Raw genomic sequence first — 72,089 nt, 5'->3', positions numbered from 1 at the left:
ATGATATGTTGAGGACAGCTACAGCTCACTGACTCTGTGAAGAATCACACTGCAGATACTGAAACTATGATGATCAGGTGAGATTCAATCCCAGGCTGCTGCAGTAAGGAGTCAGCATTGTTCATGGGGCACGACCTCTACCAACTCTTACTTTCACTATAACAGAAATGAAAACAACAAATTTGAATGAACTGGTCTTTATTGTGTAGAAATAATACAAATTAAATCAAGTAAACAAACTTTAACCATGAAACATGTGATTAGAGAGTGACAGAAGGAAAGAAAGACACAGACACAGAGAAAGTTACAGAGTTGAGAGAGCAGTAGCAGAATAAAACCAGTAGCAGAGTCCCAGTGAGTCAGGTCAGGACTGGGAACACTGGTCTCTCCTCAGTGTCTCTGAGACCAGAGCCTGGGAGCCCTGGGTGGCCTCACAGGTCACAGAGCCCACCTTCCTCCACTGGTCTGCAGGGAGCCTCAGGGTGCTGCTCCAGCTGTAGCGGCCGTCCTTCTCCAGCACCCCGGGGCTCCTGCTCTCCTCCCAGCTGCTGCTGCTGCTGCTGCTGCTGCCGTCCACCTTCCAGGCCAGACTCCAGTCTGAGGGGAAGCCCTTGTTGGCCAGGCACATGAGCGTGGCCTTCCCCTGCAGCAGCTCCTCACTGGAGGGGGGCAGCACCGTCAGGGTGGGACGGACATCACCTAGGAGACACCAATCAGCTTAGAGGACACCTTTACTGTGTGAGAGCTGAGTTTCTCCTTTAAGGAGTTTCTGTCAGATGTTTTTTCTGCTCCACCAGTCACTCACTCACACATTGTTTCACTTCCCTTTAAGAAGCCTCTCATGCAAATCAGCACAGAGAGAATCATCATACAGAACGACCTGAAATATATCAAACTACACTGGAAATAAAAAGACAAACCTTCACGTTAAAACTGTAAAACATCATAAGCATAACTGACTGAAGTATTTAGTGGAAGTATAAATAAACAGAAAATGAACCGACTGTTCATTCAAATGTTCTTCATCTGTATTTCAATCACATTTCAACATTTTAAAGTAACCCATCTTGATCTTTGCTCTGTTCAATTAAATAAAATGAATTAACTTTTACTTAAACAGTTATTTTTGTGGTATAAAATGTTATACTAACCTTAGCGATCATTTTTACATTAAGATTAAAATTTATCTTCTCTCCAACCAAATATCAATTTTAAAACTTTACAATATTTTATTTTGTATTTGAAAACTTACTTCCAACATCCAGTCTGGTTCCTACACCAAAAGTCCACAACAGTCATACAAACTCATTGAGCCGCCGTACAAAAACCTCTCACTGTAGAGAGACACGGCTCTCTGACTTTGTCAGACTAATCTAAAGCTATGAACCCTCAAGATGCAAATTTAACAGTTGGAAAGAAGGATTTATCCTGTGTCTTAGAATGTTAATTAAAATACAATTTTGAATATATATTGTTGAAGTGAACTTTGTCTTAGTTCCAAATATGCATGAAAAAGTTGAAAAGCAACTGCTAATTTTCACTACAGTATAGAATATAAATGAATATAAAATCAACATTAGCTCTTGAAATTGTTTTTTAAACATTTGACTTACTTCCAACATCCAATCTGGTTCCTCCACCGAACGGGTACCACAGTGACACAAACTCATTGAGCCGCCGTACAAAAACCTCTCACTGTAGAGAGACACGGCTCTCTGACTTTGACACAAACAAATCTGATTGTAACACGTATTCAAGTCGTATTTTTACATGTCAGCTAATAAAAGCTGACATGTAAAAATACGACTTGAATACATGTTTTGATGTGTTAATTTTAATTTTATTTTATTTTTTTCCTATCCAAGATATTGGCAAATATCTTCCACCTCCATGCTTCTAGACACAAAATATGTCTAGAAGCATGAAACCAAAATGAATTAAAATAGTTTATTTTTTAACCGTCTTATCAATACTCAGGTAAATTGATTGATCCATTGATAAACAGCATCATCAGAGTAATCCAAGTCCCTGCTGGAGTCAGTCAGAGCATTTCCATAGAGAGCCACTTTGCATCAGCAGCACCATGCTCCAGTGCTCTGGGAGAGTTTATAGTCCTGAGAGTTGAACACTGGATGACTGACAGCTGTCCTTCATGACAACAAAAGCCACAGAAATCCTCCTCATCAAAAACATGACTTTGATCTGCGTCCTCATCTGGACTCTCCTCTGCTGCTGCTTCACAGGTAAAGTCCAGAGAATCAAACTCCTCTCCTCTATGAACATCCGTCCCTCTGAAATGAAGCCCACAAAACCATGACGCTGCTTTATGTTTTTGTCTCTGTATCCTCAGAGTCCAGAGGCCAGGTCACAGTGACTCAGCCTGGAGCAGTGAGCTCTGCTCTGGGAGGCTCCGTCTCCATCAGATGTAGGACCAGTCAGGATGTTTACTATAGCAGCCCAAACCACTATTTAGCCTGGTACCAACAGAGAGATGGAGAAACTCCTAAACTCCTCATTTACTCTGCTAGCACTCGAGCATCAGGGATTCCAGGTCGTTTTACAGGCAGTGGATCAAACTCTGACTTCACTCTGACCATCAGTGGAGTCCAGACTGAAGATGCAGCAGTTTACTACTGTCAGAGTCTCCATTACATCAACAGTCAGTGGTTGTTCACACAGTGAAAAAGCATCGTACAAAAACCTCCCTCAGTCAGACTGAACAGAAACTGAACTGACTGTTGCAGCTGGAAGCTACTGCAGAGACTGATACACTTCACTGAAGACACACACACACACACATGAATTAGCTTTGTTTTTGTGATGCATAATAATAGAATAAGATAATTTTTTAATGATCAAGAAACTCTTGATCATCAAAAAATATATTTAGTCAAATTACATTTTCCAGCACGTCTCTTCTCTATACATTTATATCACATTATAATCCCTGATACACTTCACTGAGGACTCACAAACAGCGTTAACGCATTAATCAATTATCGCTGACAATTATTTTATCGCATGTGAAGCAGTTTTTAAAAAGTCCGTCTCTCACTGACTCTGAACGTAGACGTACAGTCAAACCATGGGTCACAGGAGGGGCGGGATGTTGATCAGCCTGCAAATCACCCACAGAAATAAGCAGTGGAGGGAGACTTCAACAGACTGGATGCAGCGTGTGGGAGAAGTAGACAAACAAAAGGAAGACAAGCCATCAAATTAAAAAGTGGATAGCTACACACTGCATGCTGATTACTATTGGGGGAAGATTTCAGTCTTAGAAACATTCTTAATATCATAACGTAGTACCTGTCTGATGAGACAGCGCTCCGTGAGTAAATGGCACGCGCACAGTAACTTCAACTTTTTCCAAATAAAACAAAATATGAAGACACAGATCAGCATCAGAAAACTTTATAATCAAAATTGGCTCCCAGTTTTAGGAGTACTATTCACTTACATGACACTGTTGTATACGGACACCTGTTCATGTATTTGCTCTGATTACATTACATGATTAATGTCAACAGCTTTGCTAACACAGCCGAACATCAAGCAACAGCGACAACATAGGACAGAGCAAACAAAGTAACATCAATTACAGCGAGAGCTTTAGCTCCTTTAGCTCACGCCAACAAAAAAAAAGCCAGTCTGATATTTACTCTTGTCTGTCTCGTGCTCTGTCACACTTTCTTCTTCTCATCCCTTCTTCCTCCAATAATTTCTTCTTTGGTCTCTTTGCAATCTCTGTCATGATATCCATACTGAGATTAGTGAGGTGGCTTGCAGTACAGCATTATGCATTTCTCGCGATAGGTTTCCTGCCTGGGATTCCAACACTACATATGACTCCATGCAAGAAGAGGTAATGATGAAGACTCCCTTTTCTATATTCCAAGTCAAATTAGATGTTTAAATTAAAATTGTTACAGTACACTAAAGTTAAATAATCTTTGCACATCCATCCACAAACTGTTGTTGAGCTTTCAATTACATTGTATGATCATGAACACCCAACACTGCTTTACATGATGAAATCTCAACATTAAAGACACCTAAAGATGAATATTAATGTCACTAATCATTGTGAAAAAAAAAACTTTTCCCAAACTAGGTAGACAAACCAAAACAGCAATGGATCTTTTTACCACCAGAGTTTTCAGTATCGTCTACATGTAAATATGTAAATATGTAGATCAATGCTCTCAGCACTGAGGGGGAAACACCGTGATATGTTGAGGACAGCTACAGCTCACTGACTCTGTGTGTTTGCATATGTGTCCTGCCTCTCTGCTCCCAGCCGTTAAGAGGCCAGTGTTGATCAGTGGCTGTCCAGGCCTTTCAGAGCCACTGACACGCCGGCAGCACAATGATGATGTCACTGATTCTACTGCTGGCCACCCTGGGGCTCCTTGTTCAGGGTGAGACTCTCTTCTGAAAACTTTGCTTCAGGATGCAACCAGGTTCACCACAATGATGTTCTGCTGTGATGGAGAAACACTGAAACAAGCAGCATTTACCTTCTTCCATCTGTTCTCCATGTTAAAGAAATGAGACTCTTCTGTTTGGATGTTGATCATCTTTCTCCAAACTGGATTTGTCTCAATAACCCTTCTCCTCTTTTTCATGTTTTCCAGATTCATCAGGAGAAATCATCCTGACTCAGTCTCCTGGAGCTCAGTCTGTTGTTCCAGGACAGACTGTCTCTCTCAGATGTAAAGCCAGTTCACATGTTAGCAATGAGGTAGACTGATACCTTCAGAAACCTGGAGAAGCTCCTAAACTCTTGATTTATCATGCTACAAACCGTCAGTCTGGAGTTTCACACCGTTTCAGTGGGAGTCAGTCTGGAACTGACTTCACTTTGACCATCAGAGGAGTCCAGACTGAAGATGCAGGAGTTTATTACTGTCAGCAGGATTACAGCTTCCCGTTCACACAGTGATACAACGTCATACAAAAACTTCCCTTAGCTGGAGAGGAACTGATCTGAATCAACAGCTGCACAGAAACCATAACACTAGGTCAGGGGTGTCAAACTCATTTTCACCAAGGGCCGCATAAGCAATACGGTCACCCTCAAAGGGCCAGTTGCAACTGTAAGACTGCATAAACGTAACTACTCCTTAACATATAAATAATTGTCTCTTTATTTCATTATGTATTCAAGTTAAGGACATTTATCAGATGTAAAAATATAGCCTTAGTAAGAAAATTTCTGTGTGTTATTATAACATAAGTAATTAAATTCATCAGATTTAAAAACCCTCATTACTTCATCAATCAAAGATCAAACATTTCAAGTAAATAACAAAGACAAATATCATCAAACATAATCTTTTCACTTTTTCACAGTCCAGAGGTGCAGAAAGCTGCTAATAACATGAGGGACAGATGTGGCATTTGATAAAACAAATAGTCCAGCTGCACACAGCCTTGCAGAGGGGATACATCCAACTAATGAGAGATAGTTTGATTACCTGGAAAATGCAGACGTATAGGCTACTGGAGCCTAAGCCTAGTTCACACTGCACAATTCTTAGCCCGATTTGCCGCTCCGCGACCGTCAGGCTGTGATCGGGAGTAAATCAGCGGTTGATCAGTGTGAACTACTCAAAGACGCATCAAAACGCCTCCTCAACACATTTCTGCCATATCGCCGACATCTGCCAGATATCTAGCACGCCAAATATCTGGAGGAGTCGGCCGACTCGACATCCACATCCAGCCAATGAGAGCAGGCAGCTGGCAGAGCAGGCAGCTACTTTTTCACCGCATGTCAAGGCATTCACAATTTCAAACGTCTTTACAAACGAAAGGTCTGGTTACATTACAATGACAATGAGGTTTGATTGTATTCATGTTGTGTAGATTGTTGGATTAGTTGTCATTTATTTACTCTTGTGGTATTCAGTCTACCATTGTTGGTATTTGATAAGCATTGTTACCTCTGGAAATATTTGTATATTATTAGTATGTATGGTATGAATGTGTGGTTTTGACTTGTGCATCCACTGTTTCTAAATGAGGTATTGTTATTATTATTATTATTATTATTTTTTCTTTGAGATTATTGATGAAGGAAGCAGCTATTTTTTGTATGTATGAATTCTTTGATAGACTGGGGTGGGGTTTAATAAGTTTTACTTCTTCCCACTCCATTTCAAGCATAAGTGTATAAGTTATTATTATTGTGTATCTATTATTGTGTCACACTATTTTGCTTGAAATAAATAAATAAATAAATACACTTTTTACTCACCTCCGGCTTTCTCTGTAGCTCAGACAATCCCTGCTACCTGCGTGTCCTAATGCATTCTTTCACCCAGATTCTTTGTCTTTGTAATTGCTGTCTTTATAATAACACAAACAACAGCTGTTTTGTCTGTAGGTTCGTGTCATTTCCCGTTTCGTGTGTTTTTTTGACAAAACGTGGTTTGGAAACCAGCATCAGGTGACAGAGTCGTTGTCAGCTCGTGTAGTGTGTGACCCCCTGTCACAGCTCAGTCACGTAGTGTGAACGCCACAATGACTTCAAGACCCCCGTCACAAGACGGCAAGTTGTGCAGTGTGAACGGCACGGCCATCGGCCGACGCTGTCTGTTGTCTGCACGAGCCTTAAATAACGTTGATCCATCATCACTGATACTGTCTCATAACACAAAAGACATAGGCCTACCCTACCGGGTTTTCTCCTTGAATCACAAACATGTATTCACTTTCCCACCATTGATGAGTTTGCCTTCCTTCTGCATAAAGTTTTCTGGTCTTGGACATTTAGGGATTGTTTGTATATATTTCTCATCTCCACTTATGGCAGCATAGACGTTTATTTTCAGACAATCATGAATCTTTAAAGCTTTCACGGGCCACATAAAATGATGTGGCGGGCCTTGAGTTTGACACATGTGCACTAGGTCTTTCAATATTAATACAGTAAAAAAGAAACAACAGCACAACAAAAGTGTAACAAAATCATAGAAATTCATCATGTGAAAGAATTACTGTCTTGTTGTCATTGTTGAAAGTTTTCCCTCTCCTAAACAGGAGCAGTGACCAGAGCCTAATATCTAACACTAACCAATTCTTCTTCTTCCTTTTTAGTTTAGCCTGACTAGAAAACTACAGAGTGCTGGTGTTGTAAAACTGTAACTGTATCACTAATGAAATATTGAGGTGAAGCAAGACACTGGTTCATGAAAGGTTTCACAACACACCCTCACAACTCAAACATGCTCAATCTGCCTAAGACACAACACAGGGAGGGGATTACAGGTTTCATTAGCAGCACATCCACCACCAGATGAACCGTTTAACCACCTTATGAGGGAGGTTTTTAGCTAAACCCAAGCAAAGGCAAATTACTGTTGATGATAGTTGATATGTTTCCAAAATGGATAGAAGTTTTTCCCTCTCCAGCAACAAAGCCGATGCAGTCTCCCGCCAGGAGGTTTTGTGGTGGTTGTGGAGGCTGAAAGAGCTACATGGATACATACCAGCCACTGCAGGAAGGTGCCTGCACCAGAACAGTAACAGATCAACAAGCGTGCACAATCAGCAACTGAACCACTGTTTTCCCTGACCTTGTGTTGTGAGTGAAGGAGGGATTGGGAACGCTTAGGCACCCTTTGTCTCAGACTCAAAGGCTGTTAGGTAGCAAACATCAACACAAGGGAGCTAGTGGAAAAACTCCTGTCTGGGTGTCTGACTGGGTCCCATGGATGTCTCCTTCCAGAGACAAACATGCTACTCACTCTTAAGTTTTGATGGCGTCACATAAATCAGAGGGAGCTAGTGAGAAAACTCCTGCTGATTTAAGTGACTAGTGTTTGACTGGTCTGATTCTGTATTTGCTAAATAAAAAGCCTTAGTGATGCCCATACTAGCAGGCCTAATGATTGCTGTAGCGCTGTTACCTCTCTGTGGATGTTGCATTATTCCATGTGCCAGAGGTTTGACTGTAAGAGCTATTGATAAATGTGTGTCTATTCAAATGATCACACTCCATGAACAAGTGAACATGCCATTGTTGCAGCAGCAGAACTGTGATGAAAGGAAGGACCCAGATTCGTTGTCTTGGTTAAACTGGTGTAGATTACATCATGATGCCTTTCTATGACCTGATGATCTTTTTGTAATGCTGTATATTCTTGAGTGATCAAAGAATGCTCACAAGGGAGGAGTATGTGATGGAAATTTGATATTTGTGTTTACTGTTTCACCCTGCATGCTTCATCAGAATAGACCAATGTGTCACTGTGTGGTATATGCAACACTGACATAAAATCTTTGGTTTGAAAATCTGAGATAAGAACCATCTCATGTTGAAAGTACTTTATATTTCATTTTTAATCCTTGAAACTGTATTGAGTAATGTAGATTTGTACAAACTACATTTTAAATGAATTCATGAAAACACCCGCTTTCATTCACACCTTGTTTATACCTGCATTTAGAAAGTTCTCTTAATGCAGCTATAAAGAGAAACAGTGTCTCTGCTAAACAGAGACTCTGTAAGGTGAGACTCAAGGAGAAGAAGAAATTACCTCAGATATAATCCTGCACTGATAAAATGAAGGAAAATGCATCTTTGCTGGTAAAAAATAAAACTATCATGAAATATTATTTAATTTGAAATAACTTCTTTTTTTTTTCTTACAGTGTTAACAGCATGAGCATTATTACATCAATGAATCTTCACTACTTAAAGTTGAATATTGTTAATATGATCTGATGACAGAGTAACAGAGTACAGTCACTATAACAGAAATGAAAACAACAAATTTGATGAACTGGTCTTTATTGTGTTAAAATAATCCAAAATCCAAATTAAATCCAGTAAACAAACTTTAACCATGAAACATGTGATTAGAGAATGACTTAAGGAAAGAAAGAGACACAGAGAGTTAAGGAGTTCAGAGAGCAGAGTAAAACCAGTAGCAGAGTCCCAGTGAGTCAGGTCAGGACTGGGAACACTGGTCTCTCCTCAGTGTCTCTGAGACCAGAGCCTGGGAGCCCTGGGTGGCCTCACAGGTCACAGAGCCCACCTTCCTCCACTGGTCTGCAGGGAGCCTCAGGGTGCTGCTCCAGCTGTAGCGGCCGTCCTTCTCCAGCACCCCGGGGCTCCTGCTCTCCTCCCAGCTGCTGCTGCTGCTGCTGCCGTCCACCTTCCAGGCCAGACTCCAGTCTGAGGGGAAGCCCTTGTTGGCCAGGCACATGAGCGTGGCCTTCCCCTGCTGCAGCTCCTCACTGGAGGGGGGCAGCACCGTCAGGGTGGGACGGACATCACCTAGGAGACACCAATCAGCTTAGAGGACACCTTTACTGTGTGAGAGCTGATTTTCTGTCAGATGTTTTTTTCTGCTCCACCAGTCACTCACATTGTTTCACTTCCCTTTAAGAAGCCTCTCATGCAAATCAGCACAGAGAGAATCATCATACAGAACGACCTGAAATATATCAAACTACACTGGAAATAAATAACAAACTTTCTTAACAAGATCATCAACAAACTTAACAATACAATAATTTTTTCAGTGGAAACCAAAACAGAAATGAACTGAGAACAACAAGATGTTCTTTATCTGGATTTCAATCATCACCAAAGTGTTTCTTCACATTAACAGCTATAATGATGAGTTGAACCACTACATACAGTTTAAACGTCTTTGCTGTTCAAGTGCAAATTCAAACATACAGGAATCACTCCTCAGCTGTATCACTTTACTTATTGACAGAAAAATGGACAATTACGGTAACTAACAAAAAGTGGTGCCACTTGTCCTTTCACCTGTGGAAAGGAAGTATTCCTTTTCCTAACAATAACACATAACATACAACATTTTGAAATACCTGTTTTTATCTGCACTCTGTTCAATTTTACTTTAATCATAACAAAAGTCATACTGTGTTGGGAAATGTTAAAACTAATCTTGGCAAACATTTCAACATTAAGATTAAAGTTTCGTCTTTTCTCCACTACAACCCAGCTCGTTAGGGTAGGGCAGTAACAAGGTATTTGGGTTAAATTAAGGTGGTAAGGACAACTGAATTCAGGTTGAGTCAAAGTTTAATTAAATGAGTGGTCTCCAAAAAAAAAACACAACAAAAGGAGGCTATGTAGGTACTGACAAAAAAAACACTTAACAAAAGGAGGTCAGTACCTACATGCTGTACAGGAATGTAGTGTAACCAAACAAACAATTTTCCCCCTTAAAGGGTGCCTCTCACATTCTGCAGTTCACAAAGGTTTTTACTGACAAGAGTCACTTAAGCCGGCAACCGACAAACAGATCAGATTTAAACACTCAAGACATTCACAGAGGTACACAACCAACAACAAGGTAAACTGATCACTGGCTCACAGTCGCCTCGAACTGCAGGAACACAAACTATTTGTAGGCCAGCTGGAGTTGATTGGTGAGTTCTGGTTGGCAGGTTCGGTAGGATCCTCAGCCACACCAATCAGACGCCAGCAAACAGGAAGTGGGTGGTTCCAGGTCCAGGGGAACCAATCCTCGACAGGTGCTTCCCGTGGGGATTTGCATACAGCTCAGAGAACTCCAAAACACAACTACTCTAAGGCAGCCAGCGGCGGCCGTAACACTTCCCCCCCCTTAAATTACAAGCCCCCGTGGCTTGGCAAAAAATCTACTAACTTAACTAATCTCTACAGTCTCGACAAAGCATCAGCCAGCACATTGTCAGACCCCTTCTTATGTCGGATGTCGAGATTGAAGTCCTGAACCACCAGTGCCCATCGCATGAGTCGCTGGTTGTGGTTAAACATGCGAGACAGAAAAACAAGGGGATTATGATCAGTGAACACAACAACAGGCAGAGGAGTAGACCCAACATAGACCTCAAAGTGCTGTAGTGCTAACAACAGAGCAAGGGCTTCCTTTTCAATGGTGGAATAATTTATCTGGTGTCGGTTGAACTTGCGGGAAAAGTAAGCAACAGGATGGTCAATACCATCCTCCCCTTCCTGTAACAGGACAGCACCAGCGCCCACTGCACTGGCGTCTACCTCAAGCTTGAAGGGAGCGGTAAAGTCAGGGGCAGCGAGCACAGGAGTGTGACATAACAAGGTCTTTACACTATCAAATGCTACCTGGCATTCTGGGGTCCATACGTAATCCACCTTGGTGCTGAGTAAACTTGTGAGTGGGGAGGCGATACTGGAGAAGTTGCGGCAGTACCTCCTGTAGTATCCAGCCATCCCCAGAAACTGGCGCAGGGCCTTCCGGGTTGTGGGAACAGGGCAGTCCCTGATGGCAACAACCTTGGCCTCAACAGGGCGCACTTGTCCCTGCCCAACCTGCTGTCCAAGATAGGTGACTGTGGCTTTTCCAAATTCGCATTTGGCCAAATTTAGAGTCAGGTTAGCGCAGGCCAGGTGGTCAAAAACCTGCTCTAATACGCACATGTGCTTCTCCCAGGTGTCTGCATAAACGATTAAGTCATCAAGGTACGCATTGCAGTTTGGCAAACCAGATAATACAATGTTAACTAACCTCTGGAATGTTGCAGGCGCGTTACACATTCCAAACGCCATCACGTTGTATTGACAGAAATGGTCGGGAGTGACGAATGCGGAGATTTCTCTGGCACGGTCCGTTAAAGGTACCTGCCAATAACCTTTCAGCAAGTCTAACTTGCTAACGAATTTTGCGGTGCCCAGGTTATCAATACAATCCTCCATGCGCGGGAGAGGGTATGAGTCTTTGACAGTAACCGCATTTACTTTGCGGAAATCTGTGATGAACTGAGGGGAGCCATCGGATTTTGCTTCTAGTAAGCACGGAGAACTCCACGGACTGGAACTAGTGGAAGCTAGCCCATTTTGCAAGAGGTACTCTACCTCCTGTTTCATCAAGTGACGTTTAGTTTGATTGGCACGGTAAGCATGTTGTTTTATAGGGCGCGCATCTTTTACCTCTATGTCATGTTGTAAAACAGACGTGCAGGTTGGAATATCACCAAATAGACAATGGTACCGGCCGATGAGGCCTTCAAGATCATGTTGCTGTTCAGTAGTTAAATGCTGCAAATGACAAGGCAGGTGTGCAAGCATTTCTGAATTTGGGAGGCGCACAGGCGGATGTAAAGAGACGCGCATTTGTGGATCATCTCCGTGGAGAGTGCCCACAGGCTCTGTCACAATGATGGCAGCGGCTTTGGCTTCTGATGGGTTTGCTGCCGAGGGCCCATCAGGGCTAACCTTGTCCTCGCAGGACTGGTAGCCTTTTAACAGGTTTGTGACAGACTCTAGTTTTGCGCCTTCTGTCCGGGGTACAAAGCACATAAGTGTCACTAAGACGCTCCTTAATGACATACGGACCGGAGAATTTAGCTGTGAAGACTGAGCTGGTGGTGGGCAGTAGCACCAAAACTTTATCTCCCACCTCAAACCTGCGGGATTTGACAGCACGATCATAATAGCGCTTCATAGCTGATTGAGACTCACGGAGTGTGGCTCTAGCGAGGGCGTTGACTCATTGCAGACGCTCCTGGAACTGGGTAACGTAGTCTAACACATGCTTTTTGGGCAAAGACTCACATGACAGGAACTGGTCATGCAGCGACTTAAGCGGCCCACAGGGTGTGTGGCCAAACACAAGCTGTGCAGGACTAAAGCCAATAGACTCCTGCACAGCATCACGAGCCGCAAATAGGACAAAGGGAACTCCCTCGTCCCACTGTTTCTCTGTCTCCACACAGTATTTTCTGAGCATCGACTTTAGCGTCTGATGCCAGCGTTCTAAAGCTCCTTGCGACTGGGGGTGATACGCCGAGGACACAATGTGATGCACACTCAAACTCTTGAGTACCTGTCTGAAGAGACCGGACTTAAAATTAGAGCCCTGGTCGGTCTGGATCACCCGCGGCAATCCAAAAGTAGAGAAGAACTTCAGTAAAACTTTTACTATGACAGTAGCGGTTATCGACCGGAGCGGAATAGCCTCTGGATAACGAGTGGCGGCGCACATAATAGTCAATAAGTACTGATTACCACTTTTAGTTCGAGGTAGAGGGCCAACACAGTCAATAATCACCCGCTCAAAGGGCTCTGCTATCACAGGAATGGGATTTAAAGGCGCGGGGGGGACAGTCTGATTAGGTTTCCCGACAACCTGACACACATGACACGCACGGCAGTGTTTAGAAACATCAGACTTTAGACCTGGCCAATAGAAATGACGGAGGATGGCTTGGTATGTTTTGGTTATGCCCAAATGTCCTGCCCACTTACTCTCATGTGCCACTGACAACACCTGTTGGCGGCATCCGGCAGGAACAACTATCTGATAAACAGAGTCAGTCAGAATCACCAGTTACGAAGGAAGACCATTTACGTAATAGCATCTCACCATCCATAACATATGCTACTTTCTCACCCCTTGCTTTGTCATTATTCACCACCTTGGAAAAGCACCCTTTTAGGGTCGGGTCTGCTTTCTGCATCTGGCTCAAGCGTGCTCGGTTGACTGGAAATGCCGCTTCTCCAGCGGACGGCAGTTCCGGGCCAGCCGGGGGCCTTTGATTAGCAGACTCGTCCTGGGTTGGTAATACGGAGCTCTCAACCTCTTTCTCGCTTTCTGTGTCACCTGAAAAAAGTGACAGGAACAAACTGTCCCGCAATGATGCTTCATAGTCATCGGGGCTAATGTCATGGGAGCGTGCGCGAGTTACAGCGCATGCAGGAAACACATTCGGGGGGGTCTGATCCGAGGTCTGGATCCCATCACACTGAGGGCGATCCAGAACTTCTAATGTGGGAGTTACCTTACCTCCCGCAATATCGTTCCCCATCAGGAGCATGATACCGGGGATTGGCAGTTCAGTACAAACCGCTACTGGGAAGAAACCAGTAGCCAGGGAGGACTGAATATGGACGCGGTGCACTGGTCGTGGCACGTAACCCATCTCAACTCCCCTAAGGACAGAACTGTAGTGACAGGCAGAGCTATCAGAGAAAGGCAAAACTGAAGAAAGGATTACAGACTGCGAACATGCAGTATGTCTCAGAGCACATATTGGGCGTTTATCAGCTGACTCTCCAGTCAGTGACACAAAGGCATCAAACATGAATGGCTTAAAACACTCATCAATTTTCTGGTCAGACAAGTAAGTGTTCACACCACGATCTGCTTTAATCAGTCCCACCCCTTTTGGTTGAACAGAGCGTGAGGACTGCTCTCTGCGTTTTAGTGTCAAGCAATTTGCAATGACATGGCCAACTTGGTGACAGTAATAGCACTCCCGTTCCTCTTTAAGCCCACGTGGTTTTGATGGTCTAGGAGGAGAAGGGAGATGTGAAACAGCAGAGACTGGAGGAAAAACAGACTTATGAGTTAACACATACTCATCTGCCAGGACAGCAGCAGCAAGTGTGCTCACTTTCTGTTCATTCAAGTATACAACAATACGCTCAGACAGTTCTTGAAATCCTCTAGCAGGATCAGTTCTCTCAAGGCATTGACGTCATTTACCTTACATGTTGTGCACCATTTATCAAATAGAGTTCCCTTCTCACGGGCAAACTCAACATAGGTCTGAGTAGAGGTTTTCTTGTGACCTCGAAACTTCTGTCGGTACGCTTCAGGCACAAGTTCATAGGCATGTAAGATAGCTGTCTTAACGATTTCGTAATCTAAGCTATCTTTAACGGGGAGTGCGGCCATGGCATCCTGCGCTTTACCATGCATTTTACACTGAAGCAGAAGTGTCCATACTTCACGTGGCCATTGTAAGGCAGCCGCAATCCTTTCAAATACATTGAAATAGGAGTCAACTTCATTATCCCGAAATACAGGTACCATAGCCAAATGCTTACTGATATCAAATGCTACGTTGGGGAAGCTGGTGGAAGGTGGTGACATACCTGAGCCTCTAGGAGCACTCCGTCCTGTATCAGAAGTCTCAAGCTCGAGCTGTCTCAGTCTCACTGCCCTCTCAGTCTCAGCTTGCAGTTCAATCTTCCTCATTTCCAACTGGAGCTGCACTCATGAGCTTCCAACTGCAGCCGAGCCAGGCGGACCTTTAACCTGGCCTCAGTATGGCCAGTACTGCTCGACGGGGAAGGGTCGTACTTAGGCAGAGTAAACGGGGTCTTTGCTCGCTCCCCTGCCTTGTAGACTTTCCCAGAGCCTGAGGGCGTCTCAGTACTCGGGCCACCCCCGGCTTCTGCTGAGGAACTGGGGAGAGACATAGACTCCAACTGCTCTGTTACACTAATCACACCTTGTTCCTCCAATCACCCGTTCCCTAATTTCTTTTTTTAAGCATGGACCTGATAACGGGGATGTTGAAGTGAGTCGCTATCTCCACCAAATCATCCTTTCTACATCTGTGTATTTGTTCAAGAGTAGGATGTGTTACAAATTTTTCTAAACTAAATTTTTCTGCCATCGTGCTCAGTAACCAGCAGGACTCCCCGAGGCAGACAGTCACTTACCTACTAGTCAAAAAGGGAGCTCAACAAACTCTCAATCAATTAAACTTTGACAGTCCAGATTCCAGTATCCAGCTACAATTACCAAATACACAATTTTTATTTGTATCCCGGACGAGCCCCCACTTTTGTTACAACCCAGCTCGTTAGGGTAGGGCAGTAACAAGGTATTTGGGTTAAATTAAGGTGGTAAGGACAACTGAATTCAGGTTGAGTCAAAGTTTAATTAAATGAGTGGTCTCCAAAAAAAAAACACAACAAAAGGAGGCTATGTAGGTACTGACAAAAAAAACACTTAACAAAAGGAGGTCAGTACCTACATGCTGTACAGGAATGTAGTGTAACCAAACAAACAATTTTCCCCCTTAAAGGGTGCCTCTCACATTCTGCAGTTCACAAAGGTTTTTACTGACAAGAGTCACTTAAGCCGGCAACCGACAAACAGATCAGATTTAAACACTCAAGACATTCACAGAGGTACACAACCAACAACAAGGCAAACTGATCACTGGCTCACAGTCGCCTCGAACTGCAGGAACACAAACTATTTGTAGGCCAGCTGGAGTTGATTGGTGAGTTCTGGTTGGCAGGTTCGGTAGGATCCTCAGCCACACCAATCAGACGCCAGCAAACAGGAAGTGGGTGGTTCCAGGTCCAGGGGAACCAATCCTCGACAGGTGCTTCCCGTGGGGATTTGCATACAGCTCAGAGAACTCCAAAACACAACTACTCTAAGGCAGCCAGCGGCGGCCGTAACAAAATAAATAACAAACTTTCTTAACAAGATCATCAACAAACTTAACAATACAATAATTTTTTCAGTGGAAACCAAAACAGAAATGAACTGAGAACAACAAGATGTTCTTTATCTGGATTTCAATCATCACCAAAGTGTTTCTTCACATTAACAGCTATAATGATGAGTTGAACCACTACATACAGTTTAAACGTCTTTGCTGTTCAAGTGCAAATTCAAACATACAGGAATCACTCCTCAGCTGTATCACTTTACTTATTGACAGAAAAATGGACAATTACGGTAACTAACAAAAAGTGGTGCCACTTGTCCTTTCACCTGTGGAAATAAAGTATTCCTTTTCCTAACAATAACACATATAACAACATGCAACATTTTGAAATACCTGTTTTTATCTGCACTCTGTTCAATTTTACTTTAATCATAACAAAAGTCATACTGTGTTGGGAAATGTTAAAACTAATCTTGGCAAACATTTCAACATTAAGATTAAAATTTCGTCTTTTCTCCACTTCAACTTGTTTCAATTTCAGTTTGACAGGAATGTGTAAAGAAATGTTTAGTTAAGCTGCTCTGAGTTAGCCGCCAGGGTAAAGGAGGAAAAATAAAAACATGAACAATAAAATTTTATAATTGAAGCAAGATCTATTTATCTGTCTCAATGTTATTTCTCTGGCAATTCATTTTATTAAGACAAATGGCATTTTGAAACCAAAATCATGTTTTTAAAATGTCTTATCAATACTCTAGTAAAGTGATTGATCCATTGATAAACAGCATCATCAGAGTAATTCAAGTCCCTGCTGGAGTCAGTCAGAGAATTTCCATAGAGAGCCACTTTGCATCAGCAGCACCATGCTCCAGTGCTCTGGGAGAGTTTATAGTCCTGAGAGTTGAACACTGGATGACTGACAGCTGTCCTTCATGACAACAGAAGCCACAGAAATCCTCCTCATCAAAAACATGACTTTGATCTGCGTCCTCATCTGGACTCTCCTCTGCTGCTGCTTCACAGGTAAAGTCCAGAGAATCAAACTCCTCTCCTCTATGAACATCCGTCCCTCTGAAATGAAGCCCACAAAACCATGACGCTGCTTTATGTTTTTGTCTCTGTATCCTCAGAGTCCAGAGGCCAGGTCACAGTGACTCAGCCTGGAGCAGTGAGCTCTGCTCTGGGAGGCTCCGTCTCCATCAGATGTAGGACCAGTCAGGATGTTTACTATAGCAGCCCAAACCACTATTTAGCCTGGTACCAACAGAGAGATGGAGAAACTCCTAAACGGCTCATTCACTATGCTAGCACTCGAGCATCAGGGATTCCAGATCGTTTTACAGGCAGTGGATCAAACTCTGACTTCACTCTGACCATCAGTGGAGTCCAGACTGAAGATGCAGCAGTTTACTACTGTCAGAGTTATCATTGGATCAACAGTCAAGCTGTGTTCACACAGTGAAAAAGCGTCATACAAAAACCTCCCTCAGTCAGACTGAACGGAAACTGAACTGACTTCTGCAGCTGGAAGCTACTGCAGAGACTGATACACTTCACTGAGGACACACAGACACACACACACACACACACACACACACACACACTGTACACACACACTTTCGTCAAATAGATTGAACATTTCAACATGTTTGAACTAACCACCTATGAACTTGTATCACTACAAGTTCAATGATTAAAAATATCTTAGTGCAAATCAAATAAATTTCTCCATCACAGCTTCTCACCATTCATCCATATCTCATTATAATCCCAATGTCTTGTCTGGTTTGCCAATTAATAAAAAAGAGCCAAACTGGGACAGTTAATGAGAAAGGTATCGGTCATCACCTTTGACCTCAGCCTCTCACTGGATCACAGCTTTTTCAGCTATTTCCAGTTAAAATAAAAATATGAACACACATCAGCACCATTAACCTTCATAACCAAAGATGGCAGAGCAGGACAGAGAGGGCAGATGTGAAGAACAACATGTAGCACAGACTTACTGCTTCTGTTAAAATGGCTTCCTTTCACACCAACTCCTACCTGCTTTAGGATAACAGATAAACACTGTCTGGTTGTACTGACAAAACTAACAGATATGTTCTGTACATGGCCCTTAATGCCTTTTTTTATTATCACCTGATCTTATAAAATACTAGTTATCTGACCCTGTGGTAAACCCGGTCTCTAATGGAATGTGATTATTAAAAATGAAGACAGTAGTTATTCCTGTAATTGAACCCCACTGATGAGATGAATAGGTCTTTATTTACTTACACAGACTGAGTTGTCATCACTTTCATTTGGCTTGTTGTTTAAAACATTCCTGGGGTTAAAATCTCACAGTCATGTTGTATCACTTTATGCTGATTATATCCTGCTCTGTATTTCTCTTGCTAAAAATAAGATTCCTGACATTCTTATATTTATTCAGAGACATAATACTTACAATCATTTCTGGCTATGAATTAAGTCTAAACAACATATTCATTAAGAGGAATCTCCTGTGATACGAGATAAATGGTGGTTTTATATTAACATGCTTTATAGTTAGTGGTACCCCAGTTATTAAAGTATGAACAAGTGACATTAAAAAAGACAGTCTTGCTATTATTGTGTCTTCATACCTTATTGAAATGACTGGTCCTATTATTAGATGTATGGCAAAAAAAGAAAATCAAAATATGTCAATTTTATAAATATAATCCACAAGGAAAGCAGTATTTGATGAGATTTTTTATTGTGTTGAACTATTAAAACCACCAATAATACAACAGACAAGGACACTTACTGTTAAAACGTGTAAAGGGAAAAAGACAGAACCAGAGAGAGAGAGAGAGAGCAGATGTGAAGCTTTCATGAATTTGTATAAAACTTTTTGGTCTCTGCCTTATTGATCAACAATAAAGAGCATAACAACACGCAGTAAATATTCAATAAATTACAAATGAGAGTTAAAGATTGCCAGATTTTGAGACATACGTAAAAGAAGCGTTTCTTTTCTCACCTGCTGAGCTCAGTAACCTTGGCATAAGGCAGGCATCACTGCTGAACCATGGCAACAAACAGGTTTCACTACAAATTTAAAGAAGTTATAATGACATTTTGTTCCTGTGATGCATTCATGTTTAAAGGTTCAGTGTGTAAGTTTTAGTAGCATCTCGTGGAGAGGGTGGCGATTTGCAACCAACGGCTCACTGTGCATTCACGTGCTCCTCGGATGGTCCCATTTCCCGAGTTCTTCGTCGTTCTTCCGACTTTGGTGTGTTTATGCGCTTTTATGTCGGAATGTGGAATCAACATGGACGCTACTACAAAGATGTGTTAGATTAGCATTATCAGAGCAATTTAATTTCTAAATCCAACAATAAAAAGGCTGTGAAAACTTTCAACACATGGTCCTCTTTTAATATGTATATATGATACAGACTACCCCTGGCAAAGTTTTTATTATTTGTGTCTTCTTATATTTGTTTGCTGTTTTCTATACTTTTTTATGTCCCATTTACACTTTATTCTTCTTTTTGCAATAAAGGAAAAGGAAAATAAATCCAATTATTCCAACAACACATGATTGCACCATCAGTCACCGCTCAGCCCTTCTTTTCCAAGCATGCAAGAGAAGCTACGATGGCCGACACGTTAGGTCGGCTCTTGGGTTAAATAATATGTGTGGTCCTCCATCAGTCAGAATTTCACTTCTCTTCTAATAAACCATACGACTACTACTACTACTACTACTACTACTACTGCTAAAATTACTACTACTACTAATAACGTTACTTGTTGTTGTTGTTCTTCTGCTTGTTTTTCAGATGTATTCAATGTAGTGACTAAACACAGTCTGTAGAGCAGTTTCTTCAAATTTTTATACAGAGCAGTAACAATGGTGCTAAAAAATAATTTGTACTGGTATAAGTTGGTTTGTTATGTATATGATGACTATATTTCACATACAAGTCCCTGCTAGAGTCAGTCAGAGCATTTCCATAGAGAGCCACTTTGCATCAGCAGCACCATGCTCCAGTGCTCTGGGAGAGTTTATAGTCCTGAGAGTTGAACACTGGATGACTGACAGCTGTCCTTCATGACAACAGAAGCCACAGAAATCCTCCTCATCAAAAACATGACTTTGATCTGCGTCCTCATCTGGACTCTCCTCTGCTGCTGCTTCACAGGTAAAGTCCAGAGAATCAAACTCCTCTCCTCTATGAACATCCGTCCCTCTGAAATGAAGCCCACAAAACCATGACGCTGCTTTATGTTTTTGTCTCTGTATCCTCAGAGTCCAGAGGCCAGGTCACAGTGACTCAGCCTGGAGCAGTGAGCTCTGCTCTGGGAGGCTCCGTCTCCATCAAATGTAGGACCAGTCAGCGTGTATATGGTGGAAATGAGTTAGCCTGGTACCAACAGAGAGATGGAGAAACTCCTAAACTCCTCATTTACTATGCTAGCACTCGAGCATCAGGGATTCCAGGTCGTTTTACAGGCAGTGGATCAAACTCTGACTTCACTCTGACCATCAGTGGAGTCCAGACTGAAGATGCAGCAGTTTACTACTGTCAGAGTGCACATGTTATTAACAGTCAGTATGTGTTCACACAGTGAAAAAGCATCATACAAAAACCTCCCTCAGTCAGACTGAACAGAAACTGAACTGAGTGCTGCAGCTGGAAGCTACTGCAGAGACTGATACACTTCACTGAGGACACACACACACACACACACACACACACACACACACACACACACACACACACACACACACATATATATGTAAATTGATGTCATTTTAAAGAAAAGCTCAATATAAACTGAAATCATAAAAACACAAAAGACATAACCTCCTTGATATGTATACATTTACATGTGTATAAGTTAATTATAACGCATACACTTTTTATAAAGCATATGCAATAACATGTTCTTTTACATGCACCTCAAAATCAAACAAATACCATGAGATTAAAAGTTTATTCTTCAACTTGGAAACAGTTAAACAGTCTCTGCACAACATCTATCAACTAACTTTGTGGAGCTTTTAAACACATCACTTGATCTCCTCAGCAGATGGAGTCTCCCAGTTTTCACTGAAATGTAAGAGAAAGCTTGAATATTCCATGACAGCTGGGTGAACTCCATCTGCTGAGGGAGGTCATGTAATAAAAACAGTAATGTAACCGATGGTGACTTCAATGTTTTCGGGCTCCACCCACATGTCCAAAGCTGGTTGGAGTTCCCCTTCGAGGGAACTCGAACTGCGTCGGTTACGACACTATGGGAACGCCTCTAGGCGAAGCAGGTCTGAACGTGAATGAAATCACTCCAATCCTATTGGCTTGTTGCTAGAACGGTAAGGTGTGACGGAATAACCGGAGGAGTATAAAGCACACCTGTACACACTCATCATTAGCTTTTTTTTATTCAGCAGGCGCTCTGTATGTTGTTTGAAGAAAGCTCCAGTCCTACAAGCAGTGTGTCTTACCTGAAGAAGAAGTCTACCAGCATGTCCGGCAACCAGATGTACAGAAGGTGTGTTTTTTCTTGCCCTCGGTACATCACGGATGGAGATTCTCATGAGATGTGTGTCTCATGTTTGGGGATGGAGCACGCCCGGGCAGCTCTCGAGGGGGCTGCCTGCGCCCGTTGCGAAGCCCTTTCCGTGCGGGTACTGAGGTACAGCATGGCTCTCTTTTCCGAGGATGGCCGGATGTGTTTTCCCCGTGGTGTGGGCCCTGCGGCCGCTGAGGCGGCCCGGCGGCTTCACTCATGGGGTTCACAGCGTGATCTGTCGGAGGATTTCGGGACGGCTGAGGCTTTTTCCCGACCTTCATCCGCTGGCTCCAACGCTTCCTTTCCTCGTTCGGGAGCCCGTTCTCGGCTTCTCCCGCTCGCGGTTTGGATCCGGAGACGCTGCAGCAATCCGACTCCGAGGAGGCGGACGTGCTCAGCGCAGTGGACGATGACTTCCGGGTGTCGGGGCGGCGTCATCTAGCGACGCCCGACTATGACGTGCTGCTGGAGGTGGTGACTAGAGCCGTGGCTAAGCTCAACATCAACTGGCCACAGGAGGAGCAGACACCACAGGCTAGTGGTAGCTTGATGAAAGGTTTCTTAAGCACCACACGCCACCTCCACGCCGGTCTCTGCCATTCTTTCCTGATTTACATGATGAACTGAGTAAATCATGGGGCAGACCCTTCTCTACATGGCTTTCCACACCCCGATCACTGAACTACAGTAATGTGATGGGGGTTAGGGACCGTGGTTATGGGAGGATGCCTCGGGTGGAGGATGAGCTTGCGAGCTATCTCTCCCCTCGACTTGCGTCCTCCCTGGAGAAGCCGGCGTTACCATCCAAACCATGTCGCACCACATCCACGCTTGTGGGGAAGGCGTACATGGCAGCGGGCCAGGCAGGTGCGAGCTTGCACACCACGGTGCTTCAAGCCTACCAAGCCAACCTGCTACAGGAGATGGTTCAGAGGGGGGGTCCCTCCGAGGAAGATCTGGCGGAGCTTCGCAGAACCACGAAGCGTTAGACGCAGTGCGAAGCGTTCCGCCAGTACCTCCCTCGCCGGTCTGGACCCAAGGCAGCTGAGGCTGCCAGGCGTAGGTCCCTTCCCTCTACGAGCTCCTACGGAGAGGAGAGGAAGCAGAGTGTCGCTTCTCGGGGCCCCCCCCGAGGAGCTGGGGCAGCGAGACGGCGCTCTCACCCTCAGCCGTCTGAGAGACGCGATCTGAGGACCGTCATCCAGTCCCGACTGAGCTCAGGGAAGACCGGGGTAGGGGAGTCTTTCTCCCCTCCCGCACCCCCCCCACCCCCCCGGAGGCCGACCGAGGTCCCCTCCGCCGTGGCAACAGGTGATGTTATCCCGCCGTTTACACGTTCAGGACGCACCTGCCACCATCGAGTCCGCGCCGTACTGCCTGCCCCGAGGGTCTGCAGGCGGACGGCATCCCGACTCACTCACCGTGGATCTTCGGCGGCTCTCCCCTGCCGTTCTGGGGCTTCAGGGGTCCACCAGAAGATCACACGAGACACCGACCACCAGCCCCGAGGGGCTGGTTCCGTTGGCAGACTTTGCAGAGGCTTGGCGGAGCCTGACGAACATTTCTCCGTGGGTCCTGCGCACTGCCATAGATGGGTATCGACTACAGTTCAAAACCCGCCCTCCAAATTCAACAGAAGAGAGGGGGGTTGTTTGGACTGTGGTCCGCCCGGAGCAAGGTCCGGTGTTGGGACAGGAAGTTCGTACTCTGCTGAGGAAAGGGGCCGTGGAACGTGTCTCCCCCCCAGACAGAGACGCCGGTTCTACAGCCGGTACTTCATAGTCCCCAAGAAGGACAGAGGGCTGCGTGCCCTATTTTGGATCTGCGGGTTCTAACCGGTCTCTGAGGAGATTCAGGTTAAAGATGCTCATCATCCCCGCCACCGTGACGCACATACAATCTGAGGATTGGTTCGTCACGATAGATCTAAAGGACGCCTATTTCCAGGTCTCCATCCGTCCTTCTCACAGGAAGTTCCTGAGGTTTGCCTTCGGGGGTGTGGCTTACCAGTATCGGGTTCTTCCATTCGGCCTGGCACTTTCCCCTTGCACATTCACCAAGTGTATGGATGCAGCACTGGCCCCGCTGAGGCTCCGGGGCATCCGGATTTCAACTTCATCGACGACTGGCTCATGAGTTGGCGGTTCGGCATCGAGATGTCGTTCTGGCTCGTCTGCGGCGTTTAGGGCTGAGGCTCAACGCAAAGAAGAGCGTGCTGGCACCCACCCAACGGGCTACGTTCCTAGGGGTTGCATGGGATTCGACAACGATGCGGGCACAATTGTCTCCGGCACGTGTCGACACCATATTGGCTGCCATGAAAGGGGTGAAGTTAGGCCACGCCATCACTATGAAACACTTTCAACGATTGTTGGGTCTCCTGGCGGCTGCGTCCAGCGTAATACCATCTGGACTGCTGCACATGAGACCCCTGCAGTGGTGGCTAAGGAACAAGAGTTTTTCCCCGAGGGGAAATCCTCTCCGTCTGATTTGGGTTACGCGCAAGTGTCTTCGTTCCCTATCAGTTTGGAAGGAAACTTGGTTCCTGTCCCAGGGGCCCATGCTGGGAGGGTCTTGTCGCCGGCTGGTTATTTCGACAGACGCCTCCCTCACGGGCTGGGGCGCGGTCATGGACGGCCGCTTTGCAAGGGGATCCTGGCAGGTGCATCGATCCGAGTGGCATATCAACTGTCTCGAGATGTTGGCGGTGTTCCAGGCTCTAAGGAGTTTCCTGCCCGATCTCCAAGGCCACCACGTCCTGGTTCGTTCCGAGGAGAACAACACAGTGGTGGTGGCCTATCTGATTCACCAGGGCGGTCTGCGCTCGCGCCCTCTGGACAGACTGGCGCGTCAGATCCTCCTGTGGTCCCAGCAGAGGTTACTATCGCTCAGGGCGATGTATCTCCCCGGGACGCAGAATCAGGGAGCAGACCTGCTGTCGAGGCAGGGGCTGAGGCCCGGGGAATGGAGACTTCACCCCGAAGTGGTGGAGCTCTTGTGCAAAGAGTTGTTTGCGTCTCAAGAGACTACGCACTGCCCGCTATGGTTTCTCTCGTTCCTCCAGCCCCGTTGGGTCTGGACGCCATGATACATTCGTGGCCGAGGCTACGTCTGTACGCTTTTCCCCCAGTCGCTCTGCTCCCGGGGTTCTGGAGCGGATCCGCCAGGACAATGTCGGCCTACTGCTCGTAGCCCCGTTCTGGCCAACCCGGGTGTGGTTCTCGGACATCATGTCGCTCCTGGACGGCCCGCCGTGGCGGGTCCCTCTGAGGAGAGACCTGCTGTCCCAGGCGCAGGGCCGGGTTCTTCACCCTTGCCCCGCCATATGGCGACTGTGGGTCTGGCCCCTGAGGGGGCACAGTACCTAGAGGCGGGTCTAACAGCCGGAGCAGTCGAGACCCACCTAGCTCCAGGGCCCCGTCCACACGGAGGATGTACGGCCTGAAGTGGAGTGTTTTCTCCACTTGGTGTAGGGAGCGGTCGGTGGACCCTGTTACCTGCCCAGTGGTTCAGGTACTTGAGTTCCTCCAGGACCGGTTCTCTGCTGGTCTTTCCCCTTCCACCCTCAAGGTGTACGTGGCAGCTATTTTCCACACCCCTCTGAGGGAGGGGTCCTTGGGGAAACTTCCCTTGGTTGTACGTTTCCTCCGTGGTGCCCGGAGGATGAGACCTGCGACTCGGTCCAAGGTTCCCACTTGGGATCTGGCAGTGGTTCTTGGGGCGGTGGCTGAGGCCCCCTTCAAACCCCTGGAGTCAGCTGAGGCTAAGCACTTGACCCTCAAGATGGCCTTTCTCCTTGCTATCACCTCTCTGAGGAGGGTGGGGGATCTCCAAGCGCTTTCTTTCCCCGCAAAGCCTGGAGTTTGCCCCGGGGAATATTAGGGCTATCCTGCACCCTCGTTCAGGATACATCCCTAAAGTGCCTTCTTGCGCGGCAGGGTCCACAGTGCTGCAGGCATTTCATCCTCCACCTCATGTGACGGCGGAGGACGGGAGACTTCATCTGCTCTGCCCTGTCAGAGCACTGAGTATTTACACTCTGAGGTCCTCCCGTTGGAGGAAGGCTGACCAGCTGCTACTGTGTTTTGGGTCTCCCAGGGCCGGGCTCCCTGCATCCAAACATACTATTAGCAACTGGATTGTTCAGACTATTTCCCTGGCCTATCAGGTGCGCGGTTTGCCTTCACCTGTGGCTGTGAGGGCTCATTCTACCAGAGGCAAGGCGGCCTCTCGAGCCCTCCTTTCCGGGGCCTCTTGCAGGACGTTGTTTAGCGGCTGGCTGGGCCACTCCGCACACATTCATTCGGTTTTACAGTCTTGACCTTCCTTCGGCACCTGGCACTCGTGCGCTCTCCTCTTAGTCGTGCCACTTTATTGCACACAGGGGCAGGCGGGGTTTTCGGCACGGTTTAGTGGGTATCTCGTTCCCATAGTGTCGTAACCGACGCAGTTCGAGTTCCCTCGAAGGGGAATGTCTCGGGTTACGTATGTAACCCTGGTTCCCCGAGAAGGGGAACGAGAGACTGCGTCGGCCCGCCGCACCTCTCTCGCCGCCTGAAGCGCCTGCTTCATAGTTTAAGCTAATGATGAGTGTGTACAGGTGTGCTTTATACTCCTCCGGTTATTCCGTCACACCTTACCGTTCTAGCAACAAGCCAATAGGATTGGAGTGATTTCATTCACGTTCAGACCTACTTCGCCTAGAGGCGTTCCCATAGTGTCGTAACCGACGCAGTCTCTCGTTACCCTTCTCGGGGAACCAGGGTTACATACGTAACCCGAGACGTTTCTCGTCGTTGAGATCGTTTTCCTCAGCATCCTTTCAACCACCCAACACTACTTTACTTGAAGAAATTTCCATATTACAGACACCTAAAGATGTAGAACCAACATTGATATTAATGTCACTAATCATTGTCTAAAACACTACACTGCAAAAACTGAGCTATCAAAAAAAAGAAAAAAAGCATTTAAATGGTGGAAACATTACTTAAAATAAGCAAAATTATTTACTACTTAAGGCCAAAGAAACTTGAAACAAGTGAAATTCTCGTCTGATAAGAAGAAATATCTTGTCAGACAAAAAACAAGTATATTTTGCCTTCAATTAAGATAATTAATCTTACTAAGATTTTAGTTTTCGCAGTGCATATTACCATATTACAAGTAGAGGATAGTGAAAATGACAGGTTTTCAGTATCCTATACATGTAAATATGTAAATATGTAGATCAACGCTCTCAGCACTGAGGGGGAAACACCATGATATGTTGAGGACAGCTACAGCTCACTGACTCTGTGTGTTTGCATATGTGTCCTGCCTCTCTGCTCCCAGACGTTAAGAGGCCAGTGTTGATCAGTGGCTGTCCAGGCCTTTCAGAGCCACTGACACGCCGGCAGCACAATGATGATGTCACTGATTCTACTGCTGGCCACCCTGGGGCTCCTTGTTCAGGGTGAGACTCTCTTCTGAAAACTTTGCTTCAGGATGCAACCAGGTTCACCACAATGATGTTCTGCTGTGATGGAGAAACACTGAAACAAGCAGCATTTACCTTCTTCCATCTGTTCTCCATGTTAAAGAAATGAGACTGTTTGGATGTTGATCATCTTTCTCCAAACTGGATTTGTCTCAATAACCCTTCTCCTCTTTTTCATGTTTTCCAGATTCATCAGGAGAAATCATCCTGACTCAGTCTCCTGGATCTCAGTCTGTTGTTCCAGGACAGACTGTCTCTCTCAGATGTAAAGCCAGTTCAAGTGTTAGCAATGACTTGCAGTGGTACCTTCAGAAACCTGGAGAAGCTCCTAAACTCTTGATTTATCATGCTACAAACCGTCAGTCTGGAGTTTCAGACCGTTTCAGTGGGAGTCAGTCTGGAACTGACTTCACTCTGACCATCAGAGGAGTCCAGACTGAAGATGTAGGAGATTATTATTGTCAGCACTGTTACAGCTGGCCGTTCATACAGTGATACAACGTCGTACAAAAACCTCTCTCAGCTGGAGAGGAACTGATCTGAATCACCAGATGCACAGAAACCATAACACTAGATATTTCAAAAACATAACCACACTGTAATGTAATGTATGTAAATGTACTTTAATTAGAATGAAACTCATGCAGTTAAAAGTTGTAAAGTTACATTTTACTGAAACACTCTGAGAGGTTACAATAATAAGAAATGTCATTTTGTAAGTTTTCCTTTGTTTTAGGTGAGTATTTTTATTTAAATTCAATGCACCTCCATGTTGATTTGTAAAATGTGAAATCACTTTCATATTTTGTTAATTTGATATATTCTGTGTTTTGCTTCTCATCATAAGGAGGGGGGCGGGACGGACGCTAGTGACAGGAAACAACTGGGACACACACACACACACTGGGTGAGTCACAATTTCTCACAGAAAAATAAAATCTTAAGCACATTGAAGGTAAAAAAAACAAAGTAATACTATATTAATTTATGAGTAAATGCTGATGAGCTTGAATAGCCTACATTGGTGATGAATCATAACCACAAAGAGTTTAGGAAACTGCAACTGGTTCATGAAAGGTTTCACAACACACCCTCACAACTTTTGTCAAACATGCTCAATCTGCCTAAGACACAACACAGGGAGGGGATTACAGGTTTCATTAGCAGCACATCCACCACCAGATGAACCGTTTAACCACCTTATGAGGGAGGGTTTTAGCTAAACCCAAGCAAAGGCAAAAAAGTACTGTTGATGATAGTTGATATGTTTCCAAAATGGATAGAAGTTTTTCCCTCTCCAGCAACAAAGCCGATGCAGTCTCCCGCCAGGAGGTTTTGTGGTGGTTGTGGAGGCTGAAAGAGCTACATGGATACATACCAGCCACTGCAGGAAGGTGCCTGCACCAGAACAGTAACAGATCAACAAGCGTGCACAATCAGCAACTGAACCACTGTTTTCCCTGACCTTGTGTTGTGAGTGAAGGAGGGATTGGGAACGCTTAGGAACCCTTTGTCTCAGACTCACAGGCTGTTAGACAGCAAACATCAACACAAGGGAGTTAGTGGGAAAACTCCTGGTCTCACCACTGCTGATTTAAGAGTGAGTAGCATGTTTGTCTCTGGAAGGAGACATCCATGGGACCCAGTCAGACACCCAGACATGTGTGGGCCTACGAGGAACAACACAGATGTTTGCTGCCATTGCAATAGCATTAACAGTGCCTCTGTTGCAGTTCTTAGATCACAAGCATGATGCACAAAAGCCACCACAACAGAACACCACAGTGAACTACACACAGGCATTGACATCACATAGCAGTGTTAGAGGCAAGAGAAGCACCCAAAGAGGCTGGGATGCTTGGATAATTTTAATAACTCCTCTTGTACGTTTGTGCCCAACAATACAGCTCCAGATGGTTCGGTGACCCCAGTGCTGGAAGGAATGCGTTCGCTACGAGAAGAACTTGCAGAGAACTCTGAAGTGGACACTAATATGTTTGACTGGTCTGATTCTGTATTTGCTAAATAAAAAGCCTTAGTGATGCCCATACTAGCAGGCCTAATGATTGCTGTAGCGCTGTTACCTCTCTGTGGATGTTGCATTATTCCATGTGCCAGAGGTTTGACTGTAAGAGCTATTGATAAATGTGTGTCTATTCAAATGATCACACTCCATGAACAAGTGAACATGCCATTGTTGCAGCAGCAGGACTGTGATGAAAGGAAGGACCCAGATTCGTTTTCTTGGTTAAACTGGTGTAGATTACATCATGATGCCTTTCTATGACCTGATGATCTTTTTGTAATGCTGTATATTCTTGAGTGACCAAAGAATGCTCACAAGGGAGGAGTATGTGATGGAAATTTGATATTTGTGTTTACTGTTTCACCCTGCATGCTCCATCAGAATAGACCAATGTGTCACTGTGTGGTATATGCAACACTGACATAAAATCTTTGGTTTGAAAATCTGAGATAAGAACCATCTCATGTTGAAAGTACTTTAAATTTCATTTTTAATCCTTGAAACTGTATTGAGTAATGTAGATTTGTACAAACTACATTTTAAATGAATTCATGAAAACACCTGCTTTCATTCTTTCATTCACACCTTGTTTATACCTGCATTTAGAAAGTTCTCTTAATGCAGCTATAAAGAGAAACTTTACAGTGTCTCTGCTGAACAGAGACTTTGTAAGGTGAGACTCAAGGAGAAGAAGAAATTACCTCAGATATAATCCTGCACTGATAAAATGAAGGAAAATGCATCTTTGTTGGTAAAAAATAAAACTATCATGACATATTATTTAATTTGAAATAACTTTTTTTATTGTCTTACAGTGTTAACAGCATGAGCATTATTGCATCAATGAATCTTCACTACTTAAAGTTGAATATTGTTAATATGATCTGATATGAGTAACAGAGTACAGTCACTATAACAGAAATGAAAACAACAGATTTGAATGAACTGGTCTTTATTGTGTTGAAATAATCCAAATTAAATCCAGTAAACAAACTTTAACCATGAAACATGTGATTAGAGAGTGACTTAAGGAAAGAAAGAGACACAGACACAGAGAGAGTTACAGAGTTCAGAGAGCAGAGTAAAACCAGTAGCAGAGTCCCAGTGAGTCAGGTCAGGACTGGGAACACTGGTCTCTCCTCAGTGTCTCTGAGAGCGGAGCCTGGGAGCCCTGGGTGGCCTCACAGGTCACAGAGCCCACCTTCCTCCACTGGTCTGCAGGGAGCCTCAGGGTGCTGCTCCAGCTGTAGCGCCCGTCCTTCTCCAGCACCCCGGGGCTCCTGCTCTCCTCCCAGCTGCTGCTGCTGCTGCTGCTGCCGTCCACCTTCCAGGCCAGACTCCAGTCTGAGGGGAAGCCCTTGTTGGCCAGGCACATGAGCGTGGCCTTCCCCTGCTGCAGCTCCTCACTGGAGGGGGGCAGCACCGTCAGGGTGGGGACGACTCGGCCCACTGCAAAAAGATGGGGGGAGAGAGAAAGAGAGAGAGAGAGAGAGAGAGAGACCTTTTTGAGAAACTGAATTTGGATGATTGTTTTTGTCTGTGCTTTACTGATCAATAATAGTAGTTGAAGATTGCCAGATGTTGAGACGTGTCAAAAATAAGTTTCTCTTCCCTCTCCGAGCTCAGTAACCATGGTAACAGACAGGCTTCACTGCTGAACCATGACAACAGACAGGTTTCAGTACTAAAGATAAAAAGTTAAAAATGACAATTTGTTCCTCTGATGTATTCATGTTCAATGAGCAAACTACACATATATCTATTCAATTCAGTTTTATTTATATAGCGCCAAATCACAACAACAGTTATCTCACAGCGCTTTTCATAAAAGAGCAGGTCTAGACCGTACTCTATGATGCAATTTACAGAAGCCCAACAGTTCCCAACAAGAGCAAGCACTAGGCGACAGAGGCAGAAACCTCGAGCAGAACCATGGCTCAGGGTGGGCGGCCATCTGCCTCGACCGGTTGGGGTGAAGGAGAGAGAGCGAGAGAGAGAGAGGGAGAGAGACACCTCGGATCTCCACATTTAAGAGTAGGCATAAGACTTTCCTCTTTGATAAAGCTTATAGTTAGGGCTGGCTCAGGTGACTCCTGAACCATCCCTTAGTTATGCTGCTATAGGCCTAGACTGCCAGGGGATTTCCCATGATGCACTGAGCTCCTCTCTCCTCTACTTTCTCTCCCTCTGTATGCAACCTCATCCCATTATTGCATGTTACTTTTCACTGAAGAAGATTTCAGTCTGGACAGGATGGGACACATTCAAGAATTCACTACTATTATAATCTAATAATCAGCTAAAATATTGCAATAATTCCTAGTGTTATAAAGTTAAACAGAATAAATACTGAATTAGCATAATTAAAGGACTCAAATGTACTTACAGTTAACCTCCAGTCTGGTTCCTCCACCAAAAGTCCTCCACAGTGATACAAACTCATTGAGCCGCCGTACAAAAACCTCTCACTGTAGAGAGACAGGGCTCTCTGACTTTGACACAAACAAATTCAACTAAACATTGACAGTTATGAAATAAAAAGTCAAACAGTAAAAAACTACACCATTTAAAAAGTATAAATTTCACCCTTACTGAATTGTTAAATGTCTACAAATATTCTGACTCATAGTAAAATGAAGCAAAACAGAAATGTTTAGGAAATAAACTTTAAATTACATCATGTAAAATGACAAAACAGAAATGATCAGAGATACATATTAATGAAAAAATGACACCTTAACGAAATAAACAAAAATCCTAGTGTTGAAATTTCAGTGCAACACTGATGTTAATTCCGTTGTTAATGAATTTAGTGAAATTTATACAACAGAGGACATTCTGAAATAACTTTTATCTGTGGCCAAATCCATAGAAAAAAAGAGAATTAATAGTTCCAATCAGTACTCTGATCTCAGTGATTGATCCATTGATAAAAAGCATCATCAGAGTAATCCAAGTTCCTGCTGGAGTCAGTCAGAGCATTTCCATAGAGAGCCACTTTGCATCAGCAGCACCATGCTCCAGTGCTCTGGGAGACTTTATAGTCCTGAGAGTTGAACACTGGATGACTGACAGCTGTCCTTCATGACAACAGAAGCCACAGAAATCCTCCTCATCAAAAACATGACTTTGATCTGCGTCCTCATCTGGACTCTCCTCTGCTGCTGCTTCACAGGTAAAGTCCAGAGAATCAAACTCCTCTCCTCTATGAACATCCGTCCCTCTGAAATGAAGCCCACAAAACCATGACGCTGCTTTATGTTTTTGTCTCTGTATCCTCAGAGTCCAGAGGCCAGGTCACAGTGACTCAGTCTGGAGCAGTGAGCTCTGCTCTGGGAGGCTCCGTCTCCATCAAATGTACGATCAGTCAGAATGTTCATTATAATAGCTACCACTTTTTAGCCTGGTACCAACAGAGAGAAGGAGAAACTCCTAAACTCCTCATTTACTATGCTAGCACTCGAGCATCAGGGATTCCAGATCGTTTTAGTCATCAGTGGAGTCCAGACTGAAGATGCAGCAGTTTACTACTGTCAGAGTCTCCATAACATCAACAGTCAGTGGTTGTTCACACAGTGAAAAAGCGTCGTACAAAAACCTCCCTCAGTCAGACTGAACAGAAACTGAACTGACTGCTGCAGCTGGAAGCTACTGCAGAGACTGATACACTTCACTGAGGACACACACACACACACACACACAGCAAATGCACAATTTTATCAAGTGGATTAAAAATATCACAGTATCAGTTTCAGAACAAGTTCTGTGTCAAATAATTATCTTGCTGGAAATCAAATTACACAAGTGTTACGTAGCTACGTTACTGATTTTTTTTTTTACCTAACCAATAGTTTTGTTTCCTAAACTTTGATCACATGTTAGAAAAGCTTTGTGGCAGTCCTCATCTGGACTCTCCTCTGCTGCTGCTTCACAGGTAAAGTCCAGAGAATCAAACTCCTCTCCTCTATGAACATCCGTCCCTCTGAAATGAAGCCCACAAAACCATGACGCTGCTTTATGTTTTTGTCTCTGTATCCTCAGAGTCCAGAGGCCAGGTCACAGTGACTCAGCCTGGAGCAGTGAGCTCTGCTCTGGGAGGCTCCGTCTCCATCAAATGTAGGACCAGTCAGGATGTTTATGTTTGGAGCAACTACCACTATTTAGCCTGGTACCAACAGAGAGATGGAGAAACTCCCAAACTCCTCATTTACGCTGCTAGCACTCGAGCATCAGGGATTCCAGATCGTTTTACAGGCAGTGGATCAAACTCTGACTTCACTCTGACCATCAGTGGAGTCCAGACTGAAGATGCAGCAGTTTACTACTGTCAGAGTTTTCACTATATCAACAGTCAGGATGTGTTCACACAGTGAAAAAGCGTCGTACAAAAACCTCCCTCAGTCAGACTGAACAGAAACTGAACTGACTGCTGCAGCTGGAAGCTACTGCAGAGACTGATACACTTCACTGAGGACACACACACACACACACACATACTGTACACACATCTACAAGGTTGAAGATTTCACAAGTTTTGCTTTAACCACCAATGAACATGTAGCAAAATAAGCTCAATTAAAAAAAAAAAAAAGCAAAATAATATTATCTGAATATATATATATAAATCTGAAATATAATTACTTTCTCCTTCACAGCTTCTTACCATCTATTCAGATCTTTTTATAATCCCACTGTCTTTTCTGATTTGCCAAATAATCCAGAGTAGCCAGCCTGGAAAAGCATATAAGAAAAGTTTTGTTCATGACCTTTGACCTCAGACTCATACTGGATTAAAGCAATTTCAACAATACACATTTAATCCGAAATATGAAGACACAGATCAGCATCAGAAACATTCAGGATCAGAGACTGCCCAAACAAAACCAGTAGATCCCTGAAAGCACAAAATAATATAAACGGCCTCTATAGAAAAGCTAAATATTAACTTAAAGCATAAAAATGCAAAAGAAATAAGTAACCTTCTTGTTATAACTATATCTGTAAATATTATATATAAAGAATTTGGAATAACACATTTTCTCTAACATGCAAATCAAAACTCCACCAACATACTGAGAGTAAATGATTATTCTTAACCTTGGAAACAACAAAAAAGAAAACAGACCAAATCCAGCAGATGCAGACTTTATCTCCACTAAGTTAAAATATTCTATGACAGCTAGGTGAACTCCATCTGCTGATAAAAACAGTAATGTAACTGATGATGACTTCCATGTTTTCTGGTTGGAGTTTCTTGAGGAAGCTCTCTGAGATCCTCGGCCTCAGCATCCCCTGAAACACCCAACACTACTTTACTTGAAGAAATTTCCATATTACAGACACCTAAACATGTAAAACCTGCATTTATATTAGTGTCACTAATTGTTTTTAAAAATATCATTTTCACAAACAAAGAAGACAAAACAGACTGTTACAAATCACTAGATCAGTTAACTACTAGACTTTTCAGAATCCTCTACATGTAAATATGTGAATATGTAGGAAACTGCTCTCACAGCAGGACCCCTTTACTGTGTGAGAGCTGATTTTCTCCTTTAAGAAGTTTCTGTCAGGTGTTTTTTCTGCTCCACCAGTCACTCACTCACACATTGTTACACTTCACATTAAAAGTGGGTCACTAAACATGTACAGAGATCACCACCATCTGACTAAACTACAGTATAATTCCAGAAGCCAGTACTATTGCATGTTGCCCTAGCCCAAAATGGTACAAAGAATAGAAAGAAAGTAAAAGCAAATAAACAAATAAACCACAAACTATTGTGGATCTTTCAGTTATATCGCATGATCTTTCTCAGCAGATGGAGTCGGCATGTTTACACTGAAATGTAGATTTTCAAATTTTAATTCCTCTGATCATTTTCTGGGATTTTGTGTTTTGGATTCAAAGTTCAAATATTCCCTGACCTCTGCGTTATCACCATCTGCTGAAGAAGATCATGTAACTGATCCAAAGCTCCAGAAGAGCTACTGAATGGAACTTGTGGTGAAATGATTTTTACTGTCAAGCATCAACTTTCAGTCTCAACTTCTAAGTCAACAAGGGCAAGAAGTCCTCAAAGTGCAGCATAAACCTCACAATACTGCTCACTGATATTACAACATGGACTTGAGGCAATCTGTCCAACTGTAACTGATGATGATATCTAAAAAAAACTTCTGGCTGGAGTTTAGCAAACTATCTGAGATCCTTGGCCTGAGCACCAACTCATTACTGCTTTACCTGATGAAATATCTATACTATAAACAACCAATAAAGTCACTATGCATAAATATTCGTGTCACTTATCATTGTCAAAAATACAAGTTTCCCAAAATAGAAAGACAAAATATAACAGTTACAAATCACTTGATTAGGTGACTAATAACCTTTCAGTATCCTTTACATGTAAATTTCCATCCATCCATCGTCAACCACCGTACAGGGTCGTGGGGGCTGGAGCCAATCCCAGCTTACACTGAGCAAAAGCAGGGCCCTGGACCCTGGAAGGTCACCAGTCCATCGCAGGGCCACACATAGACAGACAACCACTCACACAAGGACAATTTCAGAGACACCAATTATCCAAACCAGCACAGTGGGAGGAAGCTGGAGCACCCAGAGAGAACCCATGCAGACACGGGGAGAACATGCAAACTGCACACAGAAAGGCCAGGGTTTGACTCCACGAACTTCTTGCTGTGAGGTGACAGTGCTAACCACTGCACCACCATGTTTCCTCTCTGCAGAAATGTCGAGTGCAGGCAGACAGTTCGCAGGTATTTGCGCAGTGATCCAAAATGGCGCCCGCTTAGACTCGAAGCTACAACATTAACAACAACAACATTATTTAAAACAGCACCATTGCCCCCGGTACCGATGGCGTCTGTTTTCAACAGAAACAAAATCACTGCCTGGATTCTGTTCACATTCTTTTACAAGTTATTTTTGTTATCGATTCATTCAGTGATTAATTGTCTCAGATCAATGGTTTAGTCAATGAAACTTCAGACAATATAGAAAAATGTTCATCCAATTTTACCAGAGTTGACTTTGCTGAATATCTTTTTCAGTCCCAAACCAAAAGATAAAAAACAGAGAAAAGAGATAAATATTCACAACTGTGACTCTATAGGACTTGTCTTTGGCATTTTTTGCTTGTAAAATGACGTAAACAGTTAATTGATTGTCAGGTTGTAAATAGGTGTCTAATTGTTTCAGCTGTGTAGAAAGGGCTACGTTTCTGGACGCCACAGGCAGATGATCAGGGTGGGTGGTTGGTGAACAAAGCACAGCACTTTGACACTAGAAATATGGATTCACATCCTGAATAAAACATCCAAAAGGTTAGGGAAAGATTGTACGTGGGTACGTGATACTAAAGTAAACAAGTCCTCTCTCACTATTACAGTTTTTCTCGATTGCTTAAACACATTTCTTAAAATTATGCCTCTTTTTCTCGAAACTCTAAACACAAATCCACAACTGCTCAACCAATTTCCCAAACATCCTATTTTCAGGTCAAAATAAAGCTCTCCACTTAAAACCATTCAATCTTGCAGAAAAACCAAACTTTGACCTCAGACATGACACACAAGCCCTCAGAAACTCCTCCTCCTCCTCATCCTCCTCTTCTTCTTCCTATCCCTTCTCCTCCTCTTACTCCTACTGTTCCTCCTCTTCCTTTATCTCTTCATCTTCTCCATACTGATCTTCTTCTTCCTCCTTGTGTTTCCACCTGGGTAACTGTGTGCTAATTGACCCTTCGCTAAGCCACGCCCCGAATACGCAGCTGGCCAATCACAGCACAGTATAGGACTCTCTCTAACTGAGGTCCGACACTTTCATGGCTGCGCTCCATTGACTCTATTGCAAAAGGAGTTGTTTTGTAGCTTTTTTTGGCTGTATTTTTCTAAGATATGGTCAAACGCTGGGGCCCTTGTAATAATTACAGTCGCAACCCAGAGAGGTTGAAAGGAGAAGTACGATTTACTCTCTTTCCAAAACCTGAAATAAATCCAGAATGGATTGTTCCTAATGTTAGTTAGCTAACGCTAGCTAACTTCCTACTGAATGTAACGTTATAAAGCCCTACTGTTCTGCTTTTTAATGTAATAATGAATAGAGGACAACCCAGCCTACCCAGCTTGACAGGAACAGTGTTGTTGTCGTTCATATTGTTGGCTTTTGTCTCAATCGTCGGGGGATGTGGTAGAAGGGTCAACTGAGCTCAATCTGTACTGATTGAGTGAACAATATTGAATGTTAGTGCTTTCTCAATGACCACATGGTGTAAGCAATGAGAATTTAACAGAATAAGAAAACACTGACCTGCCGGTGGCGGAGGAGGAAAGGTCATCAACCAAAGTTTCTGTACAAAATTTCACTACAATCCATCATATGGACCAAAGTAGCGGACTGACCAACATTTCCATCCACAGAGCCATGGGAGGCCTAAAAATTAAATTATTATAGAGCACAGTTTTTATCAGACTTAGATCTGTCCTGCCACTGATGCCCCTTCTGCTCTGGATAAATCATTTTGGATAACACGTTAGGAAAAGGCTTGTATAAGTAATAAGGTTTATTGTCTTTTTAACGCAAGCAAACAAAAAAATTTTTTTGAGAGCATATTTATCGCACTGCAATAAAAAGTTTGTAATTAAAAATAAACAGGCCTTTTTTTGTGTCACAGAAAAGTTCTGATTGCTAATATGTCCTCTTTGAAGACAAAATATTTTCCTTGTGAGTCAGAATGTTTTGCAAGTTAAATAGTTTTGCAAAAGGTTTTCCTTGCGAGTCAGAAGTAGAGATCCAGTAGATCTCTGGAAACATTCCAGAGATCCAGAGATCCTGCGATCATAAGAAACATATATCCCTGTCCCTGTGTCCAAAATCACCCACTACTCACTATAGTGGACTATATAGTGAGAGTTATTATACCCTATATAGTCCACTCAATGTATCCCAGAATGCATTTTGAAAAGTAGTGTACAACCGATGGTCACTAACCAAGCCATATATACCATCATGCATTCTGCTAATAGAAAAAACTGATTGGCCACGGCAATGACGTAATTAACGGCGCTGAAATAACGATCGGGGTAGTGTCCGAAAGTGTTTTAATAATGCGAGTGAGCTCACTATAGTGCTCTACACACAACTCTACATAGGGGGTAGGGAGTAGTGAATGAGTGGGGATTTCGGACACATCCATAGTCACACCTCAGGGTCAGAGGTTACCCTCTTAAAGTGACAGAGCCTAACATGAGAACACTTGTAGGAAAGCTGCTATTCACATTTTAACTCAAACCCAGGGGTTATATACATAAACAGTATATAGCATTTTATGCATATGCTCCTTGCCAGGGGGCGCCACTGGGGTGGCCACCCATTTTCTTAGGGTGGCCGTGGCCCCCCCTGGCCCCCCCTTGGTGGTGCCATTGCTGATAGAAGGCAGCTATTGATCAGCTGGTTGTTTTTAAACCTCACTGTATAAATTTCACAATACCTGTGTATTTGCCTGAGAAGACCTCAGAGTTTGAAACATTGCAATAAATGATACTGCCTAGGGGGATTCATAACTACGCAGTGTGCAGGTCATTCTTAAATTTTCACTCTAAGGCCTTTCATTCAGCACTATGCCCACAGGTTTGTTGGATGTGCACATGTTCTTGTGTGTTTGAACTAGAATTACAGTATATCAGAATGTGAAATTTAACATTTCCAGTCAGTATAAAAGACAAAAGGAGTGGAAATTTATAAATACAATTTATTGCAATGTAAACCATGTGTTATTTTTAAAATATTCACAAATGTGGACATGTAGTAAACACATTTATTCAAATAAATAGACTGGGCCCGTGCAAGTGGTAACAGCTACTGTATGTCCGGCATAGGTTCAGAGCACTTAGGAGTCCATAGAGTGGTAGGGAGAAAGGGGGATAAAGGTGGGCGTGTTACTTTTTTAATAACCATTTTGAACATAAATAAACAATATTAGCCATGACGGTCAGCTATGTTTAGGAGCAAAAGAAAGGGTCCTAAAAGCCAAATTCAAAAGCTGTGAAACTGCCAACTGAAAGCAGTTCACTGCATTTGGAGGTGGCCTTTAAGGCAATTACCTACTTTACTTAAAAACATAATTATGCTAGTTGTGAAATGAATTAGATTTTTCAAATATAGCCCAGGGCTGCCATGTCAGATGCGACGGTTCTCAATCATGGCATCATTTAAGCTACAAACAAATACAGCCATAACACTGTTCACTGATGGGCACCAGCCTTCCACCAACACTTTGGGTCACAAATGAAAACAGGATCTTCATGCCAGGGTGCTGGAGGTAAAGCCGGTGCAGGTCCTCCATCATGTTGACCAGCTTCACAATGCTGACCTCCCCCGTGCAGCTGCCACCACAGTGGATGATGAGGACATCCAGTGCTGCACTTCTTCGCAGGGAGGGGAAAAGAAAGGGAGAAGCCAGTCAGACCAAGAGACATCCGGCAGGGTGAAGATGCTTCCTAAGCTCTCTGCAGCTCTCTGGCTCATGCTGCACATAGCTGTCACCAATGATCTAGAGTGCAACTATGGGAGGAAAATAAATGAGTATAATAAATGCTTCTATGTTACATCTAAAGGAGAAAACATAACAAGGCAGCAACACCTCAAAAATCTAGATAACAGTCTATATTTCCAATGAAATATCAGCGGTCTAAAGTCTAGTTTATGCTGTGGGACCATAAACTTCATTTACCACAGTCACAGAAAACTATTTCTGCTAGATATCATGTACAATGCGTTAAACATGAGCAGCTAACCTTAGCCTAGCTAGTCATGTCTGATGCACTACCAGTCAAGCTTCATGCTAAGACACCTAACGTTAGCTAACTATTATACATGTCATTTTAAAAGAGACAGCGATAGACTCAGTGGCCTGGCCAATGGTAAATATAAAAAATCATTCAATTATGCCAAAACTACATTTAAAAGAATTTCTATTGAAATGAGCAACACAATGTCAACTTACCTCCATCTAGCCTGTACACGTGACAACTGAGTGCTGTTCGGAGTTGAAGCAGTCAATGCAAACCCATGATTGGTCAGTCAAACCCACCAATAGAATCTCTTATTTTCACCATTTTTGGAGTAGTATGTAGCTGCAGAACCGAAGGCTGAAGTTTCAGGATCGCAATTTTAGGACCGGAATTGCATTTCTAGGACTACTTTGATACTGCCAGCTAGCTGGCTAGCAAGCTAGCTAGCTATGTTACTCTTGACAGCTCCCCGAAGCCACTTACCCTTACCACAACCATCACAGAATGTGTGCCTAAACTTAAGTTATTGATTATGTGCATCAATAACATGTGCATGTGCATGTCGACCAGTTAACCCTAAAGCTGTGCTAGCAGCCAGGGTTAACCTCCTTCGTGTTGCTGCACATTACAAACTTGATTTGTCATTGCAGTGCGATAAATATGCTCTTTTTGTTGCTTGTATTAAAAAGACACAAAAAAAACCTTAAGTGACTTGAAAAACAACTAACAACTGAACACTACACATGGGAATATGACAAAAAATAACCTTTGTTGTAGTTCTGAGTCTGTGATAATTGTGATTTGATAGATAGCTTGTGTCATATAACGTATGAAATTTAAGTAATCTACTCAAATAATGAAATTTCACCAGAACGTATCTCAGCAGTTATTGAACACAATGGAATCAATGTTTATAATTTTGTTGTTATTGTTTTAAGACACAGAGAGCTTCTCCTCAGTGTTCTGGGACGACTCGACTCAGGAGAGGAGGCTGCTAGTGTGTCGATCTTCCTCAGATTAGATGAAACTGGTTTCATTTCCCTCTCTGAACTCAGTAACCATGGCAACCGATAGACATCACTGCTGAACCATGACAACAGATGGTTTTCAGGACTAAAGATAAAAAGTAGTAACAGGCACAGTTTTCCTCTTATGTATTTTCTTTATTCTTTAATTAAATATTTCACATATAGTGAAGACTGTAAGGCTTTTATTGTTTTAATTGTCTTAAATATTTCCTGTCTCAAGCAAAAGCCTCCTACATGAAGATGGTATGTTTGTCCATTTCATGTACCTAAGAATCAACAATGAAATATTGAAATGACAATGTTAACTACTGAACTACTTTTTCTGTCACGATCGTGGTGTGGAGGCAGGTTGGAGGACGCAAACGCAGGACACAGAGCGGAGCAGGTATAGTTCAACGAAGGGTTTTAATATAACCAAAAGTGAGCACACTTACAGGTGAGTGGCTGAACAACAGAAATCCAAAATTCAAAAGTACAGGGAGACAAGACAAGGAACGCTGGTTACAGACAGGCAGAGAGTACACACACAACAGATGGGGGGTAACATGAACAATGACGAGGCAAAGACAAGACAGAAACACCAGGTATATATACACAGGGACTAACGAGCAGGGCGGGAGCAACACAGGTGAAAGACATGAGGCTAACGAGGCACAGGTAGAGAGAGAGAGAGAGAGAGAGAGAGAGAGAGAGAGAGAGAGAGAGAGAGAGCGCAGGGGAAAACAGAGACAGACATGCAGAGGGATCACTGGGGTAACAGACATGACAAGGGTTACCGAACACTAGACGAAAGACAAGACAGACCCCCAAAACCCAACAGATCAAAATAACACTAACTAAACACAAAAGTGCAACACCAAGGATGGCCAACCGGCAGAGCGTGACATTTTCAAACAAACTGATAAAACAAAAAACAAAAAACAACATGTCCCTGTGAACACATCACATTTTAAATATCAGACACAAAATGTGAGTATTGATCCATTGCTAGACAGAATCATCAGAGTAATCCAAGTTCCTACTGGAGTCAGTCAGAGCATTTCCATAGAGAGCCACTTTGCATCAGCAGCACCATGCTCCAGTGCTCTGGGAGACTTTATAGTCCTGAGAGTTGAACACTGGATGACTGACAGCTGTCCTTCATGACAACAGAAGCCACAGAAATCCTCCTCATCAAAAACATGACTTTGATCTGCGTCCTCATCTGGACTCTCCTCTGCTGCTGCTTCACAGGTAAAGTCCAGAGAATCAAACTCCTCTCCTCTATGAACATCCGTCCCTCTGAAATGAAGCCCACAAAACCATGACGCTGCTTTATGTTTTTGTCTCTGTATCCTCAGAGTCCAGAGGCCAGGTCACAGTGACTCAGCCTGGAGCAGTGAGCTCTGCTCTGGGAGGCTCCGTCTCCATCAGATGTAGGACCAGTCAGAATGTTTACTATAGCAGCCCAAACCACCTTTTAGCCTGGTACCAACAGAGAGATGGAGAAACTCCTAAACTCCTCATTTACTATGCTAGCACCCGAGCATCAGGGATTCCAGATCGTTTTACAGGCAGTGGATCAAACTCTGACTTCACTCTGACCATCAGTGGAGTCCAGACTGAAGATGCAGCAGTTTACTACTGTCAGAGTGTTCATTTGGATCAACAGTCAGTATGTGTTCACACAGTGAAAAAGCGTCGTACAAAAACCTCCCTCAGTCACACTGAACAGAAACTGAACTGACTGCTGCAGCTGGAAGCTACTGCAGAGACTGACACACTTCACTGAGGACACACACACACACACACACACACACACACACACACACGTACCGCAAATGCACAATTTCATCAAGTGGATTACAAATGTCACAGTATCAGTATTGTGGAAATCAAATTACAGAAGTGTTACGTAGCTGACTGACTTTTTAAAATTTAATCCATACTGTTTTTTTTAACCAAATAGTTTTGTTTCCTAACTTTATGTTAACCACATGTTAAAAAGCTTTGTGGCAGTCCAGTGAGTCTCACAGAAATGCTAAGGGGAGTGACAAAGCGTAGATCATTCACTGTATTTATCTTGTGGGGAAATAGTTTTGATTGTAAAGCATAAACATAAACAGATTTGCTCCACTGGCACTAGAACAGTTTCAGACAGAGCACTTTGGTATGGCAACCTTATAGTAACTAACAAAGGTAAAGTTTGTGGTTTCAGCAGGAAAATAACACTATTCAACTTCTCAAACTCCTTTCTATGCCACATGATTTTAATTTACAAATGTTTGTCAAAACCTCAATTGTTGACAGCAAATCGAATGTCGCATTAAGAAAGAAACAGAAGAACAAACACAATGTTAGTCACTTGAAAGCAAAATAATATTATTTGAAGAATAACAAATTCATAACAATAATTATTTAAAGCTTCAGTTCCACATCAGAATAATTGTTTTTCCCAACAAGCAGGCAATGAACAGTTCTGTGTAACCTCTAATCTCATTTCACAATTTCACAACACAAACACCCACTTGCTCACATATGGGTTTTCCAGTAACCATATGCCAAAAGACACCCAAAATCAATAAACCACTTTCCAGCATACAGTGCATCTACCAGTAGGCCTGTATGTGTGGCTGCAGATTTTGATGGTGGCAAAGGAGGCATGGGATTCAACAAATGAAGCCCTGGAGGAGGGTGAAATCACCGGATAGTGACAAGTTGCCATGAGCTGGTTAGACCCGGAGATTGAGCCCAAAAAGTTTGTTTGAGCCCAGCTTCTGTTTTTAATTAATCCACCAACAAACCTATTTGTCCCAAATGTTTAATATTTACTTTAAAATCTCATGGAATATACAAGTTTTTTCCTTGTAAATGTGTGAGTTTTATTTCATAAATTTACCACTTTGATCTCAGGGAATATCGAAGGTTATTTGATTGCCCTTATACACTGTCGGAAATTTCTCTTTTAACCAGCACATCTTTTCAAACCTTTAGATTATTGATTTAATTTAATGACCACACAGCCAGGCTGGTGGAATTTGTTTCCAGTACAGCTTTTTGATATAGGTTCCAACATTTAGACAATAGATATTTAGACATTAACATATAAAGTAACATACATGTACATACAGACACCACATTACTATATATAATACATAATACATGAGGGGTCATGCTTAATCCACAATCCTCAGCGTTCAGAGATCAGAGGCAATGGTTAAGCAGCCTAGGAAACTCACAGACCCATTTCATGTGTTGTAAATCATCTGATGTGATAAACATTGCTACACAAGTCAGTTAATGACATACACACACAGAAGGACACAGATGAGTCGGAGAAATAATTTCACATGGTGTTCTTTAATAAAAGAAAAGTAGAGAGAGAAAACAGAGCTTTTAATCTAGAGTGAACTGACTATTTCCATTCTTCCCACAAGTAGTCAAAGGGTCCAAGATGGCATCTCCCCTCAAATCACCTACTACAGATATATTGTAAAGAGATTAAGGAATAAATACAGACGCACCATATCTAGAATGTATACATATGCATTTATTATTTTGCAGCATAAATGAGCAGCGTTACATCTGCAAATCCCAACAGCAGTCTACAAACTTACCGTCTGCTCCTTCATTCTCATGTTTAATACAGTACAACATAGACCAGAGCAGGACAGAGAGGGAAGATGTGAAGGAAAACATCTAGAACAGACTTACTGCTTCTGTTAAAATGGCCTCCTTTCATGTATTCACACCAACTCCTACCTGAAACTGAACACACACACACACACAAACACACTGTTTAATCAAATAGATAGAACATTGCAGCTTTAACCACCAATTAACCTACATAAAAAAACAAGTTCAATGACAAAAACCTATCTAGCGCAAATCAAATGAATTTTTCCATCACAGCTTTTCACCATCTATTCATATCCTAATAAAAATCCCATGTTCTTATCTATTTTCCAAATAATCATTAAGATCCAATCTGGGACAGTCAATTACAAAAATGTTTGGTCATGACCTTTGACCTCAACTTCATACTGTTTTACAGAAATCAAAATATGAAGACACAGATCAGCATAAGATATCTTCACGATGAAAATATTATTTTAAACTAAATTTATGGGGGAAAAAAGCTCTTATTAGATGTTTATAACTCTAACTGCAAACTGTTAATAAAAATTTTTAAATTACACATTTTCTCTAACATGCACCTCAAAATCTCAATGAATGCATTGAGATAAGAAGTTCATTCATCACCTTGGAAACAGTGAAACAGTCTCTGCACAGCATCCATCCACTAACTGTTGTCTAGCTTTCATTCACATTGCTTGATCTTCCTCAGCAGATGAAGACGCCCAGTCATTAAATTAAAATTTTCATATTTCTATCCATCTGAGCATTGCTAGGACTTCATGTTCATGTTGACTTCAAAGTTTAAATATTCCATAAAAGCTGTTTTCTGGCTCTGCCCTCATGTCCAAAATTCCTAGTAGTTTCTTCAGCGAGCTAACTGATATACCAGCTTCAGCCTCTGCTCTTGACTTGTCATTTCTTTATTTGAGAAAATATGGATATTATATACAACCAAATCTGTCGTCAATGCGCATTAAAATAACGTCACTATTCATTGTCAGCAGACCATATTAAACTCATTTTCCACATTGGAATGACAAAACAAAATCACTGAAACAGTTTATTACCAGATTTTTAGTATCCTCTTCATGTAAATATGTAAATATGTAAATATGTAGATCAACGCTCTCAGCACTGAGGGGGAAACACCATGATATGTTGAGGACAGCTACAGCTCACTGACTCTGTGAAGAATCACACTGCAGATACTGAAACTATGATGATCAGGTGAGATTCAAACCCAGGCTGTTGCAGTAAGGAGTCAGCCTTGTTCATGGGGCGCGACCTCTACCCACTGTTACTTTCACTATAACAGAAATGAAAACAACAGATTTGATGAACTGGTCTTTATTGTGTAGAAATAATCAAAATTACATCAAGTAAACAAACTTTAACCATGAAACATGTGATTAGAGAATGACTGAGGGAAAGAAAGAGACACAGACACAGAGAGAGTTACAGAGTTCAGAGAGCAGAGTAAAACCAGTAGCAGAGTCCCAGTGAGTCAGGTCAGGACTGGGAACACTGGTCTCTCCTCAGTGTCTCTGAGAGCGGAGCCTGGGAGCCCTGGGTGGCCTCACAGGTCACAGAGCCCACCTTCCTCCACTGGTCTGCAGGGAGCCTCAGGGTGCTGCTCCAGCTGTAGCGGCCGTCCTTCTCCAGCACCCCGGGGCTCCTGCTCTCCTCCCAGCTGCTGCTGCTGCTGCTGCCGTCCACCTTCCAGGCCAGACTCCAGTCTGAGGGGAAGCCCTTGTTGGCCAGGCACATGAGCGTGGCCTTCCCCTGCTGCAGCTCCTCACTGGAGGGGGGCAGCACCGTCAGGGTGGGGACAACTCGACCCACTGCAGAGAGAGAGAGAGAGAGAGAGAGAGAGAGAAGACGTTTTTGAGAAACTGAATTTGGATGATTGTTTTTGTCTGTGCTTTACTGATCAATAATAGTAGTTGAAGATTGCCAGATGTTGAGACGTATCGAAAATAAGTTTTACTTCCCTCTCTGAGCTCAGTAACCATGGTAACAGACAGGCTAGACTGCTGAACCATGAGAACAGACAGGTTTCAGTACTAAAGATAAAAAGTTTAAACTGACATTTTGTTCCTCTGATTTATTCATGTTTAATCAACAAACTACAAACAATGTTAAATGATGATGATGATGTTAAAAAAAAAAAATACAGTATCTAATATGAAACATTTCAGGAGTATTTTTTTTAATGTTCTGTTCACTTTAAGATTTCTGGTCCAAAACAGAAAAGATCTTGAAGGTGTCTGTTTGATTTGTTCATTCAAAATGTGCTGACTACTACTACTTGACTACTGAGTTATGTATCAAAAAAATCAAACTTACTAATACACAGATAGTTCTGTGTATTAGTAAGTTTGATTATTTTTTAATACATTACTGTTAATACAGTAATGTATTAAAAAATAATTTGTTATGTCCATGAAAAGTGAGTACCCTTCAGAACGATATGAAAACCTTTGAAAAATGATGAGTCCACTACATGGGCTTTTTCAGAGAGAAAACCTTTTAGAAAACATGATATCTTAAAACTGTGTTAAATTTGAATTTCAGTGAAGATTTTTTTCACTGAAGAAGATTTTAGTCTGGACATGATGTGACACATTCAAGAATCACTACAATTATATTAAATTCGAATAATCAGCTGAGATATTGCAGTAATGTCTACTGTTATAAAATAAAACTGAACAAATATGGAATTTTGGTTATTAAAGGAGTCAAATGTACTTACAGTTAACCTCCAGTCTGGTTCCTCCACCGAACGTGTACCACAGTGATACAAACTCATTGAGCCGCCGTACAAAAACCTCTCACTGTAGAGAGACACGGCTCTCTGACTTTGACACAAACAAACTCAACAAACACATTCACAGTTATGAAGTAAGAAGTGAACAGAAGACATCCTGAAAGAACTTTTATCTGTGGACAAATCCATATATGAAAGAGAATTAATAGATCCAATCAATACTCTAAAATGTCTTATCAATACTCTAATAAAGTGATTGATCCATTGATAAACAGCATCATCAGAGTTATCCAAGTCCCTGCTGGAGTCAGTCAGAGCATTTCCATAGAGAGCCACTTTGCATCAGCAGCACCATGCTCCAGTGCTCTGGGAGACTTTATAGTCCTGAGAGTTGAACACTGGATGACTGACAGCTGTCCTTCATGACAACAGAAGCCACAGAAATCCTCCTCATCAAAAACATGACTTTGATCTGCGTCCTCATCTGGACTCTCCTCTGCTGCTGCTTCACAGGTAAAGTCCAGAGAATCAAACTCCTCTCCTCTATGAATATCCGTCCCTCTGAAATGAAGCCCACAAAACCATGATGCTGCTTTATGTTTTTGTCTCTGTATCCTCAGAGTCCAGAGGCCAGGTCACAGTGACTCAGCCTGGAGCAGTGAGCTCTGCTCTTGGAGGCTCCGTCTCTATCAGATGTAGGACCAGTCAGAGTGTAGCTAATGGGAACCTTTTAGCCTGGTACCAACAGAGAGATGGAGAAACTCCTAAACTCCTCATTTATCGTGCTAGCACTCGAGCATCAGGGATTCCAGGTCGTTTTACAGGCAGTGGATCAAACTCTGACTTCACTCTGACCATCAGTGGAGTCCAGACTGAAGATGCAGCAGTTTACTACTGTCAGAGTTATCATGCTATAAACAGTAAAGCTGTGTTCACACAGTGAAAAAGCGTCGTACAAAAACCTCCCTCAGTCAAACTGAATTGAAACTGAACTGACTGCTGCAGCTGGAAGCTACTGCAGAGATTGATACACTTCACAGGACACACACACAAAAACTGCACATTCACAATATCATGAAAAGAGCATTCTTGCTTTCGCGGCTAATGGGCCTGGTGATGCCCTTTGACCACTACCTCATTCTTACTCACAGCTATTTCATCTATATCCTGTTTGAAGGAAATATGAAGAAACAGATAATTGTCAGACACCTTCATGGTAACAGATGGCCCAAACAAAACTTCCTCAACTCACGAAATACCATTTCAAATTTAAAAATATTTTTTGCGTAAAGAACAGCTCAATATCAACTGGAATAATAAACAGAGTTTAGTAACCTATGTGATAAAACTAAATCTACAAATGCATTACTGTAACAGAATAAAAAGCATACAAGACACATTTGTGTAACAAAAAAACTTCAACACATTGAGGTTAAAAGCTCATTCTTTACCTTTGAATAAGAAAAACAATCTCTACACAAAGTCTTTCCACTAACTGTTGTGGAGCTTTCAGTCACATCTCACGATCTTCTTCAGCAGGTGTAGTCGCAAAGTTTTCATTGAAATGTAGATCTTCTAATTCTAATTTCTCTGATTTTTAGGATTTCTTTTCCACATCGACTTCAAAGTTCACGTATTCCATGATAAGTAGGGGATGTAATTTGATCAAAAGCTCTACAACATAAACTGAATTGAGCTTTTTAATAATTTTTATTTTAGAGCAGTTTTTTAGAACATTCAGTCTTAACTTTGAAAAACAATACAGTTTGCTAAGAACAAACACATTTAAGTTGTTCCACAGTGGCCCAAGAACAATGTTTGACATACAACTTTGTAATGCTAAGTTTATAGCATTTTTATAAATGTTAGATATGGGATTTCTGCAAGAAAATAACACTATTCAACTTTTCAAACTCCTTTCAATGCTACATATGTTACTATAAAATACTTTATGAAAACCTCAATTGCTGACAGCAAAACAAGTGTTGAATGAAACATTAAGAAACATGCAGAACAGCAAACAATAAATATCAACCTCTGAAAGCAAAATGAATGTGATATGAATAAAGCGTGGTACAAAAACCTCCCTCAGTCAGACTGAACAGAAACTGAACTGACTGGTGCAGCTGGCAGCTACTGCAGAGACTGATACACTTCACTGAGGACACACACACACACACTGTATATATACACACACACACACACACACACACACACACAAAGCCAGTAGTTGTATATAAACACTACACCGATCTGTAGGTGACTTTCCTACTTAAGAATGTTTAACGTTTTTTTAAGTATGGTCTTTACTCTCATTTTGACAGGTTTAACTTCTTCAAGAATATATCTGTTCAGTCAGTCTCTTGTTTCACAGTGCAATATTGTAATACAGTTTTTACCCATTGCTTGAACACTAAAGACACATGCTTAAACCAAAGTAACATAACTTGAAGTTGTTGTTACTATACCTTAAACAAAGTGTAACCATACCTTAAACAAAATCGCTGCTTTGCACTTTAGTTGCAATTCTGTAACACACTTGCTCCTTTATGCAACACACTTGCTCCTAGACACTACACACTATTTCATACATAAGACACTTAGTTCAAAAATGAAATCTCAGGGTACCATTGGAAAAACACATCTATTCAAAATACAACACACATTGGTTAATTGAAAAGACCTAGATACACACATAAAATACTTACTTACAAAACTGAACACCATTCAGTAAAATGGCCTCAGTAAAGCCATTTTGAGAACTTTGCAAGCATGGAGGCAGGGAAAGCTAGAGGCAGAGGAAGAGGAAGACATGGTCTAAGAGGCCATGCGAGGACCATTATTTTGGGTGACATAACTTTGCAACTTTGGTGCACCATGTCATAAACCATGGCCTGACAATGAGGGAAGCTGGGCAGAGAGTCCACACTAATCTAAGCTGTTTCACAGTTAAATCCATAATAAGGACATTCCAACTGGAAAACAGGTATGTCTTCAACTCTCTACTCAGACTGTATCTAGAGTATTTACAGTACTGTATATCACGTTACCGGATCACATGTACTGTATTGCAAGGTGGCTAATGCTCCTTTTCCAACAAAAGTGGTAGTTTTGTGAAACATACCGTGATAATGTGTTGAGATGTTTCAGTACTGTGTATGGTAAATACAGTAAAGTTCAGTATTAAGTAGTCAGAGCAAACAATGCAATCCGTCTCCACCAGCTACAGCAAAAAATACTTAGATAGGCAAGTATTCAACAACATAATACATAGTAACATCGAGTAAGCATTACCACTATCAAACGCATCTAAGTAAAGCACAACATGACCATGAAGCAATTGTACAGGGTCCCATTTGAGAGGAACAATGTCAGGGTCAAAGAACTTTGACATGAATATGTACAGGTAAGTGTTTCAGTCCTTTACATTTACAATACAGAATGTGTGCAGTCCAGTAACAGATGAATATGTACCACTGGATTACAGTTTTTTTCAGTCGCTAACAAGCGTTTGTCCAATCAGCTTTCAAAACTCTAAACACAGTTAGCACAGCATCGGTCTTTTGTGGCCAAACCATTCACACATTTCATGTCGTTTTCACACAATACGCATAATACGTCAGTGAACACATTTCCACAATGCTTAAATTTTCTTAACAGACAAGCTATACCTCCCAACAAAATTATGGATTATTTTTGTAGTATTTACGAATGTTAACACACACCATCCCATAATAGCAAAAACAATATTCCAAACCTTAGATACAGTATAAAAACCTCTGTTTCTGCAATGATATCAGTTCGAAAACAATATATCTTGGCTGATAATAAACAAACATTTAAATAATTGACACACAGCTGATTTATGTTGGGTAAATTGGGCCAACCACAGCGGATTCCAGTCTGGCTTAGTGGCAGGGTTTTTTTCTTCTATTACATTGACACATATATAAAAGGAGGACTTTGAGGAGTGATGTGTTTGGAAACAGAAACAGAAAAAGACAAACACTGTAATGTCTGGACGAAGAAGAGTAAGAGCAAGGGGCCCAGAGGAGCAGGACCAGTGAGAGGAGCAGGAGCAGGGAGAGGGCAAGGTAGAGGTGTAAGAATGCGTGGTGGTGGCATTCCAAGGGCTCCAAGAACAGTAGTCAGTGATGAAATTCGTGCCACTATCATTGACCATGTAATCAACCACGGTCTTTCACTAAGAGAGGCTGGTGAAAGAGTGCAGCCCAATTTGAGGCGGTCAACGGTTGCTTCCATTATACGCATCTTTCAACAAACCAACAGGTAAGTATTGCATTTTACATGGATTGTTTCTATTCTCACTTGACATGTCAATAAGGTCATACAGTAATGCATATGTTTAATTTTTTTGTCCCTCTAAAGAATGCAACGTCTTCCACCCTCTGGGGGAAGAGGAAAGCTCCTCAATAATGATCAAGAGCTTGCCATTGTAGAAATAGTTGTTGCAAACAATGCAATAAAACTGCGTGAAATTCAGACTAGAATTGTGGAGGACCATGAGATGTTTGATAACATCGATAGCATCAGCCTCACAACCATTACGCGGACATTGTCCAAACACAGAGTGCGGATGAAGCAGCTCTACACTGTTCCCTTTGAGAGGAACAGTGAGAGAGTCAAGGAGCTACGACGACAATATGTCCAGGTATAGTGTATATTCAATGTCCAGTTCTATAAGCTTTGAACTTTGCAAGTAGGTAACCTACACAGTAATAGGTTACAGTACAGTATGGATTACAGTAATGACATGATTTACATAAACTTTGTTTCAGAGAGTTTTGGAATTGGAGGCCAACCAGACCCCTCATGAATTCATTTACATAGATGAGGCAGGATTCAATCTGGCCAAAAGGCGTCGACGTGGACGAAATGTAATTGGAAAAAGGGCCACAGTTGATGTGCCAGGACAGAGAGGGGCAAACATTACCATGTGTGCAGCAATTGCAAATGCAGGATTACTCCTTCACAGATGTCAGGTTGGACCCTATAATACTGAGCGCATCCCTGCCTTTCTCAATGATCTCCACCAGCGCCTGGTTCCAGAGCAGGATCGGGAGGGTGAAAACATGAGGACCTTTGTAATTACCTGGGACAATGTGGCTTTCCATCATGCGCAAGCAATAACAACATGGTTTGAAGTTCACCCAAGACTGGTAAGTCTCTTCCTTCCACCCTATTCACCTTTCCTCAACCCCATAGAGGAGTTCTTTTCAGCATGGAGGTGGAAGGTTTATGACCATCAGCCACATGACCAGATGTCCCTCCTTGAAGCCATGGATGCTGGCTGCAGGGACATCACAGTTCAGGATTGTCAAGGGTGGATCCGACATACCAAGCGGTTTTATCCCAGGTGCATCGCCTTGGATAATATCAGATGTGATGTTGACGAAAACATGTGGCCTAACCCTGAAGATCGCAGAGATTAGATACAGCAATGTTGTGCTTTTTTTTTTTTTTAGTTCCCCCAATTATTATCTTTCACGGATATTTTGTTCACTGTAAGAAATACTGTAAAACTTTTTCTGTTCTATCATACCGTGTTTCTACTGTACCTCCTGTAGTAAACAGTAAAGGAAAAAAAAAAACGGATTTGATTTTTACTGGAATGCTTTTGAATGTGAACATTACTGTGGACATACAGTTACCAACCAAGAAATTTAGTGTAAAAACGGTGGATTGCATGTTTTGCATGCAAATACCTGTAAAACTGAAACATAAAAGTCTATGTAGTTTTTGTAATGTCAACAATAGCCAGTATTTTGAAACCTGGTGTACTTTGATTGACTGCATGTACTTTGTGAAGTGAAAACAAGTGTCATTCTTTGACAGAATAATTTCATTTTGAGTCAGATTTCCAGTGTTTTGGTAAAGATAGTGTGTGCAGAGAAAAATGTGTTATATTTTGAAATAAAGAGTTAGTATATATTTAACAAAATGTGTTTTTGAAAAGAAAATTATCCATTTGGCCAATTGTGTTTTGTAGGTGTGAGTCTGTGTTAAGAGTTTAGAAAAAGTATCTGAAGTATGGGTAAGCGCTTGTTAGCGACTGAAAAAAACTGTAAACTGGTGTAGATTACATCATGATGCCTTTCTATGACCTGATGATCTTTTTGTAATGCTGTATATTCTTGAGTGACCAAAGAATGCTCACAAGGGAGGAGTATGTGATGGAAATTTGATATTTGTGTTTACTGTTTCACCCTGCATGCTCCATCAGAATAGACCAATGTGTCACTGTGTGGTATATGCAACACTGACATAAAATCTTTGGTTTGAAAATCTGAGATAAGAACCTTCTCATGTTGAAAGTAAATTTCATTTTTAATCCTTGAAACTGTATTGAGTAATGTAGATTTGTACAAACTACATTTTAAATGAATTCATGAAAACACCCGCTTTCATTCTTTCATTCACACCTTGTTTATACCTGCATTAGAAAGTTCTCTTAATGCAGCTATAAAGAGAAACTTTACAGTGTCTCTGCTAAACAGAGACTCTGTAAGGTGAGACTCAAGGAGAACAAGAAATTACCTCAGATATAATCCTGCACTGATAAAATGAAGGAAAATGCATCTTTGTTGGTAAAAATAAAACTATCATGAAATATTATTTAATTTGAAATAACTTTTTTTTATTTCTTACAGTGTGAACAGCATGAGCATTATTACATCAATGAAGCTTCACTACTTAAAGTTGAATATTGTTAATATGATCTGATGACAGAGTAACAGAGTACAGTCACTATAACAGAAATGAAAACAACAAATTTGAATGAACTGGTCTTTATTGTGTTGAAATAATCCAAATTAAATCCAGTAAACAAACTTTAACCATGAAACATGTGATTAGAGAATGATTGAAGGAAAGAAAGAGACACAGACACAGAGAGAGTTACAGAGTTCAGAGAGCAGAGTAAAACCAGTAGCAGAGTCCCAGTGAGTCAGGTCAGGACTGGGAACACTGGTCTCTCCTCAGTGTCTCTGAGACCAGAGCCTGGGAGCCCTGGGTGGCCTCACAGGTCACAGAGCCCACCTTCCTCCACTGGTCTGCAGGGAGCCTCAGGGTGCTGCTCCAGCTGTAGCGGCCGTCCTTCTCCAGCACCCCGGGGCTCCTGCTCTCCTCCCAGCTGCTGCTGCTGCTGCTGCCGTCCACCTTCCAGGCCAGACTCCAGTCTGAGGGGAAGCCCTTGTTGGCCAGGCACATGAGCGTGGCCTTCCCCTGCTGCAGCTCCTCACTGGAGGGGGGCAGCACCGTCAGGGTGGGACGGACATCACCTAGGAGACACCAATCAGCTTAGAGGACACCTTTACTGTGTGAGAGCTGATTTTCTCCTTTAAGGAGTTTCTGTCAGATGTTTTTTCTGCTCCACCAGTCACTCACTCACACATTGTTTCACTTCCCTTTAAGAAGCCTCTCATGCAAATCAGCACAGAGAGAATCATCATACAGAACGACCTGAAATATATCAAACTACACTGGAAATAAATAAACTTTCTTATCAAGATCATCAAGAAACTTGACTATACAATAGATTATTTTGTGGAAACCAAAACAGAAATGATCTGACAACAATCAGATGTTCTTCATCTGGATTTCAAAGTGTTTCTTCACTTACATTAACAGCTATAATGATGAGTTGAACCACTAGATACAGTTTAAACGTCGTTACTTTTCAAGTGCAAATTCAGTCACACAGGTATCACTGCTCAGCTGTATCACTTCACTTACTGACAGATACACTGACCACTGTGTTGAAAGTAGTGCCAGTTGTCCTTTCACTATTAATATGGAAATATTGTATTTTTTTTTTCAAATTCATAACAATAGGCAACATTTTTAAAACACTCATATTTATATTTACTTCAGTTTAACATGAAAGTGAATTGTATTTAATCACAACAACAGCCATTATTGTGGTGAACATTTTAAAATTAACTAAACATTTTTACATTAAGATTAAAGTTTTATATTTTCTTCACTTCCAAGTTGATTATATTTCATTTTGACAGGACTGTGTGAGGTACAGTTTAGTTAAGCTGCTCTGAGTTAGCCTCCATGGTAAAGGAAGAGAAATAAAAACATGAACAATAAAAGTTTTATAATTAAAAGATAAGATATATTTATCTGCCTTAAACATTGAAAAGTTGAATTTAAAGGACTTGATAATATTGTATTTAGTATTTGAGCAGAAACTTACTTCCAACATCCAGTCTGGTTCCTCCACCAAAAGTCCTCCACAGTGATACAAACTCATTGAGCCGCTGTACAAAAACCTCTCACTGTAGAGAGACACGGCTCTCTGACTTTGTCAGACTGAACTAAAGCTACAAGCCCTCAAGATGCAACTTTACCATTAAGGTTGGAAATAATGATTTCTGCTGTGGCTTAATATTGTATATTTACTATTTATATAATGAGTTGGTAAATTTCTATTACTAAAGTGAACTTTGTTTCTTAGTGCAAATAATTTTAATAAACTTTATACATTAATATGGAAAGTCAAATAGTTTTCTGGCATGCTGATTATAAACGTTGAAAAATAGCTATTGAAATAAAAGTTTTGTTAAAGGTTTGACTTACTTCCAACATCCAGTCTGGTTCCTCCACCGAACGTGTCCCACAGTGATACAAACTCATTGAGCCGCCGTACAAAAACCTCTCACTGTAGAGAGACACGGCTCTCTGACTTTTACACAAACAAACTCACCAAAAATAGTTTCTGTTTGTAACATTTTATCAGCTGACATGTGAAAATATGACTGTTTTAATTTGATATGTTAATTTTAGGGCTGCGTTAACGCATTATTATCGCATTAAAGCATTCATTAATTAACGGCGACAGTTTTTTAAATTATTATTTTGAAAGTCCGTTGCTCACTGGCTCTGAATACACATAGGCCTACAATCAAACCATGGGTCACAGGAGAGGTGGGATGTTGATCAGCCTGCAAAATAACCCAAACAAGCAGCGGAGAGGCTTCAGCAGGTTCTCAGGTGAACAGACAGGGAGACAGCTCTCTGCGAGTGAACGGCCGGCGCTCTATGGATAGTAACCATGGCAACGGCTTCTGTGCGCTACACAGCCGCAGCCTTTAACTTAAATTAAAATTGTACACAGACTAACTTTACCTGATAGGCCTGCATTTAGTTTTGCGGGGATGCTCTGCCATGTGAATTCTCTCCTGTTGATGTCCTGATAACTATTTAAATTCTGGAAACTCACAAACAGCGAGGATCAGTCTCTCTTCCAATGATTTGTGCTGCGCGTCTCGTACAAAAAGTTCAAGGCAACTCAACTTTGGCAGCAGGCGGGCGTGTGCGTGAGGCGACCACGACCACGACAGTTTCACGGGAACCCCAGTACACCTTGTGCTCGACCACTTCACCTCACTGTAACAGGGACACTTTCTACTGAACATAGACTGTTTCTATGTTCCCAATCCCAAGAAAACTGGACTCTGATGGTAACTTGTTTCAACAAGCTAGATAAAAGGTAATTCCCTGGCAGTGGTAAATAGCTGTGGTTTAATATTTATTTGATTACATTAATGTTTAAGTTGAGATTTACAAGAAATATTTTATTGCTGCTGTGTAAAGGGAATACTGCTGGTAAAAAGCTCTTTGCAAACCACATGTTTTTGCATTTTTGTGTATGTAGCAGTACATTTAAATCAAGCAATACACTACTTTAGAATTCATCATTTAATTTTCAAGAAAATCATGCGATTAATTGTAATTAAAAAATTTAATCGTTGCCCAGCACTAGTTCATTTTAAATTAAATTTACATTTTCAATTAACTGAAATAACTTATTATTATATTTTAAACAAAATAAAACCAAAATCATATAAAAGAGGTTTTTTAAAAATATTATCAATACTCTGATAAAGTGATTGACCCATTGATAAAAATCAGAGTAATTCAAGTCCCTGTTGGAGTCAGTCAGAGCATTTCCATAGAGAGCCACTTTGCATCAGCAACACCATGCTCCAGTGCTCTGGGAGAGTTTATAGTCCTGAGAGTTGAACACTGGATGGCTCACAGCTGTCCTTCATGACAACAGAAGCCACAGAAATCCTCCTCATCAAAAACATGACTTTGATCTGCGTCCTCATCTGGACTCTCCTCTGCTGCTGCTTCACAGGTAAAGTCCAGAGAATCAAACTCCTCTCCTCTATGAACATCCGTCCCTCTGAAATGAAGCCCACAAAACCATGACGCTGCTTTATGTTCCTTGTCTCTGTATCCTCAGAGTCCAGAGGCCAGGTCACAGTGACTCAGCCTGGAGCAGTGAGCTCTGCTCTGGGAGGCTCCGTCTCCATCAGATGTAGGACCAGTCAACAAGTAAATGGTGGAAACAATTTAGCCTGGTACCAACAGAGAGATGGAGAAACTCCTAAACTCCTCATTTACTATGCTAGCACTCGAGCATCAGGGATCCCAGATCGTTTTACAGGCAGTGGATCAAACTCTGACTTCACTCTGACCATCAGTGGAGTCCAGACTGAAGATGCAGCAGTTTACTACTGTCAGAGTGAACACTATATCAACAGTCAGTATGTGTTCACACAGTGAAAAAGCGTCGTACAAAAACCTCCCTCAGTCAGACTGAACAGAAACTGAAGTGAGTGCTGCAGCTGGAAGCTACTGCAGAGACTGATACACTTCACTGAGGACACACACACACACACACACACACGCACACACACACACACACACACACACACACACACACACTGTGCTCCCATTCTACTGCTGGCCACCCTGGGGCTCCTTGTTCAGGGTGAGACTCTCTTCTGAAAACTTTGCTTCAGGATGCAACCAGGTTCACCACAATATTGTTCTGCTGTGATGGAGAAACACTGAAACAAGCAGCATTTACCTTCTTCCATCTGTTCTCCATGTTAAAGAAATGAGACTCTTCTGTTTGGATGTTGATCATCTTTCTTCAAACTGGATTTGTCTCAATAACCCTTCTCCTCTTTTTCATGTTCTCCAGATTCATCAGGAGAAATCATCCTGACTCAGTCTCCTGGAGCTCAGTCTGTTGTTCCAGGACAGACTGTCTCTCTCAGATGTAAAGCCAGTTCAAGTGTTAGCAATGAGGTGGACTGGTACCTTCAGAAACCTGGAGAATTTCCCAAACTCCTGATTTATTGTTCTACAAGTCGTCAGTCTGGAGTTTCAGATCGTTTTACTGGAAGTGGATCTGGGACTGACTTCACTTTGACCATCAGAGGAGTTCAGACTGAAGATGCAGGAGATTATTATTTTCAGCACTGTAATGGCTTCCCGTTCACACAGTGATACAACGTTGTACAAAAACCTCCCTCAGCTACAGAGAAACTATAACACGTTAGACGACAGCAACACTTTCAGCATGAAAAATACATATATTTAAATACCCCTGTTTTAGCTTCATAACACTGGCTCCCAGTATGTTTTAGAATTGACTTTAAAATTCTATTGATCACTTTTAAAGCTCTTCATGGCCTCTCGCCTTGTTATATTTCTGACCTTTTAGTCCCATACGCACCAGCACGTACCTTGAGATCCTCGGGCAGAGGTCTGCTGTCTGTTCCAGAGTCTTGACTGAAAACTAAAGGGGACAGAGCGTTTGCTGTCAGGGCCCCGAGGCTCTGGAACAGCCTGCCTGAGGAAATCAGATCAGCTGAGTTAGTGAACTCTTTTAAGTCCCTTCTTAAAACATACTTTTGTAGGAGAGCCTTTCCCGATCTTATTTGACTTTATCCCTTTTATTTTATTCTATTTTACTTATTTTATATTTATCTTAAACGTGTATTTTAGTCTTTTCAATGTTTTCTTGCTTTTATCTTGTATTGTTTTTGTAGTATTGTCTTTTGAGTATTATTGTCTTTACACTTGTTATTTTATGCAGTTTGTGCACAATATAAGTCAAAACCAACACTGTTTTATTTCAGCTATCAGCTAACATATAGACTAATAAACATTACCACATAATCAATAACTTAATTTTGGTAAAAATGCTTAATAATTTGCTTTGAAAAAAAACCCTTAAGACTGTCAAACTCATACACAGGGTTGGGGAGTAACGGATTACATGTAACGGCGTTACGTAATCAGGATACAAAAAAAATGTAACTGTATTCCTTACAGTACAGAAAATAAAGATGTAATCAGATTACAGGTACATTTTGTAATGATGGGGATTACTCATAGGGATTCCTTTAAGCAGAAAGTTTCCACGAAACAAAACGCTGTGCTATTTGCCACTATATATATATTTTATATACAGTCTGGTAAAAAGCCAAAGCAAGGGTGGGACATGTCGCAGACATTGATTGGCGTTTACAGTTGCCAGTAGCGGTGAATGTGTGTTTATGCCTCCGCCCCATCATGCAGATTCTGGTTCCAGCTCCCAGTGAGTGAACACGCAGCTGGACCAGAACCGAGCACAGCCTCCGAGACCGACAGAGGCCAATTTGACCACTGGGGATACAGTACGAGTGTAGTTTTCTTGCTGGGTTTGGCTCTTTGCAACCCGGGGCTGAGTAAGCTTATATGGCCGCTAGCAGCTGTGTTCGGTCCTGTTCATGCTGTGTTCACTGGGAGGCTGCTGAGCGAGGTTTTGTTGCCCGCTCGCCCGTTTACGGTTCCCAATCAGGCACCGCAACCCATGTAACTTAAACACCTTTATAACATTACAGTCTATGGTAAACACTAAACTACCCCGGTGATCCGATCTCCCAGTATGGGCAGAGTAAACTTATTTTACCAGTAGTTGCACAGCTAACTGAGCTAATAACAGCAGCTAGTTAGCTTGTTAAACTTCAACAACAAGTAAAGCTATCTGTCCATCAGGAAACTCAGACACAGAGTTGAGGCAGAGCAGCCGGGGGACATCAGAGAGAAAACTAGAAAAATATTTTCTCCATATTTCTAATATTTCTCTTTCAAATAAGATAAGAAAGCTGTGTTTTTGTACAGTAATGAGTGGGGCCCGGCCCCATAAACACTATGCTTCAGCAGCTTTATATTGTTTTCATGCTAAATTAATACAAGTGCAGAGTGAGTAATCAAAATTGTAAAATGTTTTCCCAAATGACAAACAATACAAAACAATGTTTTTTTTCATTGATGGGCGAGATACTGCCATAGTGGTCACATAGTGCAAAGCAGATCATATAAAAACATTTAAATATGTATTTTGGGAACAGGAAATTTTGTTATTCTATGTTTCTTTAAAAATACACTGAGCAGAAAACACATCATTGATACATCTCTTGTTTTCATTTGCCTATTTGGCATTGAAACTAAAAGTAATCAGATTACATTACTTTTATTATTTGGTACTTGGATTACGTTACTGATTACATTTTTAAACAAGTAATTAGTAATTGTACCGGATTACATTTTTAAAGTAATCCTCCCAACCCCGCTCACACATGATAAACTACTATATAACAGAGAACGTTTCAGTACAGAGTAGGGCACTGAGCATTATTTCTGTTTAAAATGTTCACATAAAAGTATAAAATCCTGGTGATCTGACTCTAAGAATAATCCAGTCTCTTCGGATTAAATGTTTTAATTTAAGACAACAACAACAACAACAGTTATATGTTTATAATGTGCAGGGATACAGCTGATTTGGTAAATGGGATGGGTGTAAACTACAAGCAGTGAAAAATCACAATGTGTTAATTGTGCTGACACCAAGAGACAGAAACGGTCGTTCTCATTTGGCGAAGTGATACTGTCTCATTTAAATATTATTTGGTGCAATATATCAAATCAGACTCATGAATGACTTTATGCAGATAATACCTTCCTTTTTAAAAAATATACTTTTAATCATTTAGGTATGTGTATGTTATCCAAGGATGACATTAGTAATAGCAAAGAACAAAAACCATCCAAAAGTAATATGGTAAAAATAAACTAACTTCACTTACTGTGAAACTCACCAATGTTGCTAACTTATTTGTCAAAGAAAGGAAGTTTCTGTTATAATCCAGTCTACATGATAAAATCAATCAACGATCAACACAAGCACATTAACCACCTGAGGTCCATATTGAAACATCTCATGAGAGAAACTGAGAACCAGACAGACTGAGAGCAGTAGCAGAGTAAAACCAGTAGCAGAGTAAAACCAGTAGCCCAGTGAATCGGGTGTAAAAAAAAGATCAAACTTGACAAAACAAACTGTCACAAATCACTGGATCAGTTTACTACCAGACTTCTCAATGTTCTCTCCATGTAAATATGTAAATATGTAGGGCAGCGTTCTCGGCACTGAGGGTGAAACACCATATGTATGTATATGAAATATATATGTCTACTGTTGATGAGTTGAAAAGTGGATAAGTTAGAGGTAACAACATATAATAATAATAATAATAATATAATAATAATAATAATAATAATATATATTTGTTTAGTTTTTAAAATAGAATATTTATTTCCATGTAAAATTATTTAAATGTAATTTAAAATTCATCTAAGCCAACTACGCTCCTGATCTGTTACCTTCACAATAACATGAATGAAAACAACTAATTTCATTTATTGTGTAGAAATAACAATCAAGTAAACTTTATCCATGAAACGTGATTAGAGAGGAAAGAAGGAGACAGACGTATACCATATACCAGCTTCAGCCTCTGCTCTTGACTTGTCATTTCTTTATTTGAGAAAATCTGGATATTATATACAACCAAATCTGTCGTCAATGCGCATTAAAATAACGTCACTATTCATTGTCAGCAGACCATATTAAACTCATTTTCCTCGTTGGAATGAAAAACAAAATCACTGAAACAGTTTATTACCAGACTTTTTAGTATCCTCTTCATGTAAATATGTAAATATGTATATCAACGCTCTCAGCACTGAGGGGGAAACACCATGATATGTTGAGGACAGCTACAGCTCACTGACTCTGTGAAGAATCACACTGCAGATACTGAAACTATGATGATCAGGTGAGATTCAATCCCAGGCTGCTGCAGTAAGGAGTCAGCCTTGTTCATGGGGCACGACCTCTACCAACTGTTACTTTCACTATAACAGAAATGAAAACAACTAATTTGATGAACTGGTCTTTATTGTGTAGAAATAATCAAAATTAAATCCAGTAAACAAACTTTAACCATGAAACATGTGATTAGAGAGTGACTTAAAGAAAGAAAGAGACACAGACACAGAGAGAGTTACAGAGTTCAGAGAGCAGAGTAAAACCAGTAGTAGAGTCCCAGTGAGTCAGGTCAGGACTGGGAACACTGGTCTCTCCTCAGTGTCTCTGAGACCAGAGCCTGGGAGCCCTGGGTGGCCTGCAGGTCACAGAGCCCACCTTCCTCCACTGGTCTGCAGGGAGCCTCAGGGTGCTGCTCCAGCTGTAGCGGCCGTCCTTCTCCAGCACCCCGGGGCTCCTGCTCTCCTCCCAGCTGCTGCTGCTGCTGCTGCTGCCGTCCACCTTCCAGGCCAGACTCCAGTCTGAGGGGAAGCCCTTGTTGGCCAGGCACATGAGCGTGGCCTTCCCCTGCTGCAGCTCCTCACTGGAGGGGGGCAGCACCGTCAGGGTGGGACGGACATCACCTAGGAGACACCAATCAGCTTAGAGGACACCTTTACTGTGTGAGAGCTGATTTTCTCCTTTAAGGAGTTTCTGTCAGATGTTTTTTCTGCTCCACCAGTCACTCACTCACACATTGTTTCACTTCCCTTTAAGAAGCCTCTCATGCAAATCAGCACAGAGAGAATCATCATACAGAACGACCTGAAATATATCAAACTACACTGGAAATAAAAAGACAGACCTTCACGTTAAAACTGTAAAACTTCATAAGCATAACTGACTGAAGTATTTAGTGGAAGTATAAATAAACAGAAAATGAACCGACTGCATTCAAATGTTCTTCATCTGTATTTCAATCACATTTCAACATTTTAAAGTAACCCATCTTGATCTTTGCTCTGTTCAATTAAATAAAATGAATTAACTTTTACTTAAACAGTTATTTTTGTGGTATAAAATGTTATACTAACCTTAGCGATCATTTTTACATTAAGATTAAAATTTATCTTCTCTCCAACCAAATATCAATTTTAAAACTTTACAATATTTTATTTTGTATTTGAAAACTTACTTCCAACATCCAGTCTGGTTCCTCCACCAAAAGTCCAGCACAACAGTGATACAAACTCATTGAGCCGGCGTACAAAAACCTCTCACTGTAGAGAGACACGGCTCTCTGACTTTGTCAGACTAATCTAAAGCTATCAAGATGCAAATTTAACTTAACAGTTGGAAAGACGGACTTAGAATGTTAATTAAATTACAATTTTGAATATATATTGTTGAAGTGAACTTTGTCTTAGTGCCAAATATGCATGGAAAAGTTGAAAAGCAACTACAAATTTTCACTACAGTATTGAATATACATTAATATAAATAATAATATAAACATGTTTTGATTTGATATGTTAATTTTGAATTATTATTTTTTTATCCTATCCAAGATATTGGCAAATATCTTCCACCTCCATGCTTCTAGAAACAAAATATGTCTAGAAGCATGAAACCAAAATGAAGTAAAATAGTTTTTATTTTTTAAATGTCTTATCAATACTCAGGTAAATTGATTGATCCATTGATAAACAGCATCATCAGAGTAATCCAAGTCCTGTTGAAGTCAGTCAGAGCATTTCCATAGAGAGCCACTTTGCATCAGCAGCACCATGCTCCAGTGCTCTGGGAGAGTTTATAGTCCTGAGAGTTGAACACTGGATGACTGACAGCTGTCCTTCATGACAACAGAAGCCACAGAAATCCTCCTCATCAAAAACATGACTTTGATCTGCGTCCTCATCTGGACTCTCCTCTGCTGCTGCTTCACAGGTAAAGTCCAGAGAATCAAATCCTCTCCTCTATGAACATCCGTCCCTCTGAAATGAAGCCCACAAAACCATGACGCTGCTTTATGTTTTTGTCTCTGTATCCTCAGAGTCCAGAGGCCAGGTCACAGTGACTCAGCCTGGAGCAATGCGCTCTGCTCTGGGAGGCTCCGTCTCCATCAGATGTAGGACCAGTCAGGATGTTCTTGTCTATAACAACAACCACCTTTTAGCCTGGTACCAACAGAGAGATGGAGAAACTCCTAAACTCCTCATTTACTATGCTAGCACTCGAGCATCAGGGATTCCAGGTCGTTTTACAGGCAGTGGATCAAACTCTGACTTCACTCTGACCATCAGTGGAGTCCAGACTGAAGATGCAGCAGTTTACTACTGTCAGAGTGTTCATAACATCAACAGTCAGTGGTTGTTCACACAGTTAAAAAGTGTCGTACAAAAACCTCCCTCAGTCAAACTGAACAGAAACTGAAGTGACTGCTGCAGCTGGAAGCTACTGCAGAGACTGATACACTTCACTGAGGACACACACACACACACACACACACACACACACACACACACACACACACACACACACATACTGTCATATGTGAGGTTGAAGATTTCACAACTTTTGCTTTAACCACCAATGAACATGTAGCAAAATAATATGACAAAAAATATGAAATCAAATTACTTTGTCCATCACAGCTTCTCAACATCCATTCAGATCTTTTTATGATCCCACTGTCTTTTCTGATTTGCCAAATAATCCAGAGTAGCCAGCCTGGAAAAGCAGATAAGAAAAGTCTTGTTCATGACCTTTGACCTCAGCCTCATACTGGATTAAAGCAAATTCATTATATACATTTAATTAGAAATATGAAGACACAGATTGACATCAGAAACATTCAGGATCAGAGACTGCCCAACACAACCAGTACATCCCTGAAAGCACAAAATAGTATTTTAAATATATAAACTTCAATCATAAAAATTCAAAAGAAAGAAGTAACCTTCTTGATGTAACTATATCCGCATATACTAAATAATATCGAATAACACATTTTCTCCAACATGCAAATCAAAACTCCACAAATACACTGAGACTAAATTTTTATTCTTAACCTTGGAAATGGCAAAACAAAACTCCCCACAACATCCATCCACTAACTGTTGTGGAGCTTTCAATCACATCACATGATCTTTCTTAGCAGATGGAGTCACCCAGTTTTCAGGAAAATGTAGATTTTCAAATTCCTATTTCTCTGCATTTTTAGGACTTCTTGGCTTCAAAGTTAAAATATTCCATGACAGCTGGGTGAACTCCATCTGCTGAGGAAGATCATGTTATAAAAACAGTAATGTAACTGATGATGACTTCCATGTTTTCTGGTTGGAGTTTCTTAGGAAGCTCTCTGAGATCGTCAGACTCAGCATCCCCTCAAACACCCAACACTACTTTACTTGAAGAACTTTCCATATTACAGACACCTAAAGATGTCAAACCTACATTGATATTAATGTCACTAATCATGGTCTAAAACACCATATTACCATATTACATGTAGAGGAAGTTTTCAGTATCATCTACATGTAAATATGTAAATATGTAGATCAACGCTCTCAGCACTGAGGGGGAAACACCATGATATGTTGAGGACAGCTACAGCTCACTGACTCTGTGTGTTTGCATATGTGTCCTGCCTCTCTGCTCCCAGCCGTTAAGAGGCCAGTGTTGATCAGTGGCTGTCCAGGCCTTTCAGAGCCACTGACACGCCGGCAGCACAATGATGATGTCACTGATTCTACTGCTGGCCACCCTGGGGCTCCTTGTTCAGGGTGAGACTCTCTTCTGAAAACTTTGCTTCAGGATGCAACCAGGTTCACCACAATGATGTTCTGCTGTGATGGAGAAACACTGAAACAAGCAGCATTTACCTTCTTCCATCTGTTCTCCATGTTAAAGAAATGAGACTCTTCTGTTTGGATGTTGATCATCTTTCTCCAAACTGGATTTGTCTCAATAACCCTTCTCCTCTTTTTCATGTTTTCCAGATTCATCAGGAGAAATCATCCTGACTCAGTCTCCTGGATCTCAGTCTGTTGTTCCAGGACAGACTGTCTCTCTCAGATGTAAAGCCAGTTCACTTATAGGTGATGACATTAACTGGTACCTTCAGAAAGCTGGAGAAGCTCCAAAACTCCTCATTTATGATACTACAGCTCGTCAGCCTGGAGTTTCAGATCGTTTCAGTGCAACAGCCCAACAGACTGACTTCACTTTGACCATCAGAGGAGTCCAGACTGAAGATGCAGGAGTTTATTACTGTCAGCAGCGTAACAGCTTCCCACTCACACAGTGATACAACGTCGTACAAAAACCTCTCGCAGCTGGAGAGGAACTGATTCAACAGCTGCACAGAAAATTAAACATAAGACATGACAAAAATATTTCTCATAATTATGTGTAAATTAATAACATTTCAAACATGACAGTACTGCATTTATGGACCATGATTTTGGGTGAAGAATACATTTATAAACTTCTCTAACTTTTAGTCAACTGATGTCAACTGTGTCATTAGACAGTTCATACAGATGACAATTCTTACTCTTTTTAATAAATTCAACACAAAACTCAGTGCAAAAGTAAATCACTACAAATGAAATTGTACTATAAAACTCAGAAACTAAATGTTTAATAATGAAATTTAATCCACTTTGTAAATAGTAACCCATTAGAAATCATCTTCATCTTTTGTTTTACATTTGTGCTTGAGATGTTACTAAAATACGTTTATGTTTCAGATTGCCTGAATGTTATATCCATTTATGCTGATGTTTCCTGTTATTCTTTTCCTGTGCTGTAAAACTATATATTCTGTTTTACAGTTATGTAAAGGTAATTTTGAACAGGACTTTCACTTATCTTTCTTATCCACATAAATATGCTTTATTATAACATTGAAAAATGAAAACATTATCATGTTGTACTTATGTAGTTATATGATTTCAGACATTTTTAATAAAATTAAAATTAAAGACTAGAAAATGTCTATTAATAAGCTCTGACAGTAGTTTAATAATTTTAATTTTAAAAAGAATAATACTTCTGTTTAAATAATAATATCCTCAGAAACATTTTGATTTGAACAAAACCATCTTTATTATCTGAAAAAGATAACAGAGTCAGCGTGACTATGAATAAGAAAATAGTATTATTTAAAACTTTTATCTGAGAGAGACAGAGTTACAGAAAGCAGATTAAAACCAGTAGCAGAGTCAGGTCAGGACTGGGAACACTGGTCTCTCCTCAGTGTCTCTGAGACCAGAGCCTGGGAGCCCTGGGTGGCCTCACAGGTCACAGAGCCCACCTTCCTCCACTGGTCTGCAGGGAGCCTCAGGGTGCTGCTCCAGCTGTAGCGGCCGTCCTTCTCCAGCACCCCGGGGCTCCTGCTCTCCTCCCAGCTGCTGCTGCTGCTGCTGCCGTCCACCTTCCAGGCCAGACTCCAGTCTGAGGGGAAGCCCTTGTTGGCCAGGCACATGAGCGTGGCCTTCCCCTGCTGCAGCTCCTCACTGGAGGGGGGCAGCACCGTCAGGGTGGGACGGACATCACCTAGGAGACACCAATCAGCTTAGAGGACACCTTTACTGTGTGAGAGCTGATTTTCTCCTTTAAGGAGTTTCTGTCAGATGGTTTTTCTGCTCCACCAGTCACTCACTCACACATTGTTTCACTTCCCTTTAAGAAGCCTCTCATGCAAATCAGCACAGAGAGAATCATCATACAGAACGACCTGAAATATATCAAACTACAGATTTAAAATATCAAATTTCTCTTCAATAATTTCAACTATACATTAATTTAAAGCATTTAGAGGAAACAAATACAGAAAATGAACTGACCAGAAGGAAATGTTCTTCATATGTATTTCACTCATCGTTACCAACGTTTTTAAATGATTTCAAACAAAATTTCTAACAATATATGCAACATTTGGAAGTACCCATCTTTATCTTCTATCTGTTCAATTTTACCTGAAGAAAGTTAATTTTATTAAATCCTAACAACAGTTATTATGGCAGTGGAAATTTCAAAACTAATCTTGGCATACATTTTTACCTTAAGATTAAAGTTTGATCTTTTCACCACTTCAGGGTGTTTGAATTTCAGTATGACAGGTATGTGTAAAGAAAAGTTTAGTCAAGCTTCTCTGAGTTAGCCTCCATGGTAAAGGAATAGATATAAAAACATGAACAATAAAAGTATTGTGCCTCAAACGTTCAAATCGTGAATTTAAAGCATGATTTGACAATGCTGTATTTAGTATTTCAGCAGAAACTCCAACATCCAGTCTGGTTCCTCCACCAAAAGTCCACCACAGTGATACAAACTCATTGAGCCGCCGTACAAAAACCTCTCACTGTAGAGAGACACGGCTCTCTGACTTTGTCAAACTAAACTAAGGCTACAAGCCTTCAAGCTACAACTTTACCTTTAATATTGTAAATAGTGATTTCTCCTCAGGTTTAGCCTACTGTTCTATATTTAATGGAACGAGTTTTTGAATTGGATTTGCTGAAGTGAACATTTAATCTTAGTGCATAATATTTTATTAAATATTATACATTAATTTAGAAAGTCAAATAGTTTCTTGGCATGCTGAATATAAAAGAACAAAAACAGCTCTTAAAATAAAAGTTTGTTAAAGGTTGACTTACTTCCAACATCCAGTCTGGTTCCTCCACCAAAAGTCCACCACAGTGATACAAACTCACTGAGCCGTCGTACAAAAACCTCTCACTGTAGAGAGACACGGCTCTCTGACTTTGACACAAACAAACTCAACAACATGGCTGTTTCTTCAGCTCTATGTTAAATATGAAAATAAGACAGCGTAAAATTTCCAGAATGCATGTTTTTATTTGATATATTATTTTAAAATGAAAGTTTCTTATTCTTATTTAAATAAGATAAAGGACAATTTGAAACAACATATGTCTAGAAGCATGAAACCAAAATAATTTATAATATATATATTAAATAGTATATATATTATATTAAAATAGTTTTTAAAAGATTTATAATTAATACTCAGATCCATTGATAAACTGCATGATCAGAGTAATCCAAGTCCCTGCTGGAGTCAGTCAGAGCATTTCCATAGAGAGCCACTTTGCATCAGCAGCACCATGCTCCAGTGCTCTGGGAGAGTTTATAGTATTATATATATATATATATATATATATATATATATATAGTACTATCTATGGCATCATTGATTTTTTCTATGAGATCAAGAATCGCCATACAAGTGGTGCTCTTTTTCCTAAATCCATCCTGTGATGAAACAAGAATATTACATTTTTTAAAGTAATTACTAAGTCTAGTATATACAATTCATTCCAATACCTTATAATTGGTGGACAATATAGATACGGGTCAATAATTGTGCATACTATTTTTATCACCTGACTTAATAACTGGTACAATTCTAGCAATCTTTGTCATTTTGGGTACAGCCCCACAAAGTAAAGAAAGATTAATAGAGTAGACGAGAGGCTCCGCAATTTCATTTACAATAGATTTAAGAATTATGCTACAGATTTCATCCGTCCCAGCTGTGTGGGAACTTTCCATGTTCAAAATGATTTTAGAGAGTTGATTTTTGTTAGTGTATGTTAAAAAGAATGAATTCATATAATTGCCTTGCAGTGAAAGTAGCACCCTTTGGTTGTCCAGTTTTGTTGGAGAGGTCTTTACCTATAGAGATAAAGTGACTGTTAAAGCTATTAGTGAGATCTACACTGTCAAGATCACTACTAGCATTTCTGATATTGTATTTTGTTTTGATGTCGGGAAGTACAGTGGTTTTGTATCCACTAAGGACTTCATTGAGCACCTTCCAGGATCGTTTCTGATCACCTTCAGCAGCCTTTATAAGCTCGGTGTAGTGTCTTTGCTTACCTATTCGTATTACATGTGTAAGCTTATTTCTATATTTCGTATATGATTCCTTATGTGCATCACTTCTTTGTTTTGATGGATTTTAAAATATCCCTGGTATGCCACACTTTCCGATCTACAGCACCACTTTTTATGTTCTTTCGGGTATTGTACGATCAATGGAGTCAGTTAGCTCATCAATTAAAACATTATATGCAATGTCTGGGTCTTTGCAATTATATATTGAATCCCAATTTTTGGCTTTAAGATTTTCTGAAAAGTTTTTGTTTTAAAATGTGGAAAATCAGTCTTTTAGCAAAATCAATGAAAAGTACAATGGGAAAATGATCTGTAGTATTACACCTGAATCCATACTAGCATTGTCAATATCTGAAATGATGATGTCAGTGATTGATCTGATGGATTCCATTACCCTAGTATATGAATTTATGGTGGGGAAAAAAGACGAAGAATAAAGAGTATTAATAAAATAATTTTTTGCCTTCTCCTCTTTTGAGATTTCAATATTGACGTCCACAAGAATAAAACATTTTCTTATTTGTATTTATCAGATATAAAAGTTAATCTAATTTGGTTTTGAAAATGTCATGGTCAGAGTCTGGAGGTCAATAAATAACTCCAACAATGACATTTTTACATTTGTCTCAATAAATTGACAATCCGAGTGACCATCTTCAATACTGAGGTAATCACAAATACTTACGGAGTGTCCTGAATCTACATATAGACATACTCCACGACCTGGTCTAACTAATCCGTTTTGTTATACAGCTTATAACCATCGAGATTAAGAATATCCAGGTATGATGTGTCATTAAGCCAGGTTTCACTACAGCCAATCACGTCAAAACTACTGCCTATACTAGCCAAAAGAAAGAACAACATGATGCCCACACAGACTTCTAGTGTTAAGGTGTAAAAACTAATACAGTGGGGGAAATAAGTATTTGACCCCTTGCTGATTTTGCAGGTTTGCCCACTTACAAAGAATGCAACGATCTATAATTTTAATCATATGTACATTCTAACAGTGAAAGACAGAATCCCAAAGAAAATTCCAGAAAATCACATCATATGAATTTATTAAAATTGATAACCATCTGATGAGGAAAAACAAGTATATGACCCCCTACCAAACAGCAAGTATTCTGGCTCCTACAAGCCAGTTAGTCTTTCTTTAAGACACAGCCCCAATCCCAACCAATTATCTACATCAATACACCTGCCTCACCTCGTTACCTGTATAAAAGACACCTGTCAACACCCAAACAACCAGCATCCAACATCACCACCATGGGCAAGACCAAAGAGCTTTCTACGGACATCAGGGACAAGATTGTTGATCTGCACAAGGCTGGGATGGGCAACAAGAGAATCGGAAAGCAACTTGGAGAGAAAAGATCAACTGTCGGTGCAGTTATCAGGAATGGAAGAAGCACCACACCACCGCCAACCTCCCTCGGTCTGGGCCTCCACACAAGATCTCGCCTCGTGGGGTGTCCCTGATCATGCGAACGGTGAGGAATCATCCCAAAACCACAAGGGGGGAACTGATGAATCAACTGAAGGCAGCTGGGACCACAGTTACAAAAGGAACGGTTGGTAACACACTACGCCGTCATGGATTGAAATCCTGCAGCGCACGCAAGGTCCCCCTGCTCAAGAAGAAACATGTACAGGCCCACATGAAGTTCGCCATTCACCACCTGGACGAC

General features: G+C 41.4%; 1 protein-coding gene, 1 pseudogene and 10 gene segments (V, D, J or C); 8 read left to right on the top strand and 4 right to left on the bottom strand.

Moving 5' to 3' along the window:
• Window positions 1–1,683, bottom strand: part of LOC119907657 — a gene marked incomplete at its 5' end in the record, with an annotated part of 2,162 nt that extends 479 nt beyond the window's left edge. Inside the window, 2 exon segments of the C gene segment in view lie at window positions 1–699; window positions 1,614–1,683. The exon segment at window positions 1–699 is cut by the window's left edge and continues 479 nt beyond it. Coding sequence covers window positions 365–699; window positions 1,614–1,683 — 405 coding nt within the window.
• Window positions 1,684–2,191: 508 nt separating this feature from the next.
• On the top strand, window positions 2,192–2,682 carry LOC119907656. The segment is given in 2 exon segments: window positions 2,192–2,243; window positions 2,351–2,682. Coding segments are annotated over 2 exon segments (384 nt in total).
• Window positions 2,683–17,177: 14,495 nt separating this feature from the next.
• LOC119907416 lies at window positions 17,178–17,701 on the top strand. The segment is given in 2 exon segments: window positions 17,178–17,229; window positions 17,337–17,701. Coding segments are annotated over 2 exon segments (384 nt in total).
• A 9,461-nt stretch (window positions 17,702–27,162) lies between these two features.
• LOC119907415 lies at window positions 27,163–30,047 on the top strand. The segment is given in 4 exon segments: window positions 27,163–27,217; window positions 27,429–27,685; window positions 28,089–28,148; window positions 29,149–30,047. Coding segments are annotated over 4 exon segments (387 nt in total).
• A 155-nt stretch (window positions 30,048–30,202) lies between these two features.
• LOC119907655 lies at window positions 30,203–31,684 on the bottom strand (the record flags this gene model as incomplete). The annotated part of the segment is given in 2 exon segments: window positions 30,203–30,716; window positions 31,654–31,684. Coding segments are annotated over 2 exon segments (366 nt in total), but the record flags the coding sequence as incomplete, so codon positions are not given.
• A 706-nt stretch (window positions 31,685–32,390) lies between these two features.
• LOC119907654 lies at window positions 32,391–33,640 on the top strand. The segment is given in 2 exon segments: window positions 32,391–32,442; window positions 33,309–33,640. Coding segments are annotated over 2 exon segments (384 nt in total).
• Window positions 33,641–46,059: 12,419 nt separating this feature from the next.
• On the bottom strand, window positions 46,060–46,740 carry LOC119907653. The segment is given in 2 exon segments: window positions 46,060–46,644; window positions 46,716–46,740. Coding segments are annotated over 2 exon segments (432 nt in total).
• Window positions 46,741–47,956: 1,216 nt separating this feature from the next.
• LOC119907417 lies at window positions 47,957–48,472 on the top strand. The segment is given in 2 exon segments: window positions 47,957–48,008; window positions 48,116–48,472. Coding segments are annotated over 2 exon segments (375 nt in total).
• A 3,121-nt stretch (window positions 48,473–51,593) lies between these two features.
• On the top strand, window positions 51,594–53,452 carry LOC119907414. The gene is made up of 3 exons (XM_038725179.1): window positions 51,594–51,785; window positions 51,885–52,167; window positions 52,295–53,452. Exons 1-3 carry the CDS (start codon window positions 51,604–51,606, stop codon window positions 52,946–52,948), a joined length of 1,119 nt encoding a protein of 372 aa, XP_038581107.1. The 5' UTR covers window positions 51,594–51,603; the 3' UTR covers window positions 52,949–53,452.
• A 9,321-nt stretch (window positions 53,453–62,773) lies between these two features.
• On the bottom strand, window positions 62,774–63,683 carry LOC119907422 (annotated as a pseudogene).
• A 672-nt stretch (window positions 63,684–64,355) lies between these two features.
• On the top strand, window positions 64,356–64,833 carry LOC119907421 (the record flags this gene model as incomplete). The annotated part of the segment is given in 2 exon segments: window positions 64,356–64,407; window positions 64,514–64,833. Coding segments are annotated over 2 exon segments (372 nt in total), but the record flags the coding sequence as incomplete, so codon positions are not given.
• Window positions 64,834–66,190: 1,357 nt separating this feature from the next.
• On the top strand, window positions 66,191–66,857 carry LOC119907419. The segment is given in 2 exon segments: window positions 66,191–66,245; window positions 66,462–66,857. Coding segments are annotated over 2 exon segments (360 nt in total).
• The last annotated feature ends 5,232 nt before the right edge of the window (window positions 66,858–72,089 follow it).

This window comes from Micropterus salmoides, unplaced genomic scaffold (assembly GCF_014851395.1).
Source record: "Micropterus salmoides isolate LMB-PRFRI ecotype aquatic unplaced genomic scaffold, ASM1485139v1 Ms_hic_scaffold_17, whole genome shotgun sequence".
Classification (NCBI taxonomy): Eukaryota; Metazoa; Chordata; class Actinopteri; order Centrarchiformes; family Centrarchidae; genus Micropterus; species Micropterus salmoides.
This window is presented reverse-complemented; position numbering and strand designations above follow the sequence as displayed.

Coding starts and splice junctions, on each gene's coding strand:
- LOC119907414 (XM_038725179.1), top strand. CDS start 51,604: ATGCGTGGTGGTGGCATTCCAAGGGCTCCAAGAACAGTAGTCAGTGAT. Junction 51,786..51,884: donor ATCTTTCAACAAACCAACAG/GTAAGTATTGCA, acceptor GTCCCTCTAAAG/AATGCAACGTCTTCCACCCT. Junction 52,168..52,294: donor TACGACGACAATATGTCCAG/GTATAGTGTATA, acceptor ACTTTGTTTCAG/AGAGTTTTGGAATTGGAGGC.